Raw genomic sequence first — 72,089 nt, 5'->3', positions numbered from 1 at the left:
GTTCTTCTCCCCGGAGAGAAAATGGAGAGTAAAATGGAACCGGGAGAAGAACAGGGACCATCTAGCCTGGCGAGAATTCTGCCGCTGGGCCGTCTGTAAGTACACCAAGTTCTTGTGGTCTGTGAACACTTGGAAGGGAAAGCGAGCTCCCTCCAAGAGGTGTCTCCACTCTGAGAAAGCCAACTTCATGGCTAGCAACTTCCTGTCCCCGATGGAATAATTCCTCTCCGCTGGTGAAAAGGTCTTGGAGAAGAAAAAGCAAGGATACTTCCGACCTTGAGCATCCTTTTGGAAGAGGACTGGTCCAGCACCAACGGATGAGGCATCCACCTCCATAATAAATGGCTTATCTACATCGGGGCAATGTAGGATGGGAGCACTAGCGAAGTGTGACTTAATCAAGAGAAAGGGCTTGGAGACCTCCTCCGACCACAACTTGGGATTTCCTCCCTTTTTAGTGAGGGCAACCAAGAGAGCTACCAAAGTTGAGAAATGAGGAATGAACTGGCGATAGTAATTAATGAACCCCAAAAAGCACTGCACCGCTTTGAGAGAATGGGGTTCCTGCCAGTCCATCACAGCCTGTAGCTTGGCAGGATCCATAGCCAATCCCTGGGCAGAGATGATATAGCCAAGGAAAGGCAAGGACTCCTGCTCAAACACACACTTCTCCAACTTGGTGTAGAGGGAGTTTGCCCTTAAGAGGTCAAAAACTTTGCGAACATCTCACCGATGGGAGTCAATATCTGGAGAGTATATGAGAATATCATCCAGATAGACTACGACCGAGGTGGTGAGCATCTCCCGGAAGATGTCATTCACAAAGTCTTGCAAAATGGCTGGGGCATTACAGAGCCCGAAGGGCATCACCAGATATTCATAGTGCCCATCCCTGGTGTTAAAAGCCGTCTTCCATTCGTCCCCCTCACGGATGCGGATCAGGTTGTAAGCACCCCACAGATCTAACTTAGTAAATACCCTTGCTCCTCGTAGCCTATCAAAAAGCTCAGATATCAGGGGTAGTGGGTATTTATTCTTAATGGTGATGGTGTTAAGACCCCTGTAGTCTATGCATGGACGTAATTCTCCATTCTTCTTCTGCACGAAGAAGAACCCAGCCCCTGCAGGTGACACTGACTTCCTAATGAATCCTCTTGCCAGATTCTCTTGAATGTACTGGGACATTGTCTCCGTCTCTGGGAGAGATAACGGATAGACTCGACCCCGGGGAGGCTCTGCACCAGGCAAGAGGTCAATAGGACAGTCATAGGGGCGGTGAGGAGGAAGAGTCTCCGCAGCCCTTTTGGAGAACACGTCCGCATAGGACCAATAGTGCTTGGGGAGAGAGGAAAGATCTGCGGGTAACTCTGTAGAAGTAACCTGAACGCACTCCCTCTGACATCTTCCCTCACATGATTTACTCCATCCCAAAATTCTCCCTGAGGACCACTCTATATGAGGAGAATGATAGCGAAGCCATGGTATCCCCAACAGGACCTCATGACTGCTCTGTTAGCATGTCGTGTTCAACGACCTGTGTGCGCCCTGACAAATCCGAGAACAGGTTCCGGTTCTGCTGCAACAGTTCCCGACATTGTTGCTTCTGGGCCGGCATTAGCATCTCAGCAATCTTGACCTCCTCAAGCTTGGCTTCGGGATGGACCCCCAGGCAAGGAGCTTCCAGCGGTTCATTGTCCCTCCAAGGTTTGAGGAAGTTGACATGGCATACCTGATGTGACTTTCTGAGACCGGGCTGGTGTAACTTATAATTCACATCCCAGAGTTTTTCTATGATCTCCTACAAGCCTTGCCACTTGGCCAAAAATTTGCTCTACACCATAGGGATAAGTACTAGTATGCGGTCCCTGGGCTGGAATTGCCTTAGCCTTGCTAATCGGTTGTACACCCTCGCTTGGGTAACATGCTCAATAGCACTCTGGTGCAGCATGACCTCGGCTTCCCAGGTTTCCTTGGCGATGTCCAGGAGCCCTTGTGGATGTCGGCCATATATAAGAGCTCAAACAGTGAGAAGACCAGTGGAGGCCACAAGTGTGGCAGCCAGGCAGAGAAATGGTCAAGGAAGTGGGTGGGTGAGCCTGGGGGCTGGTATATGACTGCTAGTCTGAGGGAGAGGAGATGAAAGAGCCTGATGGTGTGGACCTCAAAAGAAGGGAATAAAAGTCATGGAACTGGGGGGATTACTTGGAAAGTGTATTGTGGGGACAAAAGTATGCAGACTCCACAACCAAGTCTATTTGCGGGTCTCGAGGAATGGGAGAATTGTAAGCCGCCATTGGAAATGGCAGCAGGAGAGACAATGTCAGAATTCTGAATCCAGGTTTCAGTGAGGACCAACAGATTAAGAGAGTTGTTCAGAAAGTAGTTGTGCAGGAAAGAAAGCTTATTGCATACAGATCATGGATTCCAGAGTGCACAATTAAAAGAGGGAGATGAAGGAGTACAACTAATGTTAATCAGGTTAGTAAGGTTTTGATGTGAGGTGGGGGGTTGAGGTTGGGGGATGGTGGACCAGAGTTGGGGGAGATATCCCTTGAAATCAGTAGCAGTAGAAAGAGAAAGAGCAATTCTCTTTTTCTTGGAATTGTGATGGTTTTTTTGTGCGATATCTTTGGGCAAGATAGGTTGATGTTTTACAGGAAGGTGAGAAGTGCATGGGAGCTGTACATGGGAGAGAAAAGTATAGAGGGGCTAATGTGTATGCCATTTCCCTTGGTCTGCTGCCATTTCCCATGGTGGCTTACAATTCTCACATTTCCCGAGACCCACAAACATACATGGTGGTGGAGTCGGCAGGCATAATTCTCCCCCCACAATGCATCTTCCAGGTCATCCCCCCAGTTCCATCACTCTCATTCCCTTCTTTTGAGGTCCACACCATCAGGCTCTTTCGTCCCCTCTCCCTTAGAGTAGCGGTCATATACCGGCCCCCAGGCTCACCCACCCCCTTTCTGGACCATTTCTCTGCCTGGCTTCCGCACTTCATGCCCTCAGAACTACCAACCCTTATCCTGGGAGATTTCAACATCCCCACTAACAGCCCCACTTCCACATCTGCATCCCAGCTTCTATCACTAACCTCTTCTCTAGGCCTCTCACAGCTCTCAACCTCTGAAACACACAAAGATGGTAACACCCTGATACCTTTCACTCCTTCCTCAGTCTGAAAGCACGGGCCCCTATCACGGACATTTGTGCTGATAACCTGGCCTCCCACTTTATAGGGAAAATAGAGAATATCCGTCAGGAAATCCACTCCCAATCACCGTTCAGTGACACCCATCTGTCCCTGCATTTCCCCTGGCTCACTCTCCACATTCGATCCCATCACAGAAGAAGTCTCCAGGCTCCTCTCCTCTTCTCGTATGACTATATGCACCACTGACCCCATTCCCTCACACCTCCTCCAGTCTCTCTCTCCAGTCATCACAACTCACCTAACTACAATCTTTAATCTCTCCCTTTCCTCCGGCATTTTCCCCTCCTCCTTCAAACACTCTATCATTACTCCATTACTAAAGAAACCCGCTCTCGACCCATCCTGCACAAACAACTACAGACCAGTCTCCAATCTCCCCTTCATCTCTAAACTCTTGGAGAGCCTGATATACTCCCGCCTTACCCGTTATCTCTCCCCTCACTCCCTCCTAGACCCTTCACAGTCCGGTTTCCACCCCCTACATTCAACAGACACTGCACTCATCAAAGTGACCAATGACCTTCTGACAGCAAAACGTAACGGTGACCACTCTCTGCTCATTCTTCTCGATCTTTCTGCAGCTTTCGACACTGTTGACCACCCTTTCCTACTCTCTAGGCTCCAGTCACTAGGCATTAAGGACACTGCTCTCTCCTGGTTCTCTTCCTATCTTTCTGACCACTCCTTCAGTGTTCTGTTCTCTGGCTCCACTTCATCTCCTCTTCCTCTCACTGTCGGGGTACCTCAGGGCTCAGTCCTTGGGCCCCTTCTCTTCTCCTTCTACACAGCCCCTATTGGACAAACCAACAGCAGATTTGGCTTTCAGTACCATCTTTATGCTGATGACACACAACTATACACATCACCCCGTGACCTTACCCCCGCTGTACTACAGAACGCCACTGACTGTCTCTCTGCAGTCTCCAACATCATGCCTGCTCTCTATCTGAAACTCAACCTCTCCAAAACTGAATTTCTTCTGCTCCCGCCATCTACTAACTCCCTAAATCTGACATTTCCCTCTCCGTGGGTGGCACCATAATAACACCCCGGCAGCAGGTGCGCTGTCTGGGTGTACTCCGATCTCTCCTTCACCTCTCATATACAATCTCTTGCCTGCTCGTGCCGCTTACACCTAAAGAACATCTCTAGAATCCACCCTTTTCTCACCATGGAAACAACAAAAACCCTCACTGTTGCCCTGATCCACTCCTGCCTGGACTACTGTAACGCTCTATTAATTGGCCTCCCCCTCACTCAACTTTCCCCTCTCCAGTCTATCCTTAATGCAGCAGCCAGGGTCATCCATCTGGCTAATCATTAGTCGGACACATCCGCTCTTCGCCAGTCATTACACTGGCTGCCCATTCATTACAGGATACAATTCAAAGTACTTGTTCTCACCCACAAAGCTCTCCACAGTGCGGCACCCCCTTACATCTCCTCCCTCATTTCTGTCTATCGGCCTAACAGACCACTGCGCTCTGCAAATGACTTTCCACTAACCTCTGCACTAATCCGTACCTCCCACTCCCGACTCCAAGACTTCTCCCATGCTGCGCCAATCCCCTGGAATGCTCAACCCCAAGATATTGGGACCATCCACAATTTGCATAGTTTTAGGCGCTCACTCAAAACACATTTGTTCAGAGCGGCCTACCACGTCCACTAATCAGTCATTTTATGTTTGTGTGTGTTAGGGCTAGCGGAACGCACCAAATAATTAGAGAATAGGAATAAGGTGCGTTCGCAGCCCGGGGTCCACCGTGCAGGGATGGAAGCTGCTGCTAAGCAATGACGGACTATATGGCGGTACAATGAGGATACACACGGGTTAGCTTCACCCTGTGTGAAATAGGCGAACGCTGTTGCGTCACAGGGCCGCAGTACCGCACGTAACAAAACTAATAATTAAATAGCACGAGAGTGCATGCGATGCCGCACTGGCGGACGCCACTAACCACCCAGACTTGGGTTTGGAAAGCGCGGTGATAGCGCATGGCGCCGCACTGGCGGTCACAGCAATAGTCGCTGTTTGTATACCAGTGTTGGTTACTAGTCGGGCGCTAGATTACAATCATCCTCCTTACACGAGCATTCAAAACACAAGGGAGGGGATGATTAAGAGCGACTTTCACTCACAACACACACATAAACAAGTGTATACTAGCGGATGTCCGTGCGGCCATGCAAACCTCTTAAAGCTGCAGCATGTACAGGACCTTCCCAGAAGGACCAATGGGAGGCTGCCACAGAAGTTGAGCACCTTCAGGACCTTCCTGGAGGACCAATGGGATCTGCTGCAGTATCTGAGCATGTGACCCTCGATCTCCAACGGGAGATCTTGCCCTGGGCATGCTCAGAAGGGGAAAAGCAGGACTTAGTCCCAAAAGCGTTTGCTCGCCACTGCCCAGCACTGGCTTCAATGGCAGAACCTGGAAAAGCAACAGTAACCCTTTGCACAGAGTGAGACTGAGCAAGACACTGGGACCAACGTCTCCGCTGAGCAGGCTCCACTGCGGCTGATGCAGAATGAAAGACCGCAGCAGACATGGTTCTAGGTTCCCCCTGCACAGCAGCGGGAACTCGACTCCCAACATGACTCCCCTCCCTGGGCCTCGCTACGCTCAAAGGCTGCAATGAGCAGCGGAGCCTGAATGTTCTCTACAGGTTCCCAGGTTCTGTCCTCAGGGCCGTGGCCCTTCCAGTCCACCAGATAGTATTTTTTGCCATGTACTACCTTGCACCCCACGATAGCATTCACCTCGTACTCATCCGTGGACGAACCCGATGTCCCGGCAGATGACTCAGAAAACCGGGACATATAGACGGGCTTTAAGAGGGAAACGTGGAAGATGTCGGTGATACCAAGGCGCGGAGGAATAGCCAAACGGTAGACCACAGGGTTAACCTGTTCCAGAACCTTGAAAGGACCAATGTAGCGAGGCACAAACTTCGTGGACTCAACTCGCAGCCTGATGTTACGGGCGGCGAGCCACACTAAATTGCCAGGAGCAAAGGTTGGAGCCGGTGAGCATCGACAGAAACCCTCATTCTCTCCTTGGAAGCCCGAATGGCATCCTGTGTGCGGTCCCAAATGTCACGTGCCTCCACTGCCCAGTCTGCCACCCTGGAATCAGTGGATGACACGGGCATGAGCACAGGGACACACGGATGCTGGAAGTAATTAAGGAGAAAAGGAGTCTGCCCAGTGGAATCGGCTACGGCGTTGTTCAGAGCAAATTCTGCCCAAGGTAGCAAAGATGCCCAGTCATCCTGCCTAGCAGAGACAAAACGTCGCAAATATGTCACCACAGTCTGGTTGGCCCTCTCTACCAACCCATTCGTCTCGGGATGATATGCAGAGGAGAGATTTAGTTCTATGCTGAGTAAACGACAGAGCTCTCTCCAAAACCGAGATGCGAACTGGGGACCCCAGTCACTGACAATTTTATCAGGCATGCCATGTAAAAAACGGAAAATATGTTTAATGAACAACGCTGCCAAGGCCCGTGCAGAAGGTAACCGTGGAAGCGGCACCAAGTGCACCATCTTAGAGAAATGATCGGTGACAACCCAGATAACGGTGCAGTTACGAGACTTGGATAAGCCCACCACGAAGTCCATCCCGACCATCTCCCAGGGCCTGTCTGCCACCGGCAGGGGGAAAAGTTGCCCAGCAGGCCATTGCCGAGAAGACCGATTCTTGGCGCAGGAGACACACGCCTGAATATGGTCCCCAACGTCATGGGCCATATGCGGCCACCAGTACATCCTCGCCAAAAGCCCACATGTCCTCTTGGTCCCAAAATTTCCACCCACCCTGGACGAGTGAGCCCAAGAGAGAACCTCTGGTCGCAAATTAGATGGAACGAAAGTCTTGCCTGGGGGCACAGACTCTAGCGAAACCGGAGCCACAGTTCTCTGGCTCTCAGAAGGCACAATAAGCCAAAGCTCCTCCTCCTCCTCCTCAGATGACACTATGGAGCGACAGAGAGCGTCGGCACGAATGTTCTTCTCCCCGGAGAGAAAATGGAGAGTAAAATGGAACCGGGAGAAGAACAGGGACCATCTAGCCTGGCGAGAATTCTGCCGCTGGGCCGTCTGTAAGTACACCAAGTTCTTGTGGTCTGTGAACACTTGGAAGGGAAAGCGAGCTCCCTCCAAGAGGTGTCTCCACTCTGAGAAAGCCAACTTCATGGCTAGCAACTTCCTATCCCCGATGGAATAATTCCTCTCCGCTGGTGAAAAGGTCTTGGAGAAGAAGAAGCAAGGATACTTCCGACCTTGAGCATCCTTTTGGAAGAGGACTGGTCCAGCACCAACGGATGAGGCATCCACCTCCATAATAAATGGCTTATCTTCATCGGGGCAATGTAGGATGGGAGCACTAGCGAAGTGTGACTTAATCAAGAGAAAGGGCTTGGAGACCTCCTCCGACCACAACTTGGGATTTGCTCCCTTTTTGGTGAGGGCAACCAAGGGAGCTACCAAAGTTGAGAAATGAGGAATAAACTGGCGATAGTAATTAATGAACCCCAAAAAGCGCTGCACCGCTTTGAGAGAATGGGGTTCCTGCCAGTCCATCACAGCCTGTAGCTTGGCAGGATCCATAGCCAATCCCTGGGCAGAGATGATATAGCCAAGGAAAGGCAAGGACTCCTGCTCAAACACACACTTCTCCAACTTGGTGTATAGGGAGTTTGCCCGTAAGAGGTCAAAAACTTTGCGAACATCTCTCCGATGGGAATCAATATCTGGAGAGTAGATGAGAATATCATCCAGATAGACTACGACCGAGGTGGTGAGCATCTCCCGGAAGATGTCATTCACAAAGTCTTGCAAAATGGCTGGGGCATTACAGAGCCCGAAGGGCATCACCAGATATTCATAGTGCCCATCCCTGGTATTAAAAGCCGTCTTCCATTCGTCCCCCTCACGGATGCGGATCAGGTTGTAAGCACCCCGCAGATCTAACTTAGTAAATACCCTTGCTCCTCGTAGCCTATCAAAAAGCTCAGATATCAGGGGTAGTGGGTATTTATTCTTAACAGTGATGGTGTTAAGACCCCTGTAGTCTATGCATGGACGTAGTTCTCCATTCTTCTTCTGCATGAAGAAGAACCCAGCCCCTGCAGGTGACACTGACTTCCTAATGAATCCTCTTGCCAGATTCTCTTGAATGTACTGGGACATTGCCTCCATCTCTGGGAGAGATAACGGATAGACTCGACCCCGGGGAGGCTCTGCACCAGGCAAGAGGTCAATAGGACAGTCATAGGGGCGGTGAGGAGGAAGAGTCTCCGCAGCCCTTTTGGAGAACACGTCCGCATAGGACCAATAGTGCTTGGGGAAAGAGGAAAGATCTGCGGGTACCTCTGTAGAAGTAACCTGAACGCACTCCCTCTGACATCTACCCTCACATGATTTACTCCATCCCAAAATTCTCCCTGAGGACCACTCTATATGAGGAGAATGATAGCGAAGCCATGGTATCCCCAACAGGACCTCATCAATTCCCTCAGGAATGACTAATAGGGAGATAATCTCCTGATGTGATGGAGACATAAAAAGAGTGAATGGAATGGTCTGATGTGTAATCCGTGAAGGTAGTGTCGACCCATTTACCACTCGAACGGTCACAGGTTTGGCGAGCATCACCAGGGGTATTGCGTGACGCTGGGCGAAAGCAGATGACATGAAATTGCCTTCCGCCCCAGAGTCCAGGCAAAGCTCTACCGTAAGAGTGGATGGGCCTATGGTTATTGTCCCCTTGAAGGACAATTTAGAGGAAAACGTCTCCGTGTCTAGTGTACCTGCTCCAACTACCACTAGACGCCGACGTTCCCCCTACCGCTGAGAACACTTGAAGGCAAGATGTCCTGACTGCCGGCAAACATGACAGACCATAGGTGCACAAGCGGACCGGGACTTAGATCCCGCACGCAACGCCTCTATGGTCTCATGTGACTCAGATGCCTGGACCGGAGATTCCTGAGGTTTGGCGAAGGTGGGAGCCAGCTGAAACCTCTGCCTACACTGGGCTCGCTCCAACCCTCGTTCGTGAAAACGAAGGTCGATGTGGGTTGATATAGCTATAAGCTCCTCCAGTGTGGCGGGAATCTCCCTAGTGGCCAAAGCGTCCTTCACATGGTCAGCCAGCCCTCTCCAAAATACCGGGATAAGGGCCTTATCCGACCATTCCAGCTCAGACACTAATGTCCAGGAGTGGACGGCAAAATGGCTGACCATGGACGAACCCTGAGTCAATGCCAGCAGTTGGAGCGCCGTATCATGAGTGACTTGGGGTCCTAAAAAGACCTGTTTCAGAGTGCTCAAAAACCGAGGAGCACTCTGCACCACATGATCATCGCGCTCCCACAGCGGCATAGCCCACTTCAGTGCCCTGTCCGACAGCAGAAAAATTATGAATCCCACCTTTGCCCGCTCTGTGGGAAAACGTGCAGCCAGGAGCTTGAGGTGTATACCGCACTGGCTCACGAAACCTCTACAGGATTTACTGTCACCAGAGTATTTCTCTGGCAGCGGGAGGTGAGATAAGGTCGGAACAGAGATGACAGTGGGTAAAGCTGCCGCAGCCATGCTAGCAGCCTGAACAGCTATTGCAGTAACATCCACCGCTGAGGTTGCATGCGCAGCAGCGGGAACTCGACTCCTAACAGTGTGTGTAGCCCATTCACTATCTCCATCTATCCCCCACCCCCGGAAGATGGCTGGACCTTCACTGTAAATACATCATTGTAAATACACACCTGTGCTTTGTATCTCCCCCACCTCATTGCAGACTGTAAGCTCTCACGAGCAGGGTCGTCTTATTTCGCTTTAATTATTGTATTGTTAACGTTGTTACTTATGACTGTTGTGTTTGAAACTGTTAAACTGTAAAGCGCTGCGGAATATGTTGGCGCTATGTAAATAAAGATTATTATTATGTGTATGAGGGGTGATGGAGAGGGGACAGGCGGTGAATGTGGATGGCAAGGGCACACAGGGAGATAGAAATAAGGCACATGGCTAAAAGGGAGTACAAAGTGTAGGTTACCTGTCTCCTGCCCTAACTAACTGCTATTGATTAACTGCTTCTCCTGGATACTTAGTTACAGGGATACTTTGCTGATGGGACGCATGCATGCACCTCACACGCGGGCACCCCTTAGAATGTTTCTAAATTTATAGGGCTCACTAGAGGGTCAGGTGAGAGGGGTTGTGGGAGCTGGTTTGGGATAAATTAGAAGCTGCTCAACACACCAGAGGGTGGATAGATGAGAGGTAGAGGCAGAAGCTCATGTAATATTTAGCTGCATAATTGCTTTTCTCTGCCATGTTTGAGCATGCTTTCCTACAAGCTTATGGTTCTTCTCCCACAGATATTTCTGTTATGAATCCCCAGATATGAATTATTCATTCTGGATGATGCCTAGAAGAAAGTCTTCCATTATGGCTTTTTCCCTTCACACATCACATAAGTTGCGGATGGTTCCCCAGACACCGGGGGCTTAGCGCGGCTCACACCGACACTGGAACAATTATGGAGTTAAGAGATTACTTAATCCCCATGTTGTGTTTCAGATTTTATCAGCGGCTGCTTTATCATTCAGCTACAAGTTCATAAAACGAAGTTTCCTTGCAGCAGGATGGGCGCCTTAGTGACAGCGTTTGCTTTCACAACTAGCACCAAACACATTCACTTGTCTTGCATTGTTCGAAATGTTTGTGCTCTACTTGGCAGACTGTGATGGAGGAGAAGAAATAATAATGTGAGGCTGGGTGTGCACTCCATGTCATTTCGTTTCATTTACTGGGTCCATAAAAAAACTATTGTAAAAAGTCTGGGGTGAGAGTAAAATAAGTGTATAATACTTTACAGGCCATAAACTAGAACCTTGTTCAAGAAAACAATATCACTTGCAGATGGCCATACTTTCTTTATAGGATTGTAAAGCGAGCAGAATGTCATTATTTTCTAGTATTTCAATGAAGGGATAACACACTGGCTTTCTTCCAGTAACAGCGCCACTCTGGTGCAGAGGCTATAGATGGTATTGCACCTTAGCCTTATTCTAATGACAGGCACCCACTGTTCAGTTTCTGTCCCCAATAGACTCATAATTTAAAATCCCTATAGTATATATTAGAGCCATTTTCATTTCAGGCCAATAAGCATGTTTATTGAGGAAACCGGAGACTGAAGAATAACACTCGCATACAGAGAAGTCAGTTCCATAGAAAGCAAATCATTCCATGTGGTTTTGAAGAGGAGAAGGAAACTAGAGCGGATTGAAAGAGTATTCACCCCCTTGGCTTTTTTCCTATTTTGTTACCTGTGCTTAAATATTTTTTGTTACCTGATTTGTGTGTGATGCATCAGCACTAAATAGTCTAAGTTGGTGAAGTGAAGTGAGAAAAATATAAGATCAAATTTATGGGATCAAATAACTAAAAATTGGCATGAGCATATGTACTCACCCCTACACATTTCTGGTGCAAGCAATTACCTTTATAAGTCCCATGCTCAGAGAAAGGATGTCCACCTGTGTGCAATCTAAGTGTCACATGTTGGTCAGTATATACACGTTACCTTTTCTGAAAAGCCCCAGAGGCTACAACACCATTAAGCAAGAGGCACCACTAACCAAACACCATGAAGACCAAGGAGATCTACAAACAAGTTAGGACGAAATTGTTGAGAAGTACAAGTCAGGGTTGGGTTAAAAAAAGGTTTCCCAATCTCTGATGATCTTGATCCCCCAGGAGCGCCATCTAATCCATTATCATCAAATGGAAAGAACATGATACCACAAAAAAACTGCCAAGAGAGAACCACCCACCAAAACTCTGCACCCGGGCAGGAGAGCATTAATCAGAGAAGCAGCGCAGAGACCAAAGTAACCCTGAAGAAGCTAAAGAGTTCCCAAGCAGTATCTTGGAGTATCTGTCCTTACAACTAGTGTTGAGCGATACCTTCCGATATCGGAAAGTATCGGTATCGGATTGGATCGGCCGATACCGGCAAAATATCGGATCTCGCCGATACCGATACCCGATACCAATGCAAGTCAATGGGACGAAAATATCGGAATTAAAATAAACCCTTTCTTTCCTTGTAGGTTCATTCTACATGAAGGAAAACAACTAAGAATAATGTAGGATGTATTGGGGAAGGTGGCGGAGACATTAAAGGCATAGAGGTTTAGCCCAATCAAATAGAATAGCAGGAATTTTAATTTTTTTTAAGACGTTCGGAGTTACAAAGATATTGACTATGTTAATATTTGTTTTATTTTGTCAGATATTGATGTTTCACTACTTCCACGCCCTTGAAAGCAAAAGCAACGATACCAGCGATATTTTACACTGGTAACCAGGGTAAACATCGGGTTACTAAGCGCAGGGCCGCGCTTAGTTACCCGATGTTTACCCTGGTTACTAGCGTAAAATGTAAAAAAAACAAACAGCACATACTCACATTGCGTCCCCTGCAGTCTGCTTCCTCCTCTGACTCAGCGCCGCAAAGTGAAAGTGAAAGCAGCACAGCGGTGACGTCACCGCTCTGCTCTCACTGTACGGCGCTCAGTCAGTCAGGAAGTGGACGCAGGGGGACGTGAATGTAAGTATGTGCTGTTTGTTTTTTTTAGATTTTACGCTGGTAACCAGGGTAAACATCGGGTTACTAAGCGCGGCCCTGCGCTTAGTTACCCGATGTTTACCCTGGTTACCAGGGGACCTCGGCATAGTTGATCGCTGGAGAGCGGTCTGTGTGACAGCTCTCCAGCGACCAAACAGCGACGCTGCAGCGATCGACATCGTTGTCGCTATCGCTGCAGCGTCGCTTCGTGTGAAGGTACCCTTATTCATCTTCTTCATCTTCTACCAATTTTTTTTTTTGTTACATTCTTCATATTCTTTTTATTCAACTATTATTCTTCTTCATATTCTACTTCTTCATCATATTCTTATTTGTGACAGGCATTCCTGTAGGTGTTATCTATAAAAGTTTGAAGATTACACCTTCCATTCTGCCTGTCACAAAACAGTTACAACAGGATTTGTCCGCGTTCAGTTTGGCCTGCAGCAGCAGGCTTTATCCAGGGGCACCATGAGGAGGAACGGACTCACCCCCATACACTGCTTAGTCTTCTTCTGCTTATAATTTAGATAATATCTTTTGCTCTGATGTTTAGTGTTATGCTTAATGTTCTTCTGCTCTTTGTTCTGCAGCCTCTTGTTCTTCTGCTTCTCGGTCTTCCATGTCGTTGTCTCCAGGGTCGTCGTCTCCGGGGTCGTCGTCGTCGTCGTCATCGGGGTGGTCTTCAGGGTCATCGTCTCCAGGGTCGTCGTCATCTCAGTGGTTGTCATCTCTAGTGTCGTCATCATCTTAGGGGTGGTCTTCCGGGTCGTCGTCTTTAGGGTCTTGAACTTGGAAATGTAGCAGAAGGTACAAGAAGGCTGAGAAAATGCCGAGAACCAGCTGATGGAACTGGAACTCGGATGGCTACCCGAAGGTCCAAGAGCCAATGGAACTACCGAGGACCAGCTGACGTTACTGGAACCCGGTTACTAAGCAGGAGGTACCCGTGCCTGAAACCACTACCAAGGACCACCTGACGTTGGTGGAACTCGGATACCCAGAAGGAGGCACCTAAGCCAAAGGCTCTGCCCGGAACCAACTGACGGTACTGGAACCAGGATGGGGAGCAGAAGGTACAAGAGCAAAAGACACTGCCGAGAACAAGCTGACGGTACTGGAACCCGGATGGGTAGCCGAAGGTCCAATAGCCAATGGAACTACCGAGGACCAGTTGACGTTACTGGAACCCGGTTACTAAGCAGGAGGTACCCGTGCCTGAAAGCACTACCAAGGACCACCTGACGTTGGTGGAACTCGGATACCCAGAAGGAGGCACCTAAGCCAAAGGCTCTGCCCGGAACCAGCTGACGGTACTGGAACCAGGATGGGGAGCAGAAGGTACAAGAGCAAAAGACACTGCCGAGAACAAGCTGACGGTACTGGAACCCGGATGGGTAGCCAAAGGTCCAAGAGCCAATGGAACTACCGAGGACCAGTTGACGTTACTGGAACCCGGTTACTAAGCAGGAGGTACCCGTGCCTGAAAGCACTACCAAGGACCACCTGACATTGGTGGAACTCAGATACCCAGAAGGAGGCACCTAAGCCACAGGCTCTACCCGGAACCAGCTGACGGTACTGGAACCAGGATGGGGACCTATTCAAGCTTGCCTTCCTAGAGCCCCAACTAGCGGTGTTGGAGCAAAGGGTCAGCAGGGGGAGCAGAGTGTAGGCCGAAGCCTGCACTGGAGGCATTTGGAGGTCTATTGTGTCTGCGTGGTGTTTGCAGGACACGATGCCAGCTACACAGCAGGGGAACAGCTGGCGGTGCTGAACCCCACTGACACAGTGGCGAGTGTTTTCTCTGTGCAGCCAGCACTTCCGGGCACCATCTGGCGGTTTTAGAGCCCAGGGACAGCAGGAGGAGCCTAGTGTAGGCCGAAGCCTAATTGAACCAATTTTAAAGGTAACCTTTAAACACCCCTCAGGTGTTACAAACTAGAAGAGCCACCTTGTGCAGCAGTAATGCTGCACAAGTAAAAGGTTGCTCTTTTAATGCTGCCCGTCTTCTGACATCATTTGATGTCGGCCGGTGCGGTTCGCGATGCCCATGAATCCCAGCCCCGCAGCGTCTTTTCATTTATTCACACTGCGGGGCTGGGATTCATGGCCTTGCGCAGTACATATGTTCGCCTCTCACTCATGTCCTTACACCTGCTTCAGACTGTGTGGCGTCAGCTGATCCCTTATCGCATGCCACTGCCATGAAGCCGCACAGTCTGAAGAAGGCGGAAGGAGATGAGTGACAGGCGAAGATATGCACTGCTCATGCACATCAATCACACCCTCGCAGTCAAAATAAATAAGACACCGAGGGGCGTTGTGCCGGGCAGGGCGGCCGCACAGGCGCAGCCAGCCTGCCAACCAATGATGTCAGAAAACGGGCAGCGCTACCAAGGGGGTTGCTGCGTGTCATTACAAAGGAAAGTCACACCTCAGGGACGGTTTAATGGTATCAGGGGACACATTTTATACGTGTTGAGTTCGACGAGTGCAAGGAGAATAACTTAATGAGCCACCTTGTATAAATGCAGCATTACTGCTGTACAAGGTGGCTGTTATACATACAAACGCCTGGGGGGGGACAGGTTCCCTTCAATTTCAGTTGTTGTGTCTGTGTGGCGTTTGCAGGACACGATGCCGGCTACACAGCAGGGGAACAGCTGGCATTGCTAAACCCCACTGACTCATTGGCGGGTGTTTTTCTCTGTGCAGCCAGCACTTCCGGGCACCAACTGGCGGTGTTAGAGCCCAGGGTCAGCAGGAGGAGCAGAGGAGCAGAGTGTAGGCTGAAGCCTGCACTGGCGGCAGCTTTGTGTCTGCGTGGCGTTTGCAGGACACGTTGCCGGCTACACAGCAGGGGAACATCTAGCGTTACTGAACCCCACTGACACAGTGGCGAGTGTTTTTCTCTGTGCAGCCAGCACTTCAGGGCACCAACTGGCGGTGTTAGAGCCCAGGGTCAGCAGGAGGAGCAGAGTGTAGGCCGAAGCCTGCACTGGCTGCAGTTTATTGTGTCTGCGTGGCGTTAGCAGGACACGTTGCTGGCTACACAGCAGGGGAACAGCTGGCATTACTGAACCCCACTGACACAGTGGCAAGTGTTTTCTCTGTGCAGCCAGCACTTCCGGGCACCAACTGGCAATGTTAGAGCCCAGGGACAGCAGGAGGAGCAGAGTGTAGGCCGAAGCCTGCACTGGAGCAAGTTGAAAGGGAACCTTTAACCCCCCCCCCAGGCGTTTGTTGCTGAAAGAGCCATCTTGTACAGCACTAATGCTGCAAAAGGAAAAGGTGGCTCTTTTAATTATGCTCCTTGCAAACTCTGAACTTGACACTTATGAAATGTGTCCCCTCACACCGTAAAACCGTCCCGGAGGTGGGACTTTCCTTTGTAATGTGACGCAGCACAGCCGTCATTCCTACCCCCTTGGCACCGTGTGCCGCCTCCTCAGCGTTGTTTGATTCTGTCACGGAGCCTGCGCTGTTATGTTATCCCTTGGCCAGGTGCACTTAGCGCTGCCCGTCTTCTGACATCATTTGGTGTCAGGCTGGCTGCGCCTGTGCGGCCGCGCTGCCCGAGATCCCGCCTCGCAATATCGTCTAATGTAATTGCACTGCGGGCCTGGGATCCATGGTCATGCGCAGTGCATATCCTTGCCCCTCACTCCTCTCCCTCCTCTACCACGGCCGTGGCATGCTATTAGGGATCAGCTGACGGCGCACAGTCTGAAGAAGGCGGAGGGAGATGAGTGAGAGCCTGAGGTGAAGATATGCATTGCGCATGCCCATGGATCCCAGGCCTGCAGTGTGTTTAAATCAGAAGACACTGCGAAGCGGGATCTCGGGCAGCGCGGCCGCACAGGCGTAGCCAGCCTGACACCAAATAATGTCAGAAGACGGGCAGCGCTAAGTGTGCATGGCCAAGGGATAACATAACAGCGCAGGCTATGGGACAGATTCAAACAACGCTGAGGAGGTGGCGCACGGCACCAATGGGGTAGGAATGACGGCTGTGCTGTGTCACATTACAAAGGAAAGTCCCACCTCCGGGACGGTTTAACAGTGTGAGGAGACACATTTCATAAGTGTTAGGTTCAGCGTGTGCAAGGAGCACAACGAAAAGAGGCACCTTTTCCTTGTGCAGCATTACTGCTGCACAAGGTGGCTCTTTCAGTAACAAACACCTGGGGGGGGCAGGTTCCCTTAAATTTAAGTAGTTGTGCCAGCGTGGCTGTCGCATGACACGATGCCGGATACACAGCAGGGGAGCAGCAGGCGTTACTGAACCCCACTAACACATTGGCGAGGTGTTTGGCTTTGTGCAAACAGCACTTCCAGGCAGCAACCAGCGGTGTTGGAGCCCAGGGACAGCAGGAGGAGCAGAGTGTAGGCCGAAGCCTGCACTGGAGGCATGTAAATGTCTGTTAGTGTGCCAGCGTGGCGGTCGCATGACACGTTGCCGGATACACAGCAGAGGAGCAGCTGACGTTACTGAACCCCAATAACATGGCAGCAAGTGTTAACTGTGCAGCCAGCACTTCCAGGCACCAACTGGCGGTGTTAGAGCCCAGGGACAGCAGGAGGAGCAGATTGGAGGTATTGCCGCACACACAGCTGGGGAACAGCTGACGTTACTGAACCCCAATAAAAGAGGAGCGACTGTTGACTGTGCGGACAGCACTTCCAGGCACCAACTGGCGGTGTTAGAGCCCAGGGACAGCAGGAGGAGCAGATTGGAGGTATTGCCGCAACGCAGCAGGGGAGCAACTGGCGTTGCTGAACCCCAATAACAGAGGAGTGACTGTTGACTGTGCAGACAGCACTTCTGGGCAGCAACTGGCGGTGTTGAAGCACAGGGACAGCAGGAGGAGCAGAGGAACACAGTGTAGGCCGAAGCCTGATTGGAGCAAGTCGAAAGTGAATCTTTACCCCCCCCCCAAGGCGTTTGTAGCTGAAAGAGCCATCTTGTGCAGCACTAAGAATGCAAAAGGAAAAGGTGGCTCTTTTAATTATGCTCCTTGCAAACACAGAACTAAACACTTATAAAATGTGTCCCCTGATACCGTAAAACCGTCCCGGAGGTGGGACTTTCCTTTGTAATGTGACGCAGCACAGCTGTCATTCCTACCCCCTTGGTGCCGTGCGCCGCCTCCTCAGCGTTGTTTGATTCTGTCACGGAGCCTGCGCTGTTATGTTATCCCTTGGCCAGGCGCACTTAGCGCTGCCCGTCTTCTGACATCATTTGGTGTCAGGCTGGCTGCCCTTGTGCGGCCGCGCTGCCCGAGATCCCGCCTCGCAGTGTCGTCTAATGTGGGCGATGCGGCGGTCGTTTCTCAGGCACTGCAGCATGTAATCAACCATGTGCTGCAGACTGCCAACTTGCCAAGAAACGCTGTCCCCTGCTTGAGGCGTGATCTCTGCCCGCTCTTCATCACCCCACCCTCGCTGTACACACTGACTACTGGACAATTGTGTAACTCCCTCCTCTGGACGGATGTCTTCCTCCTCCATTGACTCCTCCTCATCCTCCTCACAAAGTGTCCCCTGCCTACGCCTTTGTGAGGAACCACGTGGCGCTGACTGTCCAGAAGCTGATGGAAATGGTGACTCCTCATCCTCCACCTCTTCCACAACATCATCCCTTAGCGCTTGCAGTGTTTGTTGAAGCAGGCAGATAAGGGGGACAGTCATGCTGACTAGTGCATCAACTTCACTCGCCATCCGCGTGGAATAATCGAAGGGACGCAAAACCTGGCAGACGTTCTTCATAGTGGCCCACTCTGTGGTTGTGAAGTCTGAACAGCGCGGAGTGCGACTTCTTTGCGCCTGATGCAGCTGGTACTCCATTACTGCTTGCTGCTGCTCACACAACCGATCCAACATATGTAACGTGGAATTCCACCTGGTTGGTAGGTCACATATGATGCGATGTTCCGGAAGGCGGAATCGGCGCTGCAGAGCTGCAATGCACGATCTTGCCGTGCCGTGCCGTGAGCACACTCTAGGTGGACCTTGCGCAGCAGTGCATCAAAATAGTCCCTCAAAAAACTCTGCACGACCAAGTTGAGCACATGTGCCAGACATGGGATGTGAGTGAGGTTGCCGAGGCCCAGAGCTGCCACCAGATTTCGGCCATTGTCACACACTACCATGCCTGGCTGGAGATTCGCTGGCACAAACCACACATCGCTCTCCTGCTTGATGGCATTCCAGAGCTCCTGCGCTGTGTGGCTTTGATTCCCCAAAGAAATTAATTTCAAGAGGGCCTGTTGACGTTTGGCCACGGCTGTGCTCATGTCGGTCGTAACAGGTAAACGTTCACGGGTCCATGTGGAGGTGGACTGTGATGGCTCCTGCAGCGATGATTCTGAGGAACTTGTGTATAAGGAGGAGTCAATGCATACAGACTGGATTCCTGCAATCCTTGGAGTGGGCAGGACACGTCCTGTGCCACTCGCATGATCTGTACCCGGCTCAACAACATTAACCCAATGGGCATTGAGGGAAAGGTATCGCCCCTGTCCATGGTGACTGGTCCACGCATCGGTGGTGAGGTGGACCTTGCTACTGACGGCGTTCAGTAGCGCGTGTTTTATGTGTCCCTCCACATGCTTGCGCAGGGCAAGGACGGCTTGCCTGCTGAAATAAAAGCGGCTGGGCACATTGTACTGTGGGACTGCCAATGCCATCAAGTCACGGAAGCTGTCAGTCTCCACCAGCCTGAATGAGAGCATTTCAAGGGACAGTAGTTTTGCAATGCCAGCATTCAGAGCCTGTGCTCGGGGGGTGGTTTGCCGAGAATGGCCACCTTTTCTCCCATGCCTGTACTACCGATGGCTGTAGACTGGGCTGGGAGTGTGAGGACGACTGGGAACGTGGTGCTGTGGGTGGAATTACAATGGGTCTCTGGACAAGAGTGCCAGAGGTTCTTCCATGGCGATCCTGGGAGGAAGCCGAACCAGCTGTGTGTGAGCTGGAGGAAGAGGCAACACGAGCTGAAGAGGTGGTAGCTGCCGCTGTTGGTTGGCCTAGGTCTTCAGTGTGTTTTTGTAACTCCACCACGTGCCTGGTCCGCACATGTTTCCACATATTTGAGGTATTGAGGTTGCCGACATTTCTCCCTCTTTTGATTTTCTGATGACACACCTTGCATTTGACAAAGCAAATGTCATCTGCAACTGTGTCAAAAAAGGACCAGGCACTGCAAGTCTTGGGAGCGCCCTTTTTGGCTTTTGGAAGAGGCATGCTCCTAACGGGTGCCGAAGTGGAGGCTACAGGCTCCGTAGTCTTACCCCTCCCTCTCCCTTTTTGGCCCATTCGGGGAATCACTTCCTCAGAGCTGCTCTCACCACCTTCCTGTACCTCACGCCACGATGGGTCAAGGACCTCATCATCTACACTACCCTCTGCCACCAACTGCTCCTCTTGGGTAGTCTCAGCAGCACAGAACGCACCAGAAAGTGGCACCTGAGTGTCATCATTAGATGCGTACTGCGGTGTGGTGACCGGAGGCACTGGCCCACCTGCCTCTTCAGAGTCAGAGAGACAAAGCTGTTGGGCATCACTGCACACTGCCTCTTCTTCCATTTCTCCAATGCTGCTTGGCTGGCCCCCTGTTTCCAAGCCAAGATATTCAGAGAACAGAAGTAGAGACGGCTCCTGTCCTGGGCTCTCTGACTGTCTGGGCAATTTGGCAGGTGGTGAAGAGACAGATGGGTGCTCTCCAGTGCTCTGTGCCTGAGAGGATGTGGCACTAATTGAAGTCGATGCGTTAGCTGCCATCCATCCGACAATGGCTTCAATTTGTTCTTCATGCAGCAGCGGTGTACGTCGATCTCCTGCAAAGCTGCGCATGAAGGACTGTTCCCTGCTGAAACTGGGTGATGATGAGTCACCGGTGCCCGCAGCAGGCACAGAATCCCCACGTCCTCTCCCTGCTCTGCGCCCACGTGCCTTACTCCCTGCCCTCTTCATCTTGGTTGACTGATAAAGATAAGCAGAAAAGTACTAAGGGCTTAGTGTTCTTATTCCTGAACAGCTCCTAACAGGTATAAGAAACACTAATTTGCTAAAGTGTGGACTAGACTTTAATATGAGCTAATGTGGCTCTCCAGGGGGCTATCGTTTTGTCCCACGGGTAGCACTAACTGGTTTAACCTTGATAATGATTTATTTTCTTTTTTTCGCCGTCTAAAATTGGCGGTGTTTTTTTCGGATAAAGAGAAAGCTGTGACCTTACCTCCACAAACACAACTCTCACTTGATAAGTTTGGTCTCTATGGTAAGAGTGACTTTGTGCCTCCAATACAGGATCCGGTTATAGAGACTTTTTGTAAATTTGTGAAGGCTGATATAGCCAAGTTGAAAAATAATGGGAGGAGATTGGTCTAATTTGACCTTTGCGGAACGGAAAGAGATTGGGATACTGAGGAGGAATAAATCCATCACCATAAAGCCAGCCGACAAGGGCGGGGCTTTGGTGGTGATGGATACCTCTCAGTATATTGGTGAGATACGGTCGCAGCTTTCAGATATTGATGTTTATGAAAGGTTGCAGGTGAACCCAACCCAGAGATTCAAATTGGAACTGGATTTATTGATTGATGGGGCACTGGATAGTGGTCTCATTGATATGAAATTGGCAAAATATCTAAAAGTTGAGTATCCCGTGGTTCCGGTTCTGTACACCCTTCCGAAGATCCACAACGATCTTCAGAGACCCCCTGGTCGCCCGATTGTGTCGGGCAGGGGGTCTCTATGCAATAAAGTGGCGATCTTTTTGGATCGCTTACTAAGGAAGTTTGCTGCTTCTGCACTCTCTTATGTAAGAGATACAAGTGACTAAGATCTTTGGAAGGTGTGCAGGTTGTGGAATCCATGTGGCTGGTTTCGTTTGATGTAACATCCCTGTACACCTCCATTGAGCATGCCAGGGGATTGTCAGCGGTCAGTGTGGCACTTGCTGGCTCCGACATGGCCCCGGACTGTGCACGGTTCGCTTGGCGCTGCTGGAGTTCATCCTCGGGAGGAATTATTTTCTCTTCGGGGATGATTACTACCTGCAGCGCCGTGGGACAGCCATGGGGTCCAATGTGGCCCCCTGTTGTGAACTATACTTTTTGGCTCCCTCTTGTGGTCACTAGTGATTTGGCACTTGGATTGTCTTTTACCAGGTTGGTGCTCACCTGCTTCGTTAGGCCTGGGGTGTTGCTATTTAAACTTCCTGGATTCTCAGTCCAGTGCCTGGCATCGTTGTAATCAGTTCACTTCTGTTTGCTCCTGTCTTCAGGTCCTGGTTCTTTGTAAGATAAGCTAAGTTCTGCTTTCGTACTCTTGATCATTTGCATTGTTCATATTTTTTGTCCAGCTTGTACAATATGTGATTCCTGTTATTGCTGGAAGCTCTAGGGGGGCTGATATTCTCCCCCCACACCGTCAGTCGGTTTGGGGGTTCTTGGATATTCAGCGTGGATATTTTGCAGGTTTTTTTGCTGACCATATAAGTCTTCTTACTATATTCTGCTATTAGTCAGTGGGCCTCTCTTTGCTAAATCTAGTTCATTCTTACGTTTGTCTTTTCTTCTTACCTCACCGTTATTATTTGTTGGGGGCTTGTATTACTTTGGGGTCTTTTCTCTGGAGGCAAGAGAGGTCTTATTTTCCCTGATAGGGGTAGTTAGTTCTCCGGCTGGCGCGAGACGTCTAGGACCAACGTAGGCACGTTCCCCGGTTGCTGTTAGTGTTTGTGCTAGGATCAGGTATATGGTCAGCCTAGTTACCACTTCCCTATGAGCTGGTATTTATGTTTTGCAGACTTTGCTGTAATCTTTGAGGTCCCCTGCCATTGGGATCATAACAGCCCCCACTTATGCTAACATCTACATGGCTGTCCTGGAGGACGAACACGTGTACAGTTCGCGGTTTTGGGGCCATGTTAGGGGCTGGCGGCGCTATATTGATGACATCTTCCTGATATGAGCTTGAACATTTTCATTTATATTTGAATAACATCTATCCTGGGTTGGGTTTTACCATGGATTGCTCTCAGATGAGGATGCAATTCCTTGATACTTGTGTTTACAAGATGGATGGGTTTTTGCATATGGATCTGTTCGTTAAGCATATGGACAGAAATAATCTACTACATTTTTCCAGTGAACATCCGCGTCGGATGGTGGAGTCTCTGCCATGGAGCCAATTATTGAGAGTCAGAAGAATTGTTTCCTGTGATTCTTTCATTGATGATAGACTTACTGAGATGTGTCAGAAATTCTTGTCAAGGGGTTATTCCAGGGTCGATCTTGACAAGTTTAAAATGAAGGCCTTGACTAAAAAACGTGATGAGCTTCTTATACCTAAAGTGTCTGCTGAATCAAACAAAAGAATACCGTTTTTTACAGTGTATAATGGTTTGAGTAATAAGATCTCGGATGTCATACGTAGACATTGGTCATTATTGAGTAAGGGTCATGCCGATATTAATGAGTTCCAAGTACCTCCTTTATTTTCTTATAGGAGGAATAGGAACCTTAAGGACGAGTTGGTTATGTCAGATGTTGGTAGTTTTAGGAGAGACGTACAAACCACTCTTAGCCGTCCTAGCTTGTGAAATTTCCCTTGTCTTGGATGCGCATGTTGTAAGAACTTAGTAAAAGGTGCATCCTTCTATCATCCATACACTGGAAAGAGGTACGAAATACGGAAACGCTTTGCATGTAAGAGCAGCTTTGTTGTTTATGTCCTCAGCTGCCCATGTGGTCTCTTCTATGTGGGGGAGACCACGAAGGAGGTTAAAGCGAGGATCAGCAAACACAAAAGCACTATTAGAACAAAATTAATTGAGCTTCCGGTACCGAGACATTTTCATGAAATGGGCCATTTGGTTAATCAATTGAGGTACAGGGTTATAGACGATGTACCCATGCCAAGACGAGGTGGAGATCGCATTACTCTCCTGAAGAGAAAATAATTAAAATGGATATTTGAATTGGACACTCTTTTCCCTAAAGGATTGAATATAGAATACCAACAGAATTGTTTCCTCTGAGGTTTTGTTGCGGTATCTCATCGGTATAATGTTTTAACTGTATTATATATTCTTTGTTTGCCTTGTTTTTTATATTGTACAGATTATTTGGGTAGTTTGATGCACACGCCAATTAATCTTTTGTCCCTTCTTTTGAGGGATAATTGTTGAGTATCAGTGATAAAGGGGTTAACCATGTGGCCGTCTATTTGAGGCCGATTGGTGTCCCAGGGATTATTGATACCATTATTTATATGAACATTGATTTATGAAGGAGATTATGGGGCTTTATTATATGGCTAATATGCTTTGATGTTTGTTATATTATGTCCCTTACCTATTTGATGAGGGTTATTCTATAATTATATTATGGTTTCATGTCCCCATTTAGCCTTAAAGGCAATATGCTGTGTTTGGATATATACCTTTCAGAGACTGGCTGTCTATGCTATTATGCCACCTGTGTCAATGGCCACTTTAGGCTGAATGTGCCTTCCTCTGTTAGATCGCAAATGCTAAGCAGCTTGAGGCTGGGCAAATACCAGCATGGGAGACTGGCTGGGAATTCTTGGTATGACATGGTGGCGTGGATGACTAAGTTGAGATGTTGTTAAAAAAGAGTTAAATGAATAATATTCTAGGGCACTATAATGTAATATGTAAATGTGACTTTTCATTTGCATATTGTGATGTATATATTATTAAACGATTGGGAGGGATATGTTTTCCCTTTTAGGTACATTATATTCTATTATAGGTTTCAGCACAGCATTAAGGACATATTTAAAGGTGCGATTATTTAAGTCATGTGTGCCATTACCATATATATGGAGGATTGAAGAAGGCTTTCTGGACATGCATAACACCATTCTATCTGTTATCTGGAGATATGATTTGTGATTTCAGACATACGCATCATTGTTTTGCTATGTATCGGCGCTGAATGCAGGAGTGTTGAGGAGGAGTTCCGGACATGCATACTATTGACCTGCTTCCCCACTGCGGACATTCCCTGAAAAGATATGTGTGCACAAGGATATCTCCGGATTTATGAGCCCTATGGACATGCGCACTAATATGTGGGACTTTGCCTCCTATGGGCAGAATCTTGCCGGCGACATGCGCAGTTGAGATAGCTATTCGGACTGGGGAGGTGTTTGCAGGACCTGTGCAGTGTGATACATATCACATGGGGATGATGCGGTCACATGACCTGTAACCTGGCGATATGATTGGATGATATCCTTCATGAACACGCCTGTGGGAGTATCTGGGTACTATGGTAACTGCCAAAGCATTGCTCCGATAGGTGGGACACGGTTTGTTTACATTCTATGTACTGGGATTTCATCTCTGTGTTTTGGTAATAAGATGTGTGCAAAAGAGGGATCAGGGTTAGTTGATCTAGAAGGGGTGGTGCAATGATTACTACTCATGTACAATTGTTTTTTATGTGTATATGTGAACTGTGTTATGTATGTTTTTCTATTGTATTTCTATTGGTAGATGGTTAATTAAAGGGGAGGGCCTATGGGTATATAATGGTGGTTGAAATGCTGTGTACTGGGCTTGACAAAGGTCTTCGGACCGAAACGTTGCCGCAGAAGGCAGAATAAATATGTGAGCTGCTTTTCACTATCCGGTGTGGCGCTGTCCTTTTCTTCAGTTTGGATTTAGACTTTAATATGAGCTAATGTGGCCTACACAACTGTAAAGTGGTGTGTTTGGTGAACTTTATTATTTATTTATTTTTTGGGGGCAGAACTGACTACAGAGCGAGCTGCACTCACACGGAGACCGTGCAGACAGCTGTAAATGGCGCTGCAAGGCCCAAAAAACCTCCTCTATGTTATCCTATGTAGTGTTTTTCCACAATTTAGCTGGATATGGGTGGAAAGCCACTAATAGGAACTATTTGAAAAAATGTGCAGCAGGCTGCACTAATAGCAGAAAAGGACAATGGATAGAACAGTATGAGGCAGTGAAGCACTCTGAGCTGAATACAACCGGCTGTGGCTGCACACAGATTACAGAGTGAGCTGCACTCACACACACACACACACACACACAGACCTTGCAGACAGCTGTGAAAACAGCGCTGCAAGGCAAAAGCAAGGTTCTCACACAGCGGTTGCTAAATTAGCCTGGGGAAAGCACAATGAAGCAAATCGCTATCTCAACTGGCCCTCAGTCAGAACACAGCATCCTATGCCTAACTGAATTCACAGCAGAGTGAGCCCGAAATGGCGGCAGCATTTTTTATAGTGCATCATGACATCATTTCAGCAGCCAATCACAGCCTTGCCAGTAGTTACATGCCCACCATGCTGAACAGGATGTGCCCACACTTGTAATCATTCCTCATTGGCTGAATTCGTGCAGTTTGAATTCTGGGAACTTCCGATTCCGGTATCCGATATGCGGTAAATATCGGAACTCGGTATCGGAATTCCGATACCGCAAATATTGGCCGATACCCGATACTTGCGGTATCGGAATGCTCAACACTACTTACAACCACAATAAGCTGTACATTCTATAGAGGTGGCCTTTATGGAAGAGTGCGCAGAAAAAAGCCTTTAGTTACAATTAGTGTTGAGCGATACCGTCCGATACTTGAAAGTATCGGTATCGGAAAGTATCGGCCGATACCGGCAAAGTATCGGATCTAATCCGATACCGATACCCGATACCAATACAAGTCAATGGGACTCATGTATCGGACGGTATTCCTGATGGTTCCCAGGGTCTGAAGGAGAGGAAACTCTCCTTCAGGCCCTGGGAACCATATAAATGTGTAAAAGAAAGAATTAAAATAAAAAATATCGCTATACTCACCTCTCCGACGCAGCCGGGACTTCAGCGAGGGAACCGGCAGCGTTGTTTGTTTAAAATTCGCGCTATTACTTGGTTACATGAATTCCCGGCTTGTGATTGGTCAGGTCGGCCATGTTGCCGGGACGCGGACCAATCACAGCAAGCCGTGACGAAATTACGTCACGGCTTGCTGTGATTGGTCCGCGTCCCGGCAATATGGCCGCCCTGACCAATCACAAGCCGTGACGTCACGGGAGGCTGGACACGCGCTCATTTTAAAATGGGCGCGTGTCCAGCCTCCCGTGACGTCACGGCTTGTGATTGGTTGCGCCGCGGTCAACCAATCACAAGCCGGGAGGCTGGACGCGCTCATTTTAAAATGGGCGCGTGTCCAGCCTCCCGTGACGTCACGGCTTGTGATTGGTCAGGGCGGCCATATTGCCGGGACGCGGACCAATCACAGCAAGCCGTGACGTAATTTCGTCACGGCTTGCTGTGATTGGTCCGCGTCCCGGCAACATGGCCGACCTGACCAATCACAAGCCGGGAATTCACGTAACCAAGTAATAGCGCGAATTTTAAACAAACAACGCTGCCGGTTCCCTCGCTGAAGTCCCGGCTGCGTCAGAGAGGTGAGTATAGCGATATTTTTTATTTTAATTCTCTCTTTTACACATTTTAACATTAATGTTGTTGCGATACCCGATACCCGATACCACAAGAGTATCGGAATCCCGGTATCGGAATTCCGATACAGCAAGTATCGGCCGATACCCGATACTTGCAGCATCGGAATGCTCAACACTAGGGTTGAGCGAAACGGGTCGATCATTTTCAAAAGTCGCCGACTTTTGGCTAAGTCGGCGTCTCATGAAACCCGATCCGACCCCTGTGCTTGTCGGCCATGCGGTACGCGACTTTCGCGCCAAAGTCGCGTTTCAATGACGCGAAAAGCGCCATTTCTCAGCCAATGAAGGTGAACGCAGAGTGTGGGCAGCGTGATGACATAGATCCTGGTCCCCACCATCTTAGAGAAGGGCATTGCAGTGATTGGCTTGCTGTCTGCGGCGTCACAGGGGCTATAAAGGGGCGTTCCCGCCGACCGCCATCTTACTGCTGCTGATCTGAGCTTAGGGACAGGTTGCTGCCGCTTCATCAGAAGCAGGGAGAGCGTTAGGCAGGGTCCACTAACCACCAAACCGCTTGTGCTGCAGCGATTTCCACTGTCCAACACCACCTTCGGTGTGCAGGGACTGTGGAAGCTATTTTTTTTTTTTTTTCCCCTCAGCGCTGTAGCTCATTGGGCTGCCCTAGAAGGCTCCGTGATAGCTGTATTGCTGTGTGTACGCCACTGTGGAAACCAACTGCTTTTTTCAAAGCACATATCCTCTTGTTCCTTCCTTTCTGCACAGCTATCTTTTCTGTTTTTCCACACTTTTTATTTAATTTGTGCATCAGTCCACTCCTATTGCTGCCTGCCATACCTGGCTTACATTACTGCAGGGAGATAGTAATTGTAGGACAGTTTTTTTTTTTTTTTTTTTTTTTTTTTTTGTGGGAGATTAAGATTGGCATTTCTGCTACAGTGCCATCCCTGTGTGTGCCATCTCTCACTGAGTGGGCCATAGAAAGCCTATTTATTTTTTCCGTGATTTGTGTTCTAAAATCTACCTCAACACAAAAACAGTACATCAATCAGTGGGAGAAAAATATTGGCCTCAGTCAGGGCTTGTGTGCCACTGCTGTGTGTGCTATCTCTCATTCAGTGGGCTATAGCAAGCCTATTTTTTTTTTTTTTTTTTAATATTATTTGGTTTCTAATTCTCCCTGAAAAAAAAAAAAAAAACCTAAAAAAACAGTGGGAGAATAATATTGCCCTTTCAGCTTGTGTGCCAGTCTTGACTCCTGGGTGTGCCACCTCTCTCCCTCTCATTCAGTGGGCCATAGAAAGCCTATTTATTTTTTTTTTTAAATATTATTGGGTTTCTAAAGTCTCCCTGAAAAAACAAAAAATACATAAAAAAACAGTGGGAGAGTAATATTGCCCTTTCAGCTTGTGTGCCAGTCTTGACTCCTGGGTGTGCCACCTCTCTCCCTTTCATTCAGTGGGCCATAGAAAGCCTATTTATTTTTTGGTTTTTTTAATATTATTTGGTTTCTAAAGTCTCCCTGAAAATAAAAAAAAAAAATACATAAAAAAACAGTGGGAGAGTAATATTGCCATTTCAGCTTGTGTGCCAGTCTTGACTCCTGGGTGTGCCACCTCTGTCCCTCTCATTCAGTGGGCCATAGAAAGCCTTGTTTTTTTTTTTTTTTAAATATTATTTGGTTTCTAAAGTCTCCCTGAAAATAAAAAAAAAATACATAAAAAAACAGTGGGAGAGTAATATTGCCATTTCAGCTTGTGTGCCAGTCTTGACTCCTGGGTGCGCCACCTCTCTCTCTAATTGTGGGCCATAGAAAGCCTTTTTATTTTTTTCCTTCATTTGTGTTTTAAAATCAACCTCAACACAAAAACACTACATCAATCAGTGGGAGAAAAATATTGGCCTCAGTCAGGGCTTGTGTGCCACTCCTGTGCGTGCCATCTCTCATTCAGTGGGCCATAGAAAGCCTTGTTTTTTTGTTTTTTTTTTAAATATTATTTGGTTTCTAAAGTCTCACAGAGAAAAAAAAAAAAATAAATTAGGTGGGAGATTAATATTGACATTAGTGCTTGAGTGACAGTCCTGCGTGTGTGTCATCTCTGTGATTTGGTGTCACAGAAAACAGAGTGTGTAACATTGTGCCTGATTTTCCTTGTGGTCTCACCAACCTGTTAAGGGATATTGAAATCATACTGAAGTTATAGCTCACCGTGTAAGTTGTTTGACAGCAACAAATAAAGTTAGTTTGGTTACGATTTTTAAACAATGAGGAAGTCTGGTGCAAGAGGTCGTCGTGGGCGTTCATTGTCAGCTGGTAATGATGGTAGTGGTAGTGGAGCATCAGGTGGTCGTGGGGATAAAAATATTCCACCTAAGTCTGGAGCTGTGGAGCCAGTTTCGTCGTCAGGCTACACAAGGCCTCGAACGCTCTCTTTTCTGGGAGTAGGAAAACCGCTTTTAAAGGCTGAGCAGCAACAGCAAGTTTTGGCTTACATTGCAGACTCAGCCTCTAGCTCTTTTGCCTCCTCTTCCGAAACTGGTAAATGTAAAAGCAGCGCGTCGCTTGTGGATGTTCACGGTCAGGGACAAGTCGCTTCCTTGTCCTCCTCAGCAAAAACTACAACAAGAGAGAAGGATGCAGCAGGCGACACAACGGGTCACTCCATGGAGCTCTTTACACATACCGTCCCTGGCTTAGAAAGTGAAACATTTAACAGGCCATGCCCATTACAAGTAGATTCTGACATGGAGTGCACTGATGCACAGCCACAGCCAGAGTACTATGCTGCTCCTTTGACTCAGACCACCACATTGCCCTCTCAGGGTACAGATCCACAATCAGACCCTGATGAGACTATGTTGCCCCGCCACGAATGCTATACCACCGACCGACACAGTGACACAGACGAAGTTGCACACGAGCTCGAAGAGGAGGTAATAGATGACCCAGTTATTGACCCCGATTGGCAGCCATTGGGGGAACAGGGTGCAGGCGGCAGTAGTTCAGAAGCGGAGGTGGAGGAGGGGCCGCAGCAGGCATCAACATCGCAACAGGTTCCATCTGCCGGGCCCGTATCTGGCCCAAAACGCGTGTCAAAGCCAAAACCTGTTGGAGGACAGCGTGGCCATCCGGTTAAAGCTCAGTCTGCAATCCCTGAAAAGGGATCCGAGTCTAGGAAGAGTGCAGTCTGGCATTTTTTTAAACAACATCCAACTGATCAGCGCAAAGTCATCTGTCAAAAATGTTCAACTAGCTTAAGCAGAGGTCAGAATCTGAAAAGTCTAAATACTAGTTGCATGCATAGACACTTAACCACCATGCATTTTCAAGCCTGGACTAACTACCAAACGTCCCTTAAGGTTGTAGCACCCTCGGCCAATGAAGCTAGTCAGCAACGCAACATCCCTTCCGTCACTGTAAGGCCACCATTTTCCGCACCACCGGCAGTATCTGTGCAGGTTTCTTTGCCAGCCAAAAGCAGTCAGGGTCAGGGAATCACCAGTTTAGTAGGAGGAAATATTGCATCTAGGGCACCGGCGGAAACAATACCGTCTCCAACCGTCTCTCAGTCTGCCATGTACACCGGCACACCCGAAAGTTCCACGATCTCCTGCTCTCCAGTCCAGCTCACCCTACATGAGACTCTGGTTAGAAAAAGGAAGTACTTATCCTCGCATCCGCGTACACAGGGTTTTAACGCCCACATAGCTAGACTAATCTCGTTAGAGATGATGCCCTACCGTTTAGTTGAAAGCGAAGCTTTTAAAGCCCTGATGGAGTACGCTGAACCACGATACGAGCTACCTAGTCGACACTTTTTTTCCAGAAAAGCCATCCCAGCCCTGCACCAGCATGTTAAACAGCGCATCGTCCATGCACTTAGGCAATCTGTGAGTACAAAGGTGCACCTGACTACAGATGCATGGACCAGTAGGCATGGCCAGGGACGTTATGTGTCCATCACGGCACACTGGGTGAATGTGGTGGATGCAGGGTCCACAGGCGACATCAATTTAGGGACAGTTGTGCCTAGCCCACGGTCTAGGAAACAGTTGGCTGTAGGCGTTCGCACCCCCTCCTCCTCCTCCTCGTCCTCCTGCAGAAGCTACAGCTCTTCCACAGAACGCAGTCGGCCAACCACTCCATCGGCAGATGACACTGTTGCACACCAGTTGTCCCATTATGGGCCAGCTACTGCCAAGCGTCAGCAGGCTGTATTGGCTATGAAGTGTTTGGGCGACAACAGACACACCGCGGAAGTTCTGTCCGAGTTCTTGCAACAAGAAACGCAGTCGTGGCTGGGCACAGTAGATCTTGAGGCAGGCAAGGTAGTGAGTGATAACGGAAGGAATTTCATGGCTGCCATCTCCCTTTCCCAACTGAAACACATTCCTTGCCTGGCTCACACCTTAAACCTGGTGGTGCAGTGCTTATTGAAAACTTATCCTGGGTTCTCCGACCTGCTCCTCAAAGTGCGTGCACTTTGCTCACATATCCGACGTTCGCCTGTACACGCCAGCCGTATGCAGACCTATCAGCGGTCTTTGAACCTTCCCCAGCATCGCCTAATCATAGACGTTGCAACAAGGTGGAACTCAACACTGCACATGCTTCAGAGACTGTGCGAACAGAGGCGTGCTGTTATTTATTTGTGGGAGGATACACGGGCAGGCAGTAGGATGGCAGACATGGAGTTGTCAGGTGTGCAGTGGTCGAAGATACAAGACATGTGTCAAGTCCTTCAGTGTTTTGAGGAATGCACACGGCTGGTTAGTGCAGACAACGCCGTAATAAGCATGAGCATCCCCCTAATGCGTCTGCTGATGCAAAGTTTGACGCACATAAAGGAGCAGGCGTCTGCACCAGAGGAAGAGGGAAGCCTTGATGACAGTCAGCCATTGTCTGGTCAGGGCAGTGTACAGGACGAGGTAGCGGGCGAAGAGGAGGTGGAGGACGAGGAGGATGATGGGGATGAGTATATTTTTAATGCGGAAACTTTCACGGGGGCACAGGAAATTGGTTGCGTGTCACGGCCGGGTTCTGGTTTTTTGAGGGACACAAGTGACGTAGATTTGCCTGCAACTGCCCCTCAACCAATCACAACCGGAGATTTGACAACTGGAACTTTGGCCCACATGGCGGATTATGCCTTACGTATCCTAAAAAGGGACACACGCATTACGAAAATGATGAACGATGACGATTACTGGTTGGCCTGCCTCCTTGATCCACGCTATAAAGGCAAATTGCAAAATATTATGCCACATGAGAACTTGGAACTAATATTAGCAACCAAACAATCAACTCTTGTTGACCGTTTGCTTCAGGCATTCCCAGCACACAGCGCACGTGATCGTTCTCACACAAGCTCCAGGGGGCAGCAGACTAGGAGTGTTAGGGGTGCACACATCAGAAGTGGCGTTGGACAGAGGGGTTTTCTGACCAGGTTGTGGAGTGATTTTGCTATGACCGCAGACAGGACAGGTACTGCTGCATCAATTGAAAGTGACAGGAGACAACATTTGTCCAGTATGGTTACTAACTATTTTTCATCCCTTATCGATGTTCTCCCTCAACCGTCATTCCCATTTGATTACTGGGCCTCCAAATTAGACACCTGGCCAGAATTGGCAGAATATGCATTGCAGGAGCTTGCTTGCCCGGCAGCAAGTGTCCTATCAGAAAGAGTATTCAGTGCTGCAGGTTCAATATTAACCGAAAAAAGGACTCGTCTGGCTACCCAAAATGTTGACGATCTAACATTCATTAAAATGAACCACAACTGGATTTCGAAATCTTTTGCCCCACCTTGCCCGGCCGACACCTAGCTTTCCTATGAAAAGCTCTTGCCTGTGAATTACTTTTCTAATGTCTAATTTGCTGCAGCTGATTGTACAGCATACGACATGTTTACACCTCCCTAAATGGCAAAACTCCCCACACGGGGCCGTGGTATCGCGACTTGGCGCAAGCACCCGTGAGACTGCTGTTTGTCTGAAGAGGTGGGTGTGCTCGCTTTTGGTTGACGGCATTGCTACTGGGTCCCTCATAGTACAATGTAGTGTCTCTGGCGGTGGTGGTGCGCACCCAACGTCAGACACACCGTTGTAACATGAGGGGCCCTGGGGCGGTCCCGCCGGCCTCAAGAGAGTTCCCCCCTACCCCAGCTCAAAATGTGCTCTACCACGTGCAAAATTATGTCGCACAGCTCCACCAATCTTTAGTCTATTCGCTGACATCATTCAATGTCTGGCACTGACAATACAAATTTGTAGACATCTATGATGCAACTTAAAGTAGTCTGTGTCTGTGTCCTATATTGGCACCATTAAATAGTTACTGCCAAATTACAATGTCAGAAACTCAGTAGATGAGCCCACCCCTGTACCTAAGTATGCCACCTTTTTTTTTTGTTTTGGTTGTTTTGCGAGACATTAACATCTATTTATATTTTGGGAGTACTGGGACAGACACTCCTTGCACTACTCCTCCACTCACCACCAAGCTGCCTGTGTATCCATGTAACCGCTGTAAAACTGCCATGAGCCTATTGTTTGTTATTTTAGGCCTTTGATAGCCTGTCTGCGGTCCCTACTTTAAATACTCCTCCACTGACCACCAAGCTGCCTGCCCGTGTATCCATGTAACCGCTGTGAAACTGCCATGAGCCTATTGTTTGTTATGTTAGGCCTTTGATAGCCTGTCTGCGGTCCCTACTTTAAATACTCCTCCACTCACCACCACCAAGCTGCCTGCCCGTGTATCCATGTAACCGCTGTGAAACTGCCATGAGCCTATTGTTTGTTATTTTAGGCCTTTGATAGCCTGTCTGCGGTCCCTACTTTAAATACTCCTCCACTCACCACCAAGCTGCCTGCCCGTGTATCCATGTAACCGCTGTGAAACTGCCATCATGAGCCTATTGTTTGTTATGTTAGGCCTTTGATAGCCTGTCTGCGGTCCCTACTTTAAATACTCCTCCACTGACCAGACCACTGCTGCCCGTGTACCCCTGGAACCAATTATAAAGTGCCTACAGCCAGCCCATTTTCTTATGTTAGGCCTTTGATAGCCTGTCTGCGGTCCCTACTTTAAATACTCCTCCACTCACCACCAAGCTGCCTGCCCGTGTATCCATGTAACCGCTGTGAAACTGCCATCATGAGCCTATTGTTTGTTATGTTAGGCCTTTGATAGCCTGTCTGCGGTCCCTACTTTAAATACTCCTCCACTGACCAGACCACTGCTGCCCGTGTACCCCTGGAACCAATTATAAAGTGCCTACAGCCAGCCCATTTTCTTATGTTAGGCCTTTGAAGCCTGTCTGCGGTCCCTACTTTAAATACTCCTCCACTGACCAGACCACTGCTGCCCGTGTACCCCTGGAACCAATTATAAAGTGCCTACAGCCAGCCCATTTTCTTATGTTAGGCCTTTGAAGCCTGTCTGCGGTCCCTACTTTAAATACTCCTCCACTCACCACCACCAAGCTGCCTGCCCGTCTATCCATGTAACCGCTGTAAAACTGCAATGAGCCTATTGTTTGTTATTTTAGGCCTTTGATAGCCTGTCTGCGGCCCCTACTTGCAATACTCCTCCACTGACCACAATGCTGCCTGGAGTGCCTGCCTGTGTATCCATGTAACCGATGTAAAACTGCCATGACTGCCTACTGTTTGTTATTTTAGGCCTTTGATAGCCTGTCTGCAGCCCCTACTTGCAATACTCCTCCACTGACCACACCAATGCTGCCCGTGTACCCCTGGAACCTATTTAAAAGTTCATAGAGCCTAGTTATATATTTTATTTACTATTAATAAGGCCATGATGGACTACGCTGTACCACGCTACAAGCTAACCAGTCGACACTTCTTTTGCGAGAAAAGCCATCCCAACCCTCCACCAGCATGTAGAAGACCGCATTGTCCATGCACTCTGGCAATCTGTGAGTACAAAGGTGCACCTGACAACAGACGCATGGACCTGTAGGCATGGCCACGGAAGATTACGTGTCCATTACGGCGCAATGGGTTAATGTGGTGGATGCATGGTCCACAGGGGACAGCCTACTAAGTCTGTCTGCAGTCCCTAATTCAAATTGTGCTCCACTGTCTAAATCGGAACTTCCACCTTCTGGCTTTCGGCCTATAGTATCAGAAATTAAACTGCATTTGGCCTTCAACTTTGGTTAGGGCCTACTAACGGCTTCTGCCCCTCCCTGGTGTTGCCCTCAACTAAATAAAGCTGAGCTTCAACCTTCTGCTCCAAATTACCATTTTGAAAAATGCAATAGGCTTTTCAGGCCTACTAAAGGAGTCTGTCTGTGTGCCCCTCCCTGGTGTTGTCCTCAACTAAATAAAGCTGAGCTTCAACCTTCCGGCTCTCATTATGTGGTTTTAAAAAAAAAAAAGGTGGTTAGGGCCTACTAACGGCTTCTGCCCCTCCCTGGTGTTGTCCTCAACTAAATAAAGCTGAGCTTCAACCTTCCGGCTCTCATTATGTGGTTTTAAAAAAAAAAATGGTGGTTAGGGCCTACTAACGGCTTCTGCCCCTCCCTGGTGTTGTCCTCAACTAAATAAAGCTGAGCTTCAACCTTCCGGCTCTCATTATGTGGTTTTAAAAAAAAAAAAGGTGGTTAGGGCCTACTAACGGCTTCTGCCCCTCCCTGGTGTTGTCCTCAACTAAATAAAGCTGAGCTTCAACCTTCCGGCTCTCATTATGTGGTTTTAAAAAAAAAAATGGTGGTTAGGGCCTACTAACGGCTTCTGCCCCTCCCTGGTGTTGTCCTCAACTAAATAAAGCTGAGCTTCAACCTTCCGGCTCTCATTATGTGGTTTTAAAAAAAAAAATGGTGGTTAGGGCCTACTAACGGCTTCTGCCCCTCCCTGGTGTTGTCCTCAACTAAATAAAGCTGAGCTTCAACCTTCCGGCTCTCATTATGTGGTTTTAAAAAAAAAAAAGGTGGTTAGGGCCTACTAACGGCTTCTGCCCCTCCCTGGTGTTGTCCTCAACTAAATAAAGCTGAGCTTCAACCTTCCGGCTCTCATTATGTGGTTTTAAAAAAAAAAAAGGTGGTTAGGGCCTACTAACGGCTTCTGCCCCTCCCTGGTGTTGTCCTCAACTAAATAAAGCTGAGCTTCAACCTTCCGGCTCTCATTATGTGGTTTTAAAAAAAAAAAATGGTGGTTAGGGCCTACTAACGGCTTCTGCCCCTCCCTGGTGTTGTCCTCAACTAAATAAAGCTGAGCTTCAACCTTCCGGCTCTCATTAAGTGGTTTTAAAAAAAAAATGGTGGTTAGGGCCTACTAACGGCTTCTGCCCCTCCCTGGTGTTGCCCTCAACTAAATAAAGCTGAGCTTCAACCTTCTGCTCCAAATTACCATTTTAAAAAATGCAATAGGCTTTTCCGGCCTACTAAAGGTGTCTGCCCCTCCCTGGTGTTGTCCTCAACTGAACAAAGCTGAGCTTCCACATTCTGGCTTTCGCCCTATACTATCAGATATTAAACTGCATTTGGCCTACTAGTGTGGTTAGGCCCTTGAAACAGTGTCTGCTGCTCTTGGGTTTGCTACTCCACTGAACAAAGCAATGCCGCCTGTTTAGTCCTGTTACCAATTTTGAACTGCATGTAGCCTACTTTATTCTTTGGCCCTATATCTGTTTCCTCCTCATCCTGCCCATTGCCCAGCCACTGCTAAATGAGTCTGCTGGTACATTGACCGAGACCACTACATTCCCCTTGTACTCTACACAGCCAGAATCTGTCCCTGCTGAAAGTAAGGTTCCCCTTCCCGCATGTTATACCACCTTACACAGGGACAAAGAGGAAGGTGCAGATGAAAGTGCAGGTTCCTTCATCAGGTGGGGGGGCATACTCGTTGGCGACGTCACTGGCACAGGGCCCCTCAGAGTACGCAAAAGTGTCGCTGCTGGTGGGAGGCGCCCCCGCCATGCAAACACACCGCCGTACTTTGAGGGGCCCTGTGCCAGTGGCAATGCGAACGAGTGGGCCCCCCCCCTGCTTGCTCAGGATCACAGCACTTGCAACTTTTAAATAATTACCTTTCCCTGCAACACCGCCGTGACGTAGTCCGCATTTCCTGGGCCCACGAAAAACTTGAGCCGGCCCTACTCCCCCCACAACTTTTGCCAAATGACCCCCAATTCCCTATGCCCAACTATTATTATAAAGTTAATTAAGATTGACAAGCTTCAGAAACAAGAATGGATGTTTTTGGCATTAAAATGGGCACTGTAGGTGTTTTCCTGGCCTCCACTCACTGCCGACTATGCTTCCCCATTGACTTGCATTGGGTTTCGTGTTTCGGTCGATCCCCGACTTTTAGCGATAATCGGCCGACTGCACTCGACTCGACTCTGGACAAAATCGGGTTTCCCAAAACCCTACTCGATCTTAAAAAAATGAAAGTCGCTCAACCCTACTCAACACTAGTTACAATCAAAAATTGTAAGGCTCATTTTGTGTTTGGCAAAAGACACGTGGGAGACTCCCAAAATCTATGGAGGAAGGTACTGTGGTCAGATGAGACAAAAATTGAACTTTTTGGTCAAGAAAGGTAAACGCTAAGTCTGGCGCCAAAGCAACACAGGTCATCACCCCAAGAACACCATTCCTACAGTGAAACATATTGGTGGCATCAGTAAGCTGTGGAGATGTTTTTCAGCAGCGGAGACAGGGAAAATGGTTTGAGTAGAGGGGAAGATGGATGGTGCAAAATACAGGGATATTCTTGAGCAAAACCTGTTTTAGGCTGTCAATAATTTGCTACTGGGACGTAGGAAAACTTTCCAACAAGACAATGACCCAATGCATACTGCACACTGACCCAATGCAACACTCAACATTTAGGAGGTAATGTGTAAATGTTTTAGAGTTGCCTAGTCAAAGCCCAGACCTTAATCCAATTGAGAACCTGTGGTCCAACTTGATGATTTCTGTTCACCAGATGAAACCATCTAACTTGAAGGAGTGGAGCAAAAATCCCAGTACTAAGATGTGGAAGGCTCATAGAGCCTTATCAAAAGCTACTTACAGCTGTAATTTCTGCAATAGGAGGCTCTACAAAGTACTGACGTTGGGGGGGGGGGGGTGAATAGCTATGCACACTGACGTTTTCAGGTATTGTGTCCTATTTGTTGTTTGCTCCATAATAAAAATAAAATCAAATGTTCACAGTTGTAGGCATGTTCTGTTCATGAATTGATGCAAACCCTCAAAAAAAGCTGTGAAATTCCAGATTGTGAAGTAGCAAAACATGAAAAATGCCAAGGGGGTAAATACTTTCGGAAGCCACTGTAGATTACCTTATGTTGCTCACAGAAACACTGGGATAGATGATCGATCCCATTTATATGTTGCCCATGGCCAAGTTCGAACCCAGAACTCCAGTGCTGCCAAGAAATAGAGCTAAACATTGAAACATTGTGCTATGCATTTCACTTTTACAATTAGGTTTCATTACAAATTTTGCAATCTTTGGCTTTTGAAGGCCCTTTGTTTCCTTGCACACTGTTAATGAATTCTGTGGCCATAAATCAACTTTACTTTCAGGCTGTTAGAATGAGCTCACTGAGGAGCTCTCAGTTAAGGAGGTAAGCCACATTCTCTTGTTAGTGCAGCTTTTCTATGAAATAGACCAGCACTTCAGTCCTTACATTAGCTGTTGGTGGAGGAGCATGTGGCCAGACCAGTTCATCAACCTACTCCAAAACTCCTAAAATCCCAGCCACCTTTCTTCAGTCCATTGATTTCTATAAGCAGTTAGCTGCTCACCTTCTTTCCTCTCTCAGCTCCTAACTGACCTGCTGTTATAAATTTAGCAAAATCAGCAATTCCCAGCATTGGCAGCTATCAGAGCAGTTCTGCAATCACAGCTCTCACTGTCCGGAGCTGTGTGCTTGTTCGTATATCCTGTTTTATTTATTTCTCAATAAAGTGATAACAGTGTAGAAAAAAAATGTAACTGTACAAAAACCTTAATATTTCCAATCCACAACTTAAAGCAAATATCACTGACCTAAGTGGACTAACAATATATTAAAACATAACCTTTATTGATACCTGTTAAAGATATATCACAATCCCACCATGTGTGTCTATCCAGCAATATTAATTCCATATAATTCAGTTAAAACTAGAACTTAAATGATATGTTGAGCAATATAATAATAGCAACAATCTAAGAGAACTGTGATATACTCTTAATAATTATAATAATTAATAATTAACAAATAAAGGATATGCTCTAATATATTGTTAGTCCACTTAATCAGTAATATTTGATAACAGTGTAGACTCCAACCAAACCACTGATGGCTGAAGGCGTTACTGCAGGACTTGGGCTGAAGTTTATAGTTGTACTCATACTACAGTTCTGATTCTCACCAGAAATGCCCCTCAAGGAGGAGAGCCCGTCCTGCCAGAGTCCAGAAAATGAGGAGACCGCATAGTTCCGAGCTGCCTAGGAGACAACTTGAGGTTAATCCATTAATATTCATTTACTTAGACCAAAAACATTTTTATTTACATGAAATTTACTTTACTTGGTAACACTGAATTAATATATCTGAAGGAACACACCACTACGCAACGTTGTAGTAAATGTTTAATACAATACAACTTATAATTAAAACTCCACATTTGAATGATTCATGAATAATAACAAGATGCATCAAATTACTGTAAAAACTTGGAAATGAAAAAAATATATATATATGGACAAAAAAAGTTATCACTTGCGGGAAGACTCATAAAATAAAAAGCATGTTTCTACTTGGTGATATCCATCCAGGATGGCGACATCGATTTGTCACATCTTGTTTTATGGATATTTGAATATTCATAGATTAGCTCCTTTCAATAGTTCAATTCCTTGATACAGTTTTAACTCAATAGAGATCAATGACAACTCGGTGGCTTTTGGGGTAACTTAGAACTAGTCCCTGGAATGGACTTTGTATATTCTCCTCGTATTTGAATGGGTCTCCTCCAGGTACTCCTGTTTCCTCATATTTTTAAGAGGGTGGTCTCATCTTATTAAATGGAAAGAATTGCAACATACTTGTAAAATCAAGCAGCATTGCAATTTATCTATTTTGTACTACTCATTGCCTAGGTCACCTGTCACCCGCTTTGCTGTTTGATTAGTTTAAGAGCCACCTCTGTAGTTTCTCTGTAGCACACACTTGCATGTTTACTGCTTAAAATACTGCAAAAGCTCCTCTGAATATGGCTGGTCACTGTATCCAGCCATCTTCAGTGCCTCTGTGCATGACCCATGTTACAGACTCAAATTACTTTTCTTGTAGCATTGGAAAGAGCTCAGTTTGGACCAGTGGCATGACCATGCTACTAGTCTATACTGTCATTCTTCAGTGCACCCTGGCAAGCAGGAAAGTTGGGAGGCAAGGGAGCTGTGCGCTTGTAAAGAAGATAATTTTTTGTCAATTTTATTTTTTAACAACCTTCGGTTCGATCTTGAGCCATGGCGACTTAATGGATGAACGATCTGTAGGAAGATCGATTTTGTGCAAGTCGTTAAAGGTCCACCAGAGTCTTTTCTGCCATTATTTTGATAGTATCAAGACATCAGAAACCTGGTCTTCCTCTTCGCCTTGTTCCTTCTCTTATTCCAACCATCTTGTCCTTCTCTGATTGCTCTCTTCGTATGGCATCTCCAATGTAGGCAAGTCGTAGCTTGGTGACCCTTGCTTAGAATAACATCTGGCTTGATTTGTTCCAAAATTGACTTGTTTCTTCTTGCCATCTATGGTATTGATAACATCCTTCTCCAGAATCACATTTTGAAAGACTTGATTCTTTTTCTGTCTTGTTTCTTTATCATCCAGGTTTTGCATCTGTATGTTATCACAGAAAAGACCAAATTATGTACGAGCTATGTCTTCATCACCTGTGAAATGATCATCAATTTGATGACCCTGTCTAGTGACTTAATTGTTATTTTACCCATAGTTACTATCTTGACTTCCATTGTCATTGCTGCATCTTGAATTATCATCAGCAGTCTGAGTAGGTTGAAGTCCTTGACAACTTTAAGTTCATCTCCATCTATCATAAATGTGTCCAGCTGTACCTGGCAGTAGGCAATTGTCTTCTTTGTGTTGAGTAGCAGTCCCATGGTTAAGCTTTCCATCTTGGCACTCCGTAATGAGTTTGTCACGGTTCCACCCCTCAGGATGTCTGGAATGCAGCTACTGACAGCCCGGCCATTCAATCTGGTTTAGAGATGTGCTGAAGCTGTCAGTACTTTGATTGACAGCTTGGCCATCCAGTCTGGTACAAGCATGTGCTGAGCAGTCAGTGCATTGATCGACAGCTCAACTATCCAATCTGAGACTGTGAGGCATCGGCTGTCTCCATGTGTTCATTGTTCCAGTTGATTGCCATGCTTTTTAACTGAGCTGTGTCTCCAAGAACTCTGTCAGACGTACATTCAGCTTGTGAGGTTTGTGCTATGCTCTTCTGTGCCTTGAGTTCTGTATGCTTGATCTGTTGCCTCACCTTGGACTTCATTCTGACCATCTGCCTGTTTAGCCCCTTTATCTCTGATCCATTATCCTTCCGGTACTCTGACTTCGGAACTTTACCTGACTATGCTTTTGTCTCTTCCTTCTGTTTGTGACGTACCCTCCTGGCTTCTTTCTGACCTTGGACTCCTTGACCACTGTGACTCACAGCTTGGCCATGAGAAGGGACTAGCATCACAGAGTCCTTCATTCTATCTATGCTTGTTGCTATCAATGTTGAATCATCTGCATATTTAAGATTGTTGATGCTAAAATATTGATCCCTTCTTCTTTTTCAGCAAGTCTAACCTTCCTGAAAATAGCTTCTGCATATAGTTTGAAGAGAAATGGTGACAGGATACAGCCATGTCTGATACCTCGCTCTACTTTGAACCATGCTGTGTCACCTTGTTTGGTTCAGAACTTCAGACTGTTGCTTCTTGAGCAATATAAATGTTCCTAATGAGGCTGATCAGATGGTTTGGCACATCCATATGCTTCATGGTATTACAAAGTTTCTGGTGATCAATAGAGTCAAAGGCTTTGATGTAGTCGATGAAGCAAAAATAGATCTGCTTGTTGTATTATTTGGCCTTTTCAATTATCCATCTAATGTTAGCAATTACATCTTCTGTTCCTCTGCCTTTTCTGAATCCTGCTTGTTCCTCCAGCAGCTCTTTGTCAAAGTAAGACTGTAACCTTATTTGTAGCCTCTTCAGTAGTAGTTTGCTGGCATGAGGTATGAGCACAATAGTCCTATAATTTCCTATAGTGGTAGCATCTCCTTCTTTTAAATAAGATAAACTGATCTTGTCCAGTCCTTGGGCCATTTACCAGTCTTTTAATAGTATCAAAAACCTCAGGATGCTGAGGCTGTTAACTGCTGTAGTGGAGCAGAGAGCCTGCCAGTTACTTCAGGAGGCTGCAGGCTACTTCCAACCTGCAACCTGTTGGAGGTTGGGGCCATGCAAGGAACATAACACACATTGAGACAAGATAGAGGAGGAGATGTATGCTGTAGTGAACAAGGTTGGGCTGTGGTCTCATCATATAGGAATTTGTACTGTGAGGCCATCATACTGTGAATAGTGTGGCCAGGGCTGCCACTAGAAATTTTGTGGCCCCATACTGGCAACATTTTTTGGGCCCCCTTGAGACTCCGCCCAGGCTACACCCCTCGAACTGTCCACAGTCCCACCGCTTTCTCTTGGAAAAACCCCACTTCTCACGTATCACACATTAACAGTTCCCATCACCAGATCACACATATAGCTGGCAGCTTTTGTTTTGGCCAAAAGATTTTTTAAGCCGCCACCATAACACGGTAGAGACTTTTGGCCAGGCCCTACTCTACTGTAACCTATTAAATATTTGTTAAAAAATGCAATACAATTTAGGTATATTTTGATTTATTTTTCAATTTTTAAAATGAGCAATAATATCACATATGCAAATTGCCTCTTCTGAGAAAAAGAGGACTTAACTCTATAGCGCCACCTGTTGGAAGTAGCGATCCTACAAGTCACAATCAACCCTTTAATGAGTCGTGCAATATGACTTAGGATAAAAGCCAAATCAGTATCTCAATTCGCAGACACGGTGTTTCGGGCTGTTAGCCCTCGTCAGTGCGAAGCATGAGAACTGATTTGACTAGGTGAGAGGCTCTGGACTGGGGTCTAAGGGGTAACGTTTCTCCTTATGGAGAGTGACATACCAGCTGGCTTGTCAAGGTAAGGAGGCTTATTCGCCGTGCAATGCTCCTCTGGGAAATTAAATATGCTAATTGCCTCTTCTGAGAAAAAGAGGACTTAACTCTATAGCGCCACCTGTTGGAAGTAGCGATCCTACAAGTCACAATCAACCCTTTAACGAGTCTTGCAATATGACTTAGGATAAAAGCCAAATCAGTATCTCAATTCGCAGACACGGTGTTTCGGGCTGTTGGCCCTCATCAGTGCGAAGCATGAGAACTGATTTGGCTAGGTGAGAGGCTCTGGACTGGGGTCTAAGGGGTAACTTTTCTCCTTATGGAGAGTGACATACCAGCTGGCTTGTCAAGGTAAGGAGGCTTATTCGACGTGCAATGCTCCTCTGGGAAATTAAATATGCAAATTGCCTCTTCTGAGAAAAAGAGGACCTAACTCTATAGCGCCACCTGTTGGAAGTAGCAATCCTACAAGTCACAATCAACCCTTTAACGAGTCGTGCAGTATAACTTAGGATAAAAGCCAAATCAGTATCTCAATTCGCAGACACGGTGTTTCGGGTTGTTGGCCCTCGTCAGTGCGAAGCATGAGAACTGATTTGGCTAGGTGAGAGGCTCTGGACTGGGGTCTAAGGGGTAACGTTTCTCCTTATGGAGAGTGACATACCAGCTGGCTTGTCAAGGTAAGGAGGCTTATTCGCCGTGCAATGCTCCTCTGGGAAATTAAATATGCAAATTGCCTCTTCTGAGAAAAAGAGGACTTAACTCTATAGCGCCACTTGTTGGAAGTAGCGATCCTACAAGTCACAATCAACCCTTTAACGAGTCGTGCAATATGACACATTCATAGAACAAATACAGCTACACCATGTCCAGACCACATACTACCACCACAGTGATCGAATAATATCACATACAAGGAACAAATACCACAACACCATGACCAGACCACATATTACCACCACAAAGTGACTGAATACTACAATACTGATCAGTAATAAAAAAAACCCACAATACTATCACCATAAGTACCATTTTACACAGGAGATCTGTACTTAGTATGCAGTGTCTGTGTACAGGTAATAGTGATCACTGGTGGTATTATACACAGGAGCTCTGTATATATAATGTATAGGTAATACAGTGATCACTGGTGACATTATACAGAGGACCTCTGTATATAGTATACAGTGTATAGTGTCAGTGTATAGGTAACACACTGACTCACCAGTGATGTCTCTAGGTGAAGTCCTTCATCTTTGTTTTTCATCCAGCACAGACTGCCATCACTTATTCCAGCCAGGGCTCATCTCTGCAGGAAATAACACAGTTATCTCGAGCTCCGCTTATAGAACGCATTAAAGGGAACCTGTCATCCCCAAAATCTATGGTGAGGTAAGCTCACCGTCATCAGGGGCTTATCTACAGCATTCTGTAATGCTGTAGATAAGCCGCTGATGTTACCTGAAAGAGGAGAAAAAGACATTAGATTATACTCACCCAGGGGCGAACCTCTTCTGGTCTTCACGCCGCGGCTCCTGCGCAGGCGTACTTTGTCTGCCCTGTTGAGGGCAGAGCAAAGTACTGCAGTGCGCAGGCGCCTCAACAGGGCAGACAAAGTACACCTGCGCCGGAGCCGCGGTGTGAAGACCAGAAGAGAACGTCATGGAATGAAGATAGGAGGCGCCGGAGCAGACCTAAGACACACATCGGACCGGACCGCAGCGGGACTGCCCCTGGGTGAGTATAATATAACCTCTTTTTCTCCTCTTTCAGGTAACATCGGGGGCTTATCTACAGCATTACAGAATGCTGTAGATAAGCCCCTGATGACGGTCGGCTTAACTCATCATCGATTTTGAGAGTGACAGGTTCCCTTTAATTAATTTTTCCCACCTTCTACATTACACCACATAAAGAAAAAAAGGCGACGCTACACAGTAACAGGACCGCCCCCCATTTAAAACAGTATGCTCAAAAAAGAAAATAAATACATCACTGCAGTAATAATTTCCCTTAATTATCCCTATGGTAATAATATTCCCCATCCTGGCCCCCGTGTGTCTCATTCCTGGCTTCAGCTATATGTTCTCGCATCCTGCCCTCATGAGTATCCATTCTGCCCCATATGATCTCCTCATCCTACCCCATCTGTCTCCATCATATCCATCTTGCCCCATGATCCAATCATGCCCCGTATATCCATTATGTCCCCAATGTCTCCAGCATTCTGCCCCCAATGTCTCCAGCATTCTGCCTCCAATGTGTCTCCAGCATTCTGCCCCAGTGTCTCCGGCATTCTGCCCCCAGTGTCTCCAGCACTGTGCCCCAGTGTGTCCAGCATTCTGCCCCCAGTGTCTCCAACATTGTGCCCCCAGTGTCTCCAGCATTCTGCCCCCAGTGTCTCCAGCACTGTGCCCCAGTGTATCCAGCATTCTGCCCTCAGTGTCTCCAGCATTCTGCCCCCAGGGTCTCCAGCATTCTGCCCCCAGTGTCTCCAGCATTCTGCCCCCAATGTGTCCAGCATCGTGCCCCCAATGTGTCCTGCATTCTGCCCCCAGTGTATCCAGCATTCTGCCCCAGTGTCTTCAGCATTCTGCCCCAGTGTCTCCAGCATTCTGCACCCAGTGTCTCCAGCATTGTGCCCCCAGTGTGTCCAGCATTGTGCCCCAAGTGTGTCCAGCATTCTGCCCCAAGTGTGTCCATCATTCTGCCCCAGTGTCTCCAGCATTCTGCCCTCAGTGTGTCCAGCATTCTGCCCCAGTGTGTCCAGCATTCTGCCCCCAGTGTGTAATAATTATAGGGGATAACTCAGGAGACTCTTTGCATGGAACAAGACAACTACAGGACACAGTTTTATAAGTGGTAAAGTCTATATTATCACACGGTGATTCAAACAGGTGCAGAGAGAAACTCAAGTCCACAACACTTGGTGCAAATATCAAATGCAGCTCAGCAGTCTATAGGAAACTTCAGAGGAAAATGCAATCACGCAGAAAGTCTATGAAGCACAATTATTCTTGAGGATACTTGACACGAATAAGTCCTTGCCTAGTCCAAAACACAGATAGATATGCTTATAAGGCAGTTAAAATAATATCTTAGCTCAACCAGGGAGGCCTGGGTAATAGTTTCAGGTTCTTGCAGAGCAGCAAAGCTTACATGTCCAGCAAATGCAGATGGAAGTAAACACGAGCAGCAGATGAAGGAGGATTACTGGAACTGGTGTATGCAGCAGGAATTCAGAGCAGAGTAGCAGGACAACCCCACAAGTTCACAGGAGCAGGTATATAGCCAGGGAGTCACCAGAGGTCAGGAGCTGGATGCAAGGCAAAATACTCTAGTACAGACTGAAGGCTGGGGTGGAGTTTTATAGCAGGAAGACACAGTGCACATGAGACCAAAGATGCCATCTTGGAAAAGGGCAGTAATGCACAAAAGGTAATAAAAAATGTTCAGAGTCCTGACACAGTGTGTCCAGAATTCTGCCCCCAGTGTCTTCAGCACTGTGCCCCAGTGTGTCCAGCATTCTGCTCCCAGTGTCTCGCAACATTGTGCCCCCAGTGTCTCCAGCATTTTGCCCCAGTGTGTCCAGCATTCTGCCCCAGTGTGTCCATCATTGTGCCTCCAGTGTGTCCAGCATTGTGCCCCCAGTGTGTCCAGCATTGTGCTCCAGTGTCTCCAGCATTGTACCCCAGTTTGTCCAGCATTCTGCCCCAGTGTCTCCAGCATTGTGCCCCCAGTGTGTCCAGCATCTCTGCCCCAGTGTGTCCAGCATTCTGTCCCAGTGTGTCCAGCATTGTGCCTCCAGTGTGTCCAGCATTGTGCCCCCAGTGTGTCCAGCATTGTGCCCCCAGTGTGTCCAGCATTGTGCCCCCAGTGTGTCCAGCATTATGCCCCAGTGTCTCCAGCATTGTGCCCCCAGTGTGTCCAGCAGTCTGCCTCCAGTGTTTCCAGCATTGTGCCCCAGTGTGTCCAGCATTCTGCCCCAGTGTCTCCAGCATTGTGCCCCAGTGTCTCCAGCATTCTGCCCCCCGCTCCGTGTCTCCAGCATTCTGCCCCGTGGCCCCCAGATCGCCGCTCTCAATAATAAAAAAAAGTTCTTATCTGGCCGTGCTCTTGCGGCGAAGGCGAAGCTCCCTGCTCTCAGCTGAAGCGCGCACTCCCCGGTGACTGACAATGACGTCAGACGCCAGCAACGTGCGCGCTGTGGCTGACGTCAGCTGCCAGCCTCCGATTGCCTGGCGGCTGTTAACTATTGATGTGTGGGCATGTGCTTGTTCATCAATAGCGTTTAACTGCCACAGTGCCGATAGGGGCGATGCGGGCCCCCTCTGCCCACCGGGCCCCATATGCCAGTCAGGGCAGTAATGCCCTGATGGCGGCCCTGAGTGTGGCTATTGGGGCATTATACTGTATTTAGAGAGCTGTGGGGGCATTATACTGTATATTGGCACTATGGGATATTATACTGTATGTAGGAAGCTGTGGGACAATCATAATGTGTATAGGGGCTATGTGGGCATTATACTGCATGGGGAGCTGTGAGGAACATAATGCTGTGTAAAGAGGTTATGGGGGACATTTTACTGTGCATAGACAGCTGTGGAGTACATCATTCTGTATATGGGTAGCTGTGGGCACAATATACTGTGTATAGAGAGCTGTAAGCCATCATACCATGTATGAGGGTATTATACTGTTTATAGGGAAGCATTAAACAGGTACAGTGAATAGCAAAAGGGTAATAATGTTTTGAATTTTTGAATTTCAGGCTTCATATCTCATCATTCACTACTGCTTTGATCGTGAGACTATACAATCATTATATAGACAATGGCCTTGGGTATCACATACATAAATTAGTATATGATTAGTTATGTAGATTCTTGTCCTGTCACTACATTGTTACTGTTTTGGTCCTGGTGGTGGAATACTGCAAAATACAATCTGCTCTCACATTCCCTAAAAGCTCAGTGATTCCCAAGTGAAAGGTCATTAGTTTGAATCAAGGATCAGCCATGAAGCCAATTTCCCAATAAAAGAGAAACAGCATCATCAAACTCATCGATAGCGGTCTCTTGGCCAAGAAAATTGACAAACTGCAACATGTGAGTGCCATGACAGTTGGAAGAACACAAAATTAAGTTCGTCCTTTCAGAAGCTAAAAAGTGGTCATCTAGGCAAAATATTAGTTTCAACACGTTGGCTCATCCCAAGGTCTATGAGTTCTAGCACAACAACCACAGCAGTGGAGGTGGCTCATATGCTTGTAGTGAACTAAGAAGAAACTAGAGTGGACCCCCTGGACCGTGGGGAGACCTACCCCTGGGCGAGCGGACCTAAGGTGGAAACGACCCCTATACAGGGACCGCAAGGAGCAAGCCCAGAGGTCACTTACCCACGGTGAAGATACCAGGAGGGACGGCTCCAGGAAGGAGGGAAAAAGAGGAGACTGGATACAGGAGGATAATTCGGATATCCGTGGGTGAGTCTGGAGGACAGGGAGACCGGAACGGAGTAACCGCTGAGGAAACAAACTAAAACAAAAGGAAGGTAAGAACAAAAGCAGGATGAGCAGCAATAGCAAGGTAAAACCAACAGAAGGCAGGGACGGAAGGGACGCGTGTGAACAGACGAAAATGGAGCGAGCACGCTGAGGAGGGAAAACGGAGAGGGCCGGACGCAATAGCAAAAAACGCTAAAACAATCAGGCACCAGAGAGCAGGAGAACCTACCTCTTATAGTAGAGGCAGGAATGGGATTGGGTAAGAGGAGACTGACCTAATGACCTCAGGAAGAGGTAACAGAGAAGCTGCGCCTGCGCCCCTGGGGAAACGTACATGCCGAGGACCTGGACACCGGAAGTGCTGGGGAAGCACAGAAGCGCGCGGACCCGGCAATGGATTGCCGAGGACGCGCAGCAGCAGAGGAGGAGGATCCGGCGCTCACAGGGCCAGGAGCAGGACGGGCGGAAGCAGACCCCGGGACAGGGCGGTGAGAGCGGCGGACCCCAGGCAGAGCAGCGGCGGAGGAACGACACAGAAGAGCGGCGTCGGTAACAATGCTTAATAATAGTGAGATCACAGACGTCGATGCAAGTACCATGCGATGCAAGTCTGGAATAGTGGCCGGAAAAAAGGTGAAGAAGCCTCAACTTCAATATTTTTATAAAAAGCATCGGTTCATTTAAAGGGCCACTGTCACCCCCTCCAGCCGTTATAAACTAAAAGAGCCACCTTGTGCAGCAGTAATGCTGCAGTCTAACAAGGTGGCTCTTTTAGTTTTTGATTCAGTTATTCTCTCAATAAAGCGTTTTAAAATTTGTACAAAATAACCTGTCCTTAGACCTGGAGGCGGTCCGAAGCTTCCTCGGTGAATCTCCCAACGGCCGTCACTCTTCTCTTCTGGGGATGTGGTCACCGCCCCCTGAGCACTGTTTCTTCTTAAATCCGGCGCCTGCGCTGTGCGTGCCTGCCTGGGGCAGGCGCAGTCTTCATTGTCCATCATAGGTCAGATGCAGGGTGCCTGACTGCGCCTGTGCCGGCAGTGCGGCCACCCTGTTGCTGAATCCCTGCCCCGCACTGTGTTATTCATTATGCACAGTGCGGGGCTGGGGTTCCTGGGCATGCGCACTGCGCTGTTCAGACGCTCCCCCAGCTCAGACGCTCCCCCAGCTCCCCCGCCTTCCAGCGTTGTTATTTGCGGCTGCTTCATTCCAAACGCTGGCAAGGAAACCTGTATATTATGGCAACGCTGGAAGGCGGGGGACCATAGGGGTGGAGCCGCCTATTCATGACTGTAAATGAGCGGCCCCACGTGACCGCATACAGGAGAAGGTGCAGCCAGGACAGGAAGCAGCGACAGCCAACGAGGGAAGCGGGTGAGTATTTTCAGAACAGCGGGGGGGTGCACAGGGGGTGGGAGGGCGGCGGACAGATAGATCTTTCTTTTAAACACTATTATTCATATCTTCTATGCAGCAAACGCTGCTGCACAGAAGATATGAATCGCGGCATCAGCACGATGCAGGGGACAACGCTAAACTTTAGCGCTGTCTCCTGCATGCTCCGTGTGGTACCCACTCGGCACACGGGCTGCACACGTGTGCCGCACGTATGGCCTACGTGAGCTCACGGGCACACGGACACGGATAACTCCGGTACCGATTTTTTCCGGTACCGGAATTATCTGGACGTGTGAGACTGCCCTAAGACAGCAATCTACTCCCGTTCATCAAAAATGTATCACATAACAGAATATCCAAAAAAGGAAATAATGTACTGACCCAAAGAATATGATAGTGTCAGTTTAAAAAAATCTATAAAGTATCACTATCGTTGTTCCTTTTGAACATTTTCATAATAAAATTATTTATACTTATGGAGATCCCTCTCACAATCGTATACTTTTTTTTCTTTTTGACTAAAATGATTAATCACTAAGTATGTGTTAAGTTGATCTTCTAAATAGTGGTTTACATTTTTCCTTAAAATTCTGTCAATACCAAACTTGTAAAGTTTTTTTTCTTATTTAAGTAGTGAGATTTGCAAAAAAAATTGGGTTTATGCCGCCATTTTCTGTGACCCGTAATTTTGAGGTTTTTCCATCCATCGAACTGTGTGAGGGCTTATTTTCTTTCATGCTGAGTTGCTCTTTTTACTGATACCATTTTGGGTTACATACGGCATTTGATCACTTCATATCGTACTTTTTTAGGAAAGTACGCCAAACAAAAAATGGCAGTTCTGACTAATGATGAGCGAATATACTCGTTACTCGAGATTTCTCGAGCATGCTCGGGGGTTCTCCGAGTATTTTTTAGTTCTCGGAGTTTTAGTTTTTCTTGCCGCAGCTGAATGATTTACATGATAGCCAGCATAAGTACATGTGGGGGTTGCCTGGTTGCTAGGGAATCCCCATAAGCTGGCTAACAGATGTAAATCTCGGAGGACCCCTGAGCATCACTAGTTCTGACCTTTTAATTTTTTCTTTCAGCATTTGACATAGTGTCAAGGATAACAGCCAGGAGTGTCACGGAGATTAAAACACTGCCAGTGATTGTCAATGGAACACAACTCCACTGCCTCCAATCATAGGGACAATTACGCAATTTTATGATGAGTTATGAGCAAAGCCGCGGCTGCTTCCTCTACTAGGCCATTTACTGGGGAACTCACATTAAGCATATGTATAAACCTCTGATTCCAATGCATGTAATATATATATATATATATATATATATATATATATATATATATATATATATATATATTATTAATATTTATTTATATAGCACCATTGATTCCATGGTGCTGTACATGAGAAGGGGTTACATACAAATTACAGATATCACTTACAGTAAGCAAACTAACAATTACAGACTGATACAGAGGGGTGATGACCCTTGCCCTTGCGGGCTTACAGTCTACAGGATGGTGGGGATGGAGACAATAGGTTGAGGGTTGTAGGACCTCCGGTGTTGATGAGGCTGTAGCTTCAGTAGTGGTGAGGAGGCAGCGGGGTCAGTGCAGGCTTCAGGCTTTCCTGAAGAGATGAGTTTTCAGGTTCCGTCTGAAGGATCCGAATGTGGTTGATAGTCGGATGTGTTGGGGCAAAGAATTCCAGAAAGTGGGGGATATTCTGGAGAAATCTTGGAGGCGGTTGGGTGAGGAGCGGATAAGTTTGAAGGAGAGAAGGAGGTCTTGGGAGGACCGGAGATTACGTGAGGGAAGATATCGGGAGATTAGTTCAGAGATATATGGAGGAGACAGGTTATGGATGGCTTTGTAGCGCCCCCACCGCCGCAGGGCCGAGGGGTACCCGGTACCGGGCCTCTGAGTCTCTGCTCCTAGGGTTGTCACGGTGGCTAGGCCCCGGTCCGTGACCCTGCCGTGGGGCGCACAGTCAATGCTAAGTGTGGATGTTGGTGGTGCAGTTGTGGGGTGCAGGTCGCGGTAAATAACGAGGACGCCAGGTTGCAGTCTCTTTACCTCTTTACTGGAGATCTCTGAGTCCTCAGTCCAGAATACGGTTCACCAGGCTGCGCAAGTCCGGCCGGTCCAATGGCACCTCCAGAGTTCACTTCACAGGTGGAAATCGGTGCCTTCCTTCTTAGCGCTATGTGTTGTAGTCCTTCCCTGCTGTGCTTACGGAAAGTACCCCACAACTGTTGTGTCTGTTTCTTAAGTTCCCTCACAACTCGATTAAATGATGTTCTTCTAATCGTCCGTCCCTTCCTGATGTTGCAGTTAGAACGGCACCCGTTTGTCGGGTAGGCCTGGAGTTCTTCCGGGACCCTAGAGACGCCCCTCTCCCGCAATTGCCTCCCAAGACTTCATAGGTGATATGTGTTAGACAGCCCGCCTTAAACTGACTATCCTGCCGCTGTTTAGAGTATTGCTTGAAGCTGAATGTTATAATACTCCCTCGGCGTTCCGGCCACCGGTAGTGTGCCTCAGTAGGGTGTTGCTCCGGTCTTACAGCACGACCCCTACTGGAATTCTCCTATTGCTTGATCTCGTTTCTCACTCAGCACAATCTATCTCACTTCTAGTCCTTTCCTGGGCCCCGCCGCTTCCCGGAGCTGGCGCGGACCCGTTACGTTCTTTCCAATGCCAAGCCTCTGTCAGGATCCCACCCCTGACAGAGACCCTACTGTCTCTTCCTCCACAACACCCTCTGCCACTAGGTGTTGCTTTGTCCAATCCAGTCAGCTTTCTGATCTAACTTCCTGCCTGACCCCCAGTTTACCCACTATGGTGGGGAGTGGCCTAATGAATAGAACCCTTAGCTCCCCCCGGAGGCCCGGCTGTGAAATGTATTGGTGTCTGTGATACCTGATCAGATGAACTCCTTCAGTGCCATCGGACGCACCATGGCTCCCCATAGTGGCGGAGCCACAGTACTGCAACGACCAGGACTCTGGGGCGCTGCACTCCCCCCTGGTTAAACACAGTACTCCGGGACTGGGAAGAAAGCAACAATACAAGTTAGCAAAAAGACATACAATTTTGTTGAGTGCAATAACAATAAGTATACTTGAACAGGCTTCCCTTTATGGGAGGTGAGGACACTTGAACGTTACAAACATGGCAAAAATATCATAGCAACATGCTATAATTAACTTTTCTTACCCAACCGGGTATTCTACTAAGTGCAAACATTATTGAACAATAATTTAACGTTGCCTTTAAGGATATACACTCTTAATCCACTAAAGACCTTCCTATAATCACATTACAAGGTATTTTAACTTTTTCATTCTCCTACTTTGGATCTGCAGGACCGCCTGTCCTATCGGCACCAGACCTACTGCCTCTCCTTTCTGTTACAGGACCGCCCCGTTCAGCCAGGGCCTACTGCCTTTCAACTACTATACACAGTATAGAACATAACTTTTCTTTCAGTTTGAGAACACCGAGCCGGCTCTACTTGGCTCCTATAAGGACTCACCCACTAACCCCTACGGGTTCACTTTCTGTCCTTAGTATCATATTACTAACTTTCGATGGGGAACGCAGGGTTTACCTTCTATCCCCCCCCTTTTTCTTATCAACATTATCAACTATCTTCTTTTCACAACATGAAACTTTCTCATTACTTCTTTTTACTTCTTCTTTCAGAGAACATTATCAGCATTCCTTTACAATTAACCAATGGCATACATATAACTTTTACATGTAAATATTATCATCATTTTCTTTCATTGACATTATTGCTATCGGTCTTAAAGCAATATCACCATCTACGTGCAACAAATGAACATCCCCTTTAAGAGAGGACCAAATCTCGATGAGGTAGCACATCTTCTCAAGCTACCAGTCCATACTCATCAAAGGTTCCAGTGCGGTATCTTCGCAAAGAGTCTTTGTTTAAGTAAAACCAGTAGGGAGCGCCTTTAATAAGGTGCAAACTATTTACAAAAGAGTTCAGATCATGCACAGTTCATGATTTCACAGTTTTTGAATAACATAGAAAAATAGAAAAATAACCAAAAACAATAGGGATCCCGGGTAAACAAAGGGATCCCTTTAAGAGTTAACCCTTTACGGGTATAGCAACAAAGTAGTGGAACAGTAACTATTTACAGATTCAGGGTATCGAGGTTTATTCTTCTAAGTCTGGGGGCGGTCTTTGTCCCCCAGCCAACGTGGCACCCGTACTGGTAGTTGGTCTCTCAGATGCCATCAGATCAGCCGGTGCCTGGATTTGAAGACTAATCCTGCTTGCGAGTTCGGTAGCCGCTACAAGACGTACCGTGGTGATGGGGACGAGGTCCGGCAAATCGGGATCAGTCATGATCGGGACAACAGGAGGCGCTCTCTCAGGCTCACACCGTCGAACGTTCCGGGCACACCATCCTTGTGTACTCCGATGGCAGGTGTAAGTCACCTGATCCCCTCTTTGTAACGGATCACCATTTCGACTGCAGCAGGGGGTCTTCACATTATAGCTAGTGACAAAGACATCAGTGGGTAGCCCCAGTTCCTGTATGGAGCCCCATCCCCTCTTCGGGTGGTAGGCCAGTACAGTTCCCCGCTTTACCACGTCTTTCCTGCCGGGAGCAGACTTCTTACGTTGCGTGTCAGGTGGTTCGGTCTCGTCCCGATCTTTCCAGTGTTGGATCAGACATTGCTTATACTGCTCCCAGGTAAGTACCGCAAGGGTGAGGCCATCCTCCCGGGTCCCATCCGGCCCTGTCCAGGGGGTGTCCCACCGAAGGATCACCCCGTCTAGGCCCACACCTATGGGTTCCCCCACCTTGGTTGGTAGCGGCGGCACTAGCTTCCCCATCGCGTTGGAGGTGAGGACAACCCGCTCCACCAAGAAGGAACGATCATTGCCGGGGTGGGGAGCGGTCACGGGAGTGGGATCGATCAGGGGAGCCGGATCGGTCGGGAGAGCAGAATCGGCCAGGGGAGTAGGGATGTCGTCCATACCTGCGCCTGATGTGATTCCACCGATGTCGCTCAGGTCCGTTGACAAGGACACTGGAATCGGCTGCAGCCCGGACCGCGGCTCCTCCGGAGTCATCTCTTGACGTAACTCCGCCCTCCATGATTCCGTGACTAGGATAGGCAGGCTCGGCTCCTCCACTGGTTTCTCCAAGGAGTCCAGGTCCCTCACCGGCGGTGGACGCGAGTCCTCTTCTGATGGGTGAAGACAAACCGGGATCACCTTGCCGTTGTTCGGGCACCTGCTGTTCATCGTCGCTGTCCGGCATTCGGCGGCAATGCATGCATCTGACTCTGCCATTTCTCCAAGGTCGAGGTCCTCCTTCACCTCGTTCCCGCCATCGCAAGTCAGGGGGCGGTTCTCTGCTTTGAGGCAGGTCATCGCTTCGCAACAAGAGGCGCAGGGGGCGATCACCGCTTCTGGCGCCACTTTGGTAGTCTCCTCCCATGGCACGCCCTCCTGCCTCTCTAGCGTAGCAATGGCGGCGGTTTTTTGGTGGGAACTTTTGGCGGTAAATGGCGTAGCACAGTCTTTGCAATAAAGTACAGTCCAAGCACAATAAATCACAGTTCCAAGGCACACATGACCTGATTCTTTCAGGCTTAAGTAGATCCTGTTCGTGACGCCAAGTTTGTAGCGCCCCCACCGCCGCAGGGCCGAGGGGTACCCGGTACCGGGCCTCTGAGTCTCTGCTCCTAGGGTTGTCACGGTGGCTAGGCCCCGGTCCGTGACCCTGCCGTGGGGCGCACAGTCAATGCTAAGTGTGGATGTTGGTGGTGCAGTTGTGGGGTGCAGGTCGCGGTAAATAACGAGGACGCCAGGTTGCAGTCTCTTTACCTCTTTACTGGAGATCTCTGAGTCCTCAGTCCAGAATACGGTTCACCAGGCTGCGCAAGTCCGGCCGGTCCAATGGCACCTCCAGAGTTCACTTCACAGGTGGTGTAGAGATTAGACTGAAAGAATCCATTGTATCTTTCTCCTGAAACATCTGGCTCATATCAAGAAACTTGAGCAAGTTGACATTTCCTTTTTATGCACGCATTCCTTCTGTTATTATAGCCTTTTAGCCAAATACTAGAGGTTGTAAATTTCACAGTATAGATAAGCTTTGTAAGAGAATGTGAAATAATGAGCGCTTGTGCGCATGTCTGCAAATGCATAACTCTTTTTTCTTTATAAAGGAGGGGTAAAGCCCAGAGAGTCAGATGCGCTCCTGAGCTTCCCCTGTATATGATCACACAATACTTTGTTTGCGTGTCATTTACCTGGAAGCTTACCTCCAGTAAGCCAGGGACTGAGAAGGACTTAACATTTCTTTGGCGCCTGAACAGGGACCTGAGGAGAGAGTGTTTGCTCGAGATTTACCTGCGGATACGGACAACGGAGATCTCGGATAATGGACGGCAAATGAACTGAAAAACCTGGCCAGGTAAGAGACATTATTAGTTCTCTTTTATCTGCCCTGTATTATCCGAAAGATCTCTATGAGCCGTGTCACGCTGGGTTAGTCTAGTAGTGAGTAGATACCTATAAAACTCGGGTTACCATATTGTATAGATTTATGAGTCTAGTCCCTGGCAGTGTGTGAACAGTGTGTGAACAGTGTGTGAACAGTGTGTGAACAGTGTGAAGGTTGTGGTATGTTGTGAAAGAAGAGCAAAAGTGCGTAGAAAAATAAGCCGAAATAGTTGGGGTATAAGCCTTATACATGGAAGTCAGCCTAACTGGGTCATGTTGTTGCGTCCTTCTGGGAGACCTCCGCCCATGCTTGACTCTCAATTAAGTGCTTAACCTCCTTCATTTCTGGATAAGGTTTGATAGAATGAGCCCAGGACGCGGTTTCATGAGCCTGGGACAAGTATGCTAACTGACACAGAAAGTTTTGTGATCTGTATGGTGTTGATGGGTCTGTTTGCGTGCATAATAGCATTTAAGTACGTCCTGCATATTAGAAGAAATGGAGCAGATCAGCCCTTCAATATTTTAGCTCCTTAGGAGAGAAGGCGACGAGACGCCACCAACAGAGGAAGTGGTTGTCCAAACGTCACCTAGGGTAGTCATAGCTAATATTGAAAAGGAAAATGGGAACGGAGCAGATCAGCCCTTCAATATTTTAGCTCCCTAGGAGAGAAGGCAACGAGACATCACCATAGAGTAAGTGGTTGTCCAAACGTCACCTAGGGTAGTCATAGCTAATATTGAAAAGAAAAATGGGAAATAAACAGACCAAAACTGTCTTAGGACAAGTGGAAGCAGCAGATATCATACAGGAAAGATGTGGAAAGACAGTCAGAAGGCAGATTAGAAGGGTAAGAGAAAAATTGGGAATTTCAGAAGCACTTATGTTTAGTACAGAATGGGAAAGACTGAGTAAAGAACGAGGTGGAATTATCAAAGACAATGGGTGGGAAGAAATCATACATTGTATGATAGAGGTCTCAAAAACAGCTAAAGAGGAGAATTGGAAGTACGATCCAGACACTTCCAAATGGATCATGGGGAAGGGAAAAAGTTGTGACATAATCCCGCCACCTTACCTAGATCCAAAAGCCCAATCATTTGTACCATCTGGAAGAGCAGAAGGAGGAAAACAATTTCCAGCCTTGTATCCCAATCTTGGTGGGGTAGGAGGATGGGAATGTTCACACTGTGGACAACAAAATCCAGATTGGAGAAATGATTGCCTAGCCTGTGGTACACCTAGATATGGCGCTGTACTTGCCCCTGTTAGGGTAGTACCAAGACCTTTTAGAGAAGCTGGTGCTGACGGGGTAATGAACACCAGATATCATCAGACCAGACAATACTTTCCTTGGTCCCCTGCCGAGGGTATGTCCCTCCTGCATAATGCGCCTGATCCCACTCAATATCCTATCCGATTTGCGCAGTATATACAACAAATCATGCAGACTCATGCTGGGGTCTGGGCGGACGGGGAAGAATTATGTAGAATGAAAATGTCCCCCGGACTTTTTCAGGAATTATTGACACACCTACAGCCCAATAGACCAGTGGCAGAAGGGGGTGCCTTACAGACAGAAGCATCAGGTACCCAGTTCACAGAGGCATTAATAATTTTCATGAGAGGAAAACAGAGGGAAAGGGGGTCTACAGGTGTGATTATGCAGAAATTTGGGCAAAGTATTGAAGAATATAGTCAAGAACTAGAAAATAACTTTAGGGATGAAGGATTGGATTTGACTGATGCTTCAGTAAGGAGACTTTTTACAAAACAATTAATAGAGGGGCTAGATCCAAAAATCAGAGAAAAATTTAAATCCTCTACTCCAGATTGGAGAACAATTGAACAACCAAATATTGTGAAACAACGATGTTTAGGAATAGCCATGGATATGAGAGAGAATCGTAAGCCTGTTAGAATAGCACAAGCTAATACAGGAGGAAGAGTGAGACACAATTTTCTTTGCCACTACTGTAAAAAGCCAGGTCATTTCCAAAGAGAGTGCAGGAAGAAGTTGGCAGATATAAAGTCAGGCAAATTTGTTCCCAGAAATAACCCTTCCCAAACGGACAACCAGCAGAAATCTACCATCATAGATGGTCCCATACCAGATTCAGATTGACTCGATGTGTTACAAACTTCCCTACCAGCTAGAAGACCTATGATACAGGTGAATGTGGGGGGGAGAGAGATTCCATTTTTGATAGATACAGGTGCAACTTCCTCAATTTTGAATCAAGATTTTCTTCCGAATCCGGAAGATATTTCAGAACAAACAACTTTTGCTGAGGGTTATGATGGGGTAATTCGAACACTACCATATACTGTGCCCCTAGAGGTCTCATTAGGACCTAAATGTTTTGCATCCAGATTTTTGTATGCCAGAGGTGCCCCAACATGTCTGTTAGGAACTGATGTCCTAAAGAAATTAGAAGCTAACATCAATTTTAGGGAAGATGGCACAGTTATGTTGACTATCCCTGATGATGCAGAATCATTAGAACAATATGTCAGAATTCAGGCTTTTGAGGATTATACTGAAGAAAAAGAGTACACCACAGATCTAGACCTCTCAACGGTCCCAGAAACACTGTGGGCACAGGGTGACACTGATGTGGGATTATTGCATATTTCTCCTGTAAAATTATCTGTGCAACCAGGAGCTGTTCTCCCACAGCTCAGACAATACCCTGTGAGTGCCCAGCAGGAATTAGCGATTACAAAACAGATAGAGGGATATAGAGAGAAAGGAGTTCTGGTAGAGATACAATCACCTGCTAACACTCCTCTGTATCCAGTCAAGAAGAGAACTCTTGATAAGGGTTCTATGCCCAAATATCGTATGGTACATGATCTAAGAGAAATAAACAAAGATCTAGATCCAATCACCCCAGTTGTACCCAATCCTCATACGTTACTATCACAGATACCAGCCAGTTCTCAAGTGTTTACTGTAATAGATCTTTCAAATGCATTTTTCTCGGTTCCTTTACACCAAGATAGTTGGCATTTGTTTGCATTTACATTTAAGGGCAAACAGTTGGCGTGGACACGCCTTCCACAGGGAATGATACACTCCCCTACTCTTTATTCAAATGCCCTACAAACAGTTCTTCAAAGGTTTGAACCTGAATCACAGGTAGTAATTTTGCAGTATGTGGATGACCTACTACTTTGCTGCCCAGATCTAGAAACTGCAGAAAGGTCCACTGTGAGTTTACTATGTTTTCTAGAAAAAGAAGGGTGTAAAGTGAATAGACAAAAGCTACAAGTTTGTCAGACCAAAGTGGTCTTTCTAGGTCATTGCATTTCTCAAGGTAAAAAGCATCTTACACCTCAAAGAACTGAAGCAATAAGACAGATGAATGAGCCTAGAAATCATAAACAGCTACGAGCATTTTTAGGAATAGTGTCTCATTGTAGACAATGGATTATACATGCCAGTCAACTAATGCAACCACTGTATGACTGTGTAAAAAGTGAACCTTATTTGTTGACAAAAGAAGGTCAGATTTCGTTCCAACAATTAAAAGATGCCCTTGTTTCAGCTCCAGCGTTAGGGCTACCAGACTACACAAAACCATTTCAGCTTATGGCTGCAGAAGTTGATTCTCATGCTACAGGAGTTCTTACCCAGAAGCATGCAGGGAAACAAAGACCAATTGCATATCTTTCAGCAAGGTTAGATCCAGTAGCCAGGGCAGCGCCAACCTGTGTACGTGTGGTTGTTGCTGTCTCGCTATTGTTGGACAAAGCATCAGAAATTGTCCTAGAGCATCCACTCACAGTTCAAACTACACATGATGTTTATGGGATATTAAACCAGGTCCAACCAAAACACATTTCCATGGCCAGACATTTGCGGCTACAGTGTTCTTTGCTGCTCCCCTCTACTATCACATTTGCAAGGCTTCAGACTCTCAATTTAGCAACACTGCTACCTCTCGAGTCTGAAGGGGGGAATAAGGACACTGATCCACACGCAAATTTTTTCCCTACAGACACACATGATTGTACAGAGCTCATTTTACAAGAAACGGTAGGCTTACCCAATGTATCCGAAACACCACTTCAAAATCCAGATTTAGAGCTGTTTATAGACGGTAGTAGGTTTGCAGATGACACAGGTAATTTCCATACAGGGTATGCAGTTGTGTCAGAATCTGAAACTCTCAAAGCAGAACCTCTTCCACCGAAACAGTCTGCACAAGAAGCAGAACTAACAGCATTGATTGAAGCGCTAAAAATAGCTGAGAATCAGACAGCTAATATATACACTGATTCTAGGTATGCACATGGTATTGTGTTTGATTTTGGAGTAATCTGGAGAGCTAGAGGTTACATGACAGCGTCAGGACAACCTGTAAAACATGCTTCTTTGATCAAACAGATCTTAGAGGCTGCACAAGAAACAAAAGAAGTAGCAGTAATTAAGGTAGCTGCACATGTGAGACTCGACACTAGGGAATCTAGGGGAAATGATAGGGCTGATAAAGCAGCCAAGGCAGCAGCAGTTAAACCCTTACAGCAGGTTCATACTGTAAACCCCACAGAAAATACTGAAGATAGACTGAGACAAGCACAGGAAGATGCAGGAGAAGAGGAGAGGGACAGGTGGAAAAAGGAAGGGGCAGAAGAACAAGCAGGAATTTGGAAGAAAGATGGACTAATATGTCTACCTAGAGCCTGGTACCCGATTGTAGTTGGTGGACTGCACCACCCTACTCATGTGTCTGCAAATGCAATGACACTACTGGCAAAGCAAGTCTGGTTGGCTCCAGGTTTTGGCAACTACGCAAGAGACTATTGTGCAACATGCGCTATATGCCTGGCACATAATCCCGGACAGACAACAAAGACCCCTATGAAGCATCACGTCCGACCTCTCTATCCGTTTCAGCGATTACAAATAGACTTTATCCAGCTGCCGAAAAGTAATGGGTATGAGTATGTGTTGGTATGTGTGGACATGTTCTCGGGGTGGCCAGAGGCCTATCCAGTTCGGAAGGCTTCAGCTAAAAACACTGCTGTAAAGCTAGTTGCCGAACTGATACCCCGTTACGGTCTCCCTGAAGTGATCGAGTCAGATAGGGGTACTCATTTCACTGGAGAAATATTTCAAAATGTACTGAAAATGTTGGGTGTTGAAAGTCAGTTACACACTCCGTACCATCCTCAAAGTTCTGGTAAGGTGGAACGCATGAATGGAACTTTAAAATTAAAAATACAGAAAGCCATGGCTGAAACAGGAAAGCCTTGGACAGAATGCCTTCCACTGGCCCTTTACTCAATACGCAATACCCCAAGGGGTAAGACTAAACTGTCTCCATATGAAATTTTGTTTGGCAGGACTGCCAATTTAGGATGTTATTTTCCACAACAACTTGTGTTAAATATTGAGTCATTGACTTCTTATGTGCAAAATCTTCAGAAACAATTAACTAAGGTGCATGCACAAGTTTTTGCTTCCCTTCCAGATCCTGACAACACTGAAGGAAGTCACAAGTTGGAACCAGGTGATCAAGTCTATGTAAAAAGACACACCAGAAAGGCTCTTGAACCAAGATTTGACGGACCCTTCCAAGTCCTGTTGACAACACCTACATCAGTCAAGCTTGAAGGAAAGGCATCATGGATACATGCAAGCCACTGCAAAAAAGCAGTACAAAACTCATGATATTGATGTTAATAGTATTATGAGTATGACATTTAAATTAAAGGATGTACAACGACTCAGAGATCAGTATGACAAAGATAATGACCAGAATAAGGATAGCTGGTGGTCAGATACCTTTTCTTTTCTTAACCCAGCCAACTGGTTCAGAGGAATCGGTGGGTGGGTTGCTGGGATTATGCAGAGCATAATACATATAGTTATGATTATTGTAGTCATATACGTACTATTCCAGATTGTGCTCAAGGGTATCTCAGTATGCACAGATAACCTTTGTGTAATAGATGCAAGAGTATAAAGTTTTTTTTTCCTCCTTTATTCTTATGTTATCCTCTAGTGATTCTAATTAATATTACTGTACTAATTTTTGTTTTTATATTTTAGTATACTGCTAAAGAAGAAAATAATTTGCAATAGAAGAATTAATACTAGATTTGATTCTCTTATTAATAATATAAGTGTGTGTATGTGTAATACCAAAAATAAAGGCTTTGTCTTTGGCCCTATGGTAATAAATAAAAGGAATATGTCAAAGGGGGGAATTGTAGAGATTAGACTGAAAGAATCCATTGTATCTTTCTCCTGAAACATCTGGCTCATATCAAGAAACTTGAGCAAGTTGACATTTCCTTTTTATGCACGCATTCCTTCTGTTATTATAGCCTTTTAGCCAAATACTAGAGGTTGTAAATTTCACAGTATAGATAAGCTTTGTAAGAGAATGTGAAATAATGAGCGCTTGTGCGCATGTCTGCAAATGCATAACTCTTTTTTCTTTATAAAGGAGGGGTAAAGCCCAGAGAGTCAGACGCGCTCCTGAGCTTCCCCTGTATATGATCACACAATACTTTGTTTGCGTGTCATTTACCTGGAAGCTTACCTCCAGTAAGCCAGGGACTGAGAAGGACTTAACAGTGGAAATCGGTGCCTTCCTTCTTAGCGCTATGTGTTGTAGTCCTTCCCTGCTGTGCTTACGGAAAGTACCCCACAACTGTTGTGTCTGTTTCTTAAGTTCCCTCACAACTCGATTAAATGATGTTCTTCTAATCGTCCGTCCCTTCCTGATGTTGCAGTTAGAACGGCACCCGTTTGTCGGGTAGGCCTGGAGTTCTTCCGGGACCCTAGAGACGCCCCTCTCCCGCAATTGCCTCCCAAGACTTCATAGGTGATATGTGTTAGACAGCCCGCCTTAAACTGACTATCCTGCCGCTGTTTAGAGTATTGCTTGAAGCTGAATGTTATAATACTCCCTCGGCGTTCCGGCCACCGGTAGTGCGCCTCAGTAGGGTGTTGCTCCGGTCTTACAGCATGACCCCTACTGGAATTCTCCTATTGCTTGATCTCGTTTCTCACTCAGCACAATCTATCTCGCTTCTAGTCCTTTCCTGGGCCCCGCCGCTTCCCGGAGCTGGCGCGGACCCGTTACGTTCTTTCCAATGCCAAGCCTCTGTCAGGATCCCACCCCTGACAGAGACCCTACTGTCTCTTCCTCCACAACACCCTCTGCCACTAGGTGTTGCTTCGTCCAATCCAGTCAGCTTTCTGATCTAACTTCCTGCCTGACCCCCAGTTTACCCACTATGGTGGGGAGTGGCCTAATGAATAGAACCCTTAGCTCCCCCCGGAGGCCCGGCTGTGAAATGTATTGGTGTCTGTGATACCTGATCAGATGAACTCCTTCAGTGCCATCGGACGCACCATGGCTCCCCATAGTGGCGGAGCCACAGTACTGCAACGACCAGGACTCTGGGGCGCTGCAGCTTTGTAGGTCAGTATTAGTAATTTGAACTGGATACACTGAGGGAATGGGAACCAGTGAAGAGATTTGCAGAGGGGGGAAGCGGAGGAGTAGCAAGGAGAGAGATGAATTAGTTGGGCAGCAGAGTTAAGGATGAACTGGAGAGGTGCAAGGGTGTTAGCAGGGAGGCCACAGAAAAGGATGTTGCAGTAGTCAAGGCAGGAGATGATGAGGGCATGCACAAGCATTTAAGTAGATTGACGGTTGAGGAAAAGACAGATTCTGGAGATATTTTTGAGCTGGAGGCGACAGGAGGTGGAAAGAGCTTGGAAGTGCGGTTTGAAGGAGAGGGCAGAGTCAAGGGTTACTCCGAGGCAGCGGACTTCTGCTACAGGGGAAAGCGTGTCGTCGTTAATTGCGATAGGTCAGGTATGGAAGATCTATGAGATGGAGGAAAGATGATGAGTTCAGATTTGTCATTGAGTTTGAGGAAGCGAGAGTAGAAGAAGGAGGATATGGCTGATAGACACTCCGGGATTCTGGACAGCAGAGAGGTGACGTTTGGGCCAGAAAGGTAGATCTGAGTGTCATCAGCATAAAGGTGGTACTGGAATCTATGGGACTTTATGAGTTGTCCCAGGCCAAGTGTGTAGATTGAGAAGAGCAGGGGTCCTAGAACAGAGCCTTGGGGGACTCCAACAGAGAGGGTGGGAGTAGGAGGTAGTGTGGGAGTGGGAAACCCTGAATGTGCGGTTGGAAAGGTATGAGGAGATCCAGGATAGGGCGAGGTCTTTGATGCCAAAGGAGTAGAGGATCTGTGATCTGTAGTAGGAGGCAGTGGTCAACTGTGTCAAAAGCAGAGGGCAGGTCTAGAGGGAGGAGTATTGTCCGTTAGCTTTGGCTGTAAGTAGGTCATTAGTGATTTTGGTCAGGGCTGTCTCAGTTGAGTGATGGGGGCGGAAGCCAGATTGTAGATTGTCAAACAGCAAGTTAGATGAGAGGTGGGAGGAAAGTTCAGCATGGATGTGCAGCTCCAGGAGTTTGGAAGCGAATGGGAGCAGCGATATTGGGCGATAGCTGGACATAGCTGTTGGGTCGAGGGTTGGCTTTTTAAGGATAGGCGTGATTGTGGCATGTTTGAAAGCAGAAGGCAAGGTGCCAGAAGTTAGTGATCGGTTGAAGAGGTGGTTAGGGATGGGATAAGTGTGGTGGTGAGGTTGGGGAGGAGGTGGGATGGGATGGGGTCAAGCGCACAGGTGGTCAGATGCAATTTGGAGAGGAGACAATTAAGCCCCCCTTCTGTGATATACAAAGGGGTTGTGGTGGTTGAACAATGAAGACTTGCTATATTTGGTCGATCTTATTTTTAAAGTGTGTGGCAAAGTCCTCAGCAGAGACGAGGGAGGTTGGAGGGGGCAGTGGGGGGCGCAAGAGGGAGTTAAAGGTTTTGAATAACTGTTTGGGGTTGTAGGATAGGGAGGATATGAGGGTTGTGAAGTAGGCCTGTTTATATATATATATATATATATATATATATATATATATATATATATATATATATATATATATGCAGCGCCCCAGAGTCCTGGTCATTGCAGTACTGTTGCTCCGCCGCTAAGGGGGGCTATGGTACGTCTGATGGCACTGAAGGAGTTCATCTGACCAGGTATCACAGAAACCAATACATTTCACAGTCTGGCCTCCAGGGGGAGCTAAGGGTTCTATTTATTAGGCCACTCCTCACAATCTGGTAAAACTGGGGGTTAGGCAGGAAGTTAGAGAAGAAAGCTGACTGGGTTGGAACCAGGCAACACCTTGTGGCAGAGGGTGTTGTAGGGGAAGATTCAGAGGGGTCCCTGTCAGGGGTGGGATCCTGACAGAGGCCTAGCAACCAGAGAGAACATTACGGGACCGCGCCTGCACGATATAGCGGCGGTACCCCAAGAAAGGACAAGAAGCGAGGTTTATTGTGCTGAGTGAGAAACGAGATCAACGCAACAAGGAGAATACCAGTAGGAGTCGTGCTGTAAGACGAGGCAACATCCTATTGAGGCGCATAACCGGTGGCCGGAACGCCGAGGAAGTATAGAGCTCCAAGCCAAACTTCAAACCTACGGCAGGACAGTCAGTTACAGGCGGGCTGTCTCACCCAGACCCAGGAAGACACAGGGGGGGTAACAACAGGAGTGGGGCGACGCTGGAGTCCCGGAAGAGCTCCAAGCCTCCCCGTCATACGGGTGCGTCCTAACCGTAAGATCAGGGGGACGTAGAGGGAGAACATCAGAATCGAGTTGTGAGGGAACACGAGAAACAGACACAACGGTTGTGGGTACTATCCCATAAGCACAGCAGGGGAGGACCACAACACACAAGCGCAGGAAGGTAGGCACAGATTTCCACCTGCAAAGGGAGCTCTGGAGGTGCCATCGGACCGGCCGGACTTGCGCAGCCTGGTTAACCGTATTCCGGACTGAGGACCCTGAAGCCTTCAGTAAAGAGGTAAAGAGACTGCAACCTGGTGTCCTCGTTATTTACCGCGACCGGCACTTCACCGCACCATAACATCATCATCTTACCACCACCTTTCATTGTGCGCCCCTCAGCAGAGTCACGGACCGGGTCTAGCCACCGTGACAACCCCAGAACAGAGACTCAGAGGCCCGGTACCGGGTACCCCTCGGCCCTGCGACAGTGGGGGCGCTGCATATATATATATATATATATAGTGACAGAGTCACTAGCATAGTGTGTGTGAAAGGAGATACGTGTCAGTGCGCATCCTGCGCAGCATGAGAGGAATAAGCTGAAGGGACAGCAGCTTCAACACCAGCTGCAGCAGCAATGACAGCGGCAGGAGGCTCTAACACAGCAAATGGAGCTCCTCGCTGAGGAAGTTCATGTTAGGCCGGCGGTCTCCTCTCCTCCTCCAGGTGATGATGCGTACATATGGAAAATGGTAAGATGGGCCATGTAGAAAATTACCCTGGGGGATGATGTGGAGGCCCTTTTAACTGTTTTTGAGCAGGTGGCTGAGCGGGAGAAACTTCTGTCAGAGCAGTGAGCGGAGGTGCTGGCGCCATATCTGTTGGGGGAAATGCAAAAGGCGTATTATAACTTGGCCTTCCACGAAAAATTAAAAACTGAAATTCTGGCATGCCTAGGAGTAACAATGTCTGTAAGGGCTCATCCAGTCCACCGCTGGCCTTACGCCAGGGACAAACACCCTCTCTCCCAAATGTTCGATTTGTTGCACCTGGTCCAAATGGAGCGGCCCCCAGACGCAGGGCAGCGGCGTACTCGGTACCGGGTCTATCTCCCGGTGCTGGGGATGTCATGGTGGCCTGACCCGGTCCGTGTTGCTGCTAAGGGGTGCCCAATAAATGGCGTAGGTGGTGGTGTAGGTCGCAGTAAATGACGAGGACACAAGGTTGCAGTCTCTTTACCTCTTTACTGAAGGCTTCGGCATCCGCAATCCAGAGCACTGCTAACAGGGCTGGCTGAGACCGGCCGGTACGAAGGCACATCCAGAGTTCCCTTTGCAGGTGGAAATCAGTTGCCTACCTACTAGCGCCTGGGTGTTGTAGTACTTCCCTGCTGAGCACCACGGGATAGTCCTCACAACTGTCGTGTATGTTTCTGCTCTTTCTCTCTGTCCCCCAGATGATATGGATAGGACGCACCCGTATGACGGGGTAGGCCTGGAGTTATTTTATAGGGACCCTAGAGACGCCCTTCTCCCACAATTGCCTCCGTTGTCTTCATTAGGTGATTAAGGTGAGGCAGCCAACCTAAAATTAACTGCCCTGCCGTTGGTTTGAAGTAATGCGTAGAGCCCAATACTTCCTCGGCGTTCCGGCCACCGGCTACGCGCCTCAGTAGGATGTTGCCTATCTCGGGGCACGACTCCTACTGGTTCTATCGCCTTTGTGCTGTGATCTCGTTTCTCACTTCTCCACAATATACTTTGCTTCGTGTCCTTTCTTAAGATGCTGCCGCAATTAAGTGCAGGCACGGCTCCGTAACGATCTGTCCTTGTGATAGGCCTCTGTCAGAATCCCACCCCTGACATGGACCCCGCTGGATCTTCTCAAGCAACGCTCTCCTCTCACTAGATGTTACCTGGGCAAAACCCAGTCAGCTTCTCTCTAACTTCCTATCCAACCCCCAGTTTTACCAAAGTGTGAGGAGTGGCCTAATACATAGAACCCTTTGCTCCCCCTGGTGGCCAGAATGTGAAGTGTAATGTGTGACTGTGATACCTGGCAAAGTGAACTCTTTTAGTGCAATCAGATGTACCATCATTCCCCCTGGTGGGAGAGCGACAGTACTGCAACGACCAGGACTCTGGGGCGCTGCACAAAGGTGGCTACAGCCAGAGACTTCCACTTCGTCTGAAATGGTCGGGCGTGTGGTGATGGACAGGTTCGTCCTGGCCAATACAGACCTGGGTTGCCCAGGGCGACCCCCAGAATGCAGGTGACCTGGTTGGCCTGATTGAGAGATACCAGGTAGTTGAGAAATCACTTGAGAAACCAGATGTTGCTATTTCCCCGTATTGGGATACCCAAAGGGGGGAGGGCTCACCACGGAGGGCGGCTAGACCCAAAAATGTGAGGCATCCCAATCCTGCTGAAGGGTCCTCTAAGGCTGTTATGAAGGATTTTGTCTGCTGGCATTGTCACAATCCTGGACCCATAGCCACCCTGTGCCATATGTCTCTTGAACCTATGGACTGCAGCCTAGGCAGACGCTGCTTTTATTATGCCTATCCGGCCTGCAGTGTGGACTGTCAACCCAGCGAGGGTCCCCAGTCGTGTGCCGTGTCCGTCAATGGGGTAATGGTTCTGGGACTGTCGGACTCTGAAAGTATGGTGACCCTAATCAGCGCTGCATTGCCCCACCAGTTAATCCCTGACTAGTTTGTGGGGGACCACTGCATACATGGAGATGCCAAGGACTATCCTGTAACCAGAGTAATCATGGAAACAGACTGTGCTGATAAATCCCATGAGGTTGGGGTAGTAAAAGACTTAATCCATCCTGTCATACTGGGGCAGTACAGACTGTCCCGATAAAAGCCAGGCCCCTCTGAAGACGTCTCCATTGAAATTAAAAATGGAGGTGTTCCCCCTATGTGACCTTGCTGGAGAGGAGGACAAGATGGTAACAGAGGAGGCCAGCTTCCCTGGTTTATAGGTGCCTGAAGAGAACTTTGGGACTGCTCAACTTCGAAACCTCACATTAAAAGGGCATTTGAGAATGTGATTGTATGTAATGGGGTTGCACAAGAGCCAGGGGCTGACACCAGGTTCCCACACTTTGCAGTCAATGGTGAGTTATTGTATCAGGTGACCAAACTGAGGGGAGGAGAGATAGTGGAGCAGCTGTTAGTTCCTACCTGAGAAGGGTTTTAGACATGGCCCATTTGCATGTTTTGGGGGGACATCTTGGGGTAGAGAAAACTCAGGAGAGAGTGCTACAGAGGTTCTATTGGCCAGGGTGTTACCGAGAGATCCTAAATTATTGTAGATCCTGCCCGACCTGTCAGATAACTGCTCCTACCTCTCACTTCCAAAGCCTTTTAGACCCATTATCTGTGATAGAGATCTCCTTTGAGAGGATTGCTATGGACCTGATAAGTCCCCTTGTTAAATCTGCTTGCGGCTGTCAGTACATCCTAGGGGTCATAGACTACGCGACCTTGCACCCAGAAGCGGTGCCACTGAGGTACTCTTCAGCTAAAAGTATCACCCGGGAGCTTGTACATATCTTTGCTCGGACCAGTTTGTCCAAGGAAATCTTGATGGACCAGGGTACTCCATTTATAAGCTAAGTAATGCAGGAGCTGTGTAGAGTCCTCCAGATCGCCCAGCTTCGATCCTCCGTGGACCAGCCGAAGACCGAAGGCCTGGTGGAGCACTTCAACAAGAGCTTGAAGGCCATGCTCAAGAGAGTCGTGGTGAAGGACGGTCGAGACTCCGACTATCTGCTCCCATTCCTGCTCTTTTTTATCAGAGAAGCCGCCACCTCAAAACTCCCAACCCTTATTTTGGGAGACTTCAACATCCCCATCAACAGCCCCACTTCCACATCTGCATCCTAGCTTCTATCACTAACCACTAACCAACTTTCAACCTCAGAAACACACAAAGACCGTAACACTCTTGATCTGGTCTTTGTCCAGCTCTGTTCAATCTCCTACCTAGATAACTCACCGCTTCCCCTCTCTGACCACAACATTCTCTCCTTCATGCTCACAAATCCTCGCCCACCCCAGCACACTCCTACCTACCGCACTAGCAGAAATTTACAAGCTCATTCACTCACAGACACCCTACACTCATCACTGTCCCCAATCTCCTCTTTTTCCTGTCCTGATTTGGTTGTACACCACTACAATGACATTCTCAGAAGCACCCTGGACCAAGAAGCGCCCCTCACCCTCAGAATCTCCAAACACAGAATAAAACAGCACTGGCTCACATACGAACTCGATTTCTCCAGCGATGTTCTAGGAGTTCTGAACTCCTATGGAGGAAAACTCGCATACCAGAAAACTTCATCCACTATAAATTTATGTTAAAGGCTAGTGATGAGCGAGTGTACTCGTTGCTCGGGGAGTATTTGTCAGTGTTCGGAGATTTAGTTTTCATCGCCTCAGCTGAATAATTTACAGCTACTAGCCAGCTTGACTACATGTGGGGATTCCCTAGCAACCAGGCAACCCCCACAAGTACTCAGCCTGGCTAGTAGCTGTAAATCATTCAGCTGCAGCAATGAAAACTAAATCTCCGAGTAGTTACAAATACTCGGAGACCACCCGAGCGTGCTCGGGAAAATCCAAGCAACGAGTACACTCGCTCATCACTATTAAGGACCTATAACTCTGTCCTTCACCTCGCCAAACAGACCTAATACACCACTCTGATCTCCTCACTGTGTAACAACCTCAAAAACCTTTTGACACCTTTCACGCCCTCCTCAGTCTGAAAGCACAGGCCCCTATCACGGACATTTGTGCTGATAACCTGGCCTCCCACTTCATAGGGAAAATAGAGAATATCCCTCAGGAAATCTGCTCCCAGCCACCAAGTGCTGTGACTCCCATCCCTCCCCACATCTCTGGCTCACTCTCCACATTTGATCCCATCACAGAAGAGGAAGTCTCCAGGCTCCTCTCTTTTTCTTGTCCAACAACATGGCTACCAACCCCATTCCCTTACATCTCCTCCAGTCTCTCTCTCCAGTCATCAATACTCACCTAACTGCAGTTTTTAATCTCTCCCTCCCCTCTGGCATTTCCTCCTCCTCCTTCAAACACTCTATAATTACTCCATTATTTAAAAAACCCTCTCTCGATCCATCCTGCACAAATAACTACAGACTAGTCTCCAATCTCCCCTTCATCTCTAAACTCTTGGAGCACCTGGTCTACTCCCGCCTTACCCGTTACCTCGCCACTCACTCCATCCTAGATCCTTCACAGTCCAGCTTCTGCCCCCTACTTTCTACAGAAACTGCACTCATCAAAGTGACCATTGACCTTCTGACAGCAAAATGTAACGGTGACCACTCTCTGCTCATTCTTCTCAATCTCTCTGCAGATTTCGACACTGTTGACCACCATCTCCTACTCTCTATGCTCCAG

The sequence above is a fragment of the Ranitomeya variabilis genome, chromosome 2, assembly GCF_051348905.1.
Source record: "Ranitomeya variabilis isolate aRanVar5 chromosome 2, aRanVar5.hap1, whole genome shotgun sequence".
NCBI lineage: Eukaryota > Metazoa > Chordata > Amphibia > Anura > Dendrobatidae > Ranitomeya > Ranitomeya variabilis.
This window is presented reverse-complemented; position numbering follows the sequence as displayed.